The sequence below is a fragment of the Gossypium arboreum genome, chromosome 2, assembly GCF_025698485.1.
Source record: "Gossypium arboreum isolate Shixiya-1 chromosome 2, ASM2569848v2, whole genome shotgun sequence".
Taxonomy (NCBI): Eukaryota; Viridiplantae; Streptophyta; class Magnoliopsida; order Malvales; family Malvaceae; genus Gossypium; species Gossypium arboreum.
Window position 1 is genome coordinate 64,092,994 of NC_069071.1, and position 72,089 is coordinate 64,165,082.

Here is a 72,089-nt window from a genome sequence, read left to right on the forward strand (position 1 = left end):
AGATAGTTTGATGGGACATTAAACATGGGATAGTTCGATAAGATAATAAACATTGGGATCCTGAGGTGTAAGACTATAGTTTGACTATGGCAACCAATGGAGTCTGCCAGAACATCAAGTATATGGTGTGTTGTATAAGTTTATAGCTCGACTATTATAGCATAGATAGTCTGTCAGGACAATAGGCGGGTGGTTAGTCAATATGACAATAGTGGGAACTTCTATAAATAGGGAAGAAGGGTAGAAGTAGAATGGAAGTATGGTTATGTAAGAGTTAGCCAAGTGGGCCAAAAGAATTTATCATTGAATGGGAAACATAATAAAGATAGAAAGAAACTGCTAGAAATGTAGTCGTGAAAGCCAATAGGGCATACGGGTGGTACCTAGCAAGAAGTAGTCACGAGAATTGACACGCTAGTGTTGCCTAATCTACAAACATAACAAGGTTTAACTGGGGATCTTAGATAAAGATCCACCATCAAGAATCCCTAGAGGGTGTTTAAGGAACCTTGTATATTGGTGGTTGATCAAAAGAATGCCTATTAGTCCACAAAGACATGAGGGGTTAGTCAAAACCAATATTAGAGAGAACTACCAAAAGAGGGGAAACCATTAGGAAAGTACCTTCCAAATGGTTAGTTCTATAGGGGCCAACATGAGAGGGATATTTGGCGTAAATAACCACTTCGACAATAGTTAGCTGAGTACCAAAGGTAAGAGTGACCTACAACGGACAAATGTGTTATACCTTCGAGCATAGTACCTTCGAAAATGTGGATTACGAGGAAGTAATCCAACCACTATTGTCCCAAAATGGGATAAATTTGCCAAGAGATGGGAAATCACATTAGTTAACCTAGAAATTGAGACAATAGTAAGTCCTTCGGGACAATATTGAAGGTTAATATTGTAATTTGGTTATTAAAGTAAAATAAATAAAACAAAAACCAAAATTTAAGTGCTTTCATCTTTCTTAGCCGAAAATTGAAGAAGGAAGAAACCATTTTAGGGTTCTTTGGTTTGGCCAAGCTTCCAAGCTCAATTGTAAGTCCGTTTTGTCCTGTTTTTAATGATTTCTATGTTTTTGAGATCAATACAGCTAGGTCTAGCTAGCCGAGGGACTATTTTGAAAAATTATCAAAGATTTTAAATGTTTCTATTGATGATTAAGCATGAGTTTTGATGTTTGATGATAGATTATGAATGTTTGTTGTGAATTATACAAGTTTTGTTAAATGATTTTTAGTGAAAATGCAAATTAGGGATTAAATTGTGAAATATTGAAATTTTGTGGTTAAAATGTGAAATAAATGGAAAATATGGGCTACTAGGGACTTATTTGTAATTCGGCTAGCATGGATTGTGGTTAAATTGCATTAATTTGTGTTTTAATGAAATAAGGACTAAATTGTTAAAGATGTGAAACATTAGGGGCAAATGTGTAAAAATGCCTTAAAGTGAATTTTGGACTAAATTGAATAGAGAGATGATTAAATAAGTTAAATTTGATTACATATAGATCAAGAAAAGCGAAACTCAGATTTTGATCAAGGGAAAAATAAAGTATCAGATTAGTCGGTTCATTCCATCGTTTTTGTGAATCGAGGTAAGTTCGTATGTAATAAGTATTTTTATATTTATGATTTAAATGCTTTGATATTGCATAAACTGTGAATATGAGACTACAAACACATTCGACAAAGATTTGACGATGACTCGGTATTCAAAATCCAGGTTGAACCTTAGGAATAGATTAGGATACTAGTGACATGTCATTAGGGAATACATTGATTTAGCTTCGGGCCATGATACCGACACTTCGGGTGCAAGTTACATTGATTTCGCTTCAGGCAATGATATCGGCACTTCGGGTGCGAGTTACATAGATTTGGCTTCGGGCCATGAGATAGGCACTTATGGTGCGAGACTCCCGAATATCTGAAATTTATTCCGAATGGTTCAACAAAAAAATGAATGATGTGGTTGAGTATGAGATTGATACGAGATGATACAGGTATGTACATAAATCATATAAGCTTTAAATCGAAGAAACGGTGAAGAATACATATAGTTTTGAGAATGAGTATTTGAAAGGTTTGTTAGTTAAAATGAATTATATGTGTTTATATTCAATTGATGAATTATGTGTGTATGGCTATATTAAGTTTATTTCATACGAGCTTACTAAGCTATAAAGCTTACTTTGTTTAATTTTCCATGTTTTATAGTGACTTTAAAGTTAGCTCAGACTTGGGGATCATCGGAGACATCGTCACACTATCCAACTATCAATTTGGTACTTTTGAGCTTTTGTTTTAAGTATATGGCATGTATAGGGACTTTAGTCATTTTGGTATATTTGGTAATGTGTTGTGCCATTTGAAATGGCTTGTAAATGCTTATGTTTTAGTTTGTATATATATAGCCATGAGAGTTGGCTTAATTTGGTTGAATTGATTATGTGTATAAATGTATGTATATGGCTTATGTTGTGAAATTGAGGTTGATTTTGTGATGTTTATTGATATTAGATGTTGTAGTTGTCAAATGATAGAAATTAGAGAGGAAATATGCTTGTGAAATTGAGTATAATGTGAAATGTTTACCTAATTGAATGGTATAAGTGAAGTTTGGTATGAATTGGATAGTATATTGTGTATTGATGTGTCTTGCATTGGTTGGTGTTTGAAATGGTATAAATGATGCTTGATTGAGAGTATTTAAATGCCTATATATGCCATGTTTTATGCCAATTGGTTTAATGTAGGTATATGAAGTTTTGGATGGCAAGATGCCTTGATAAATAGCCTATTTTTGTCCACACGGGCAGAGACACAGGCATGTGTCTTAGCCGTGTGTGATACATGGTTATGTTACACAGCCGTGTGTCCCCTAGTGTTGAAATTAAAATCAAGTTTCGTGTGGCATAAGTTAGTATAGCCTACAGGTTTGGCATAGCCTAGCACACGGCCTGAGACACGGACGTGTATGGCCATTTTTAGGGCACACGGACGTGTGTGTTGGCCGTGTGACCCAACTCAGAGAGTTACACAGGGTCAGACATGGGCTGGAACACGGTTATGTGCTCTTATTTCGAATGTCCACACGGCTCGTGACATTAGCGTGCCTGTTGGCCGTGTGAGACACACAGCCAAGCCACACGAGCATGTGCCCCCTGTTTTGAGAAAAATTTTCTAAGTGTTTTAAGAATTTCCAAAGTTGTCAGATTTGCCCCGAACCACTCCTAATGTATGTTTTGGGCCTCGTAGGCTCGTATTAGGGACATATTGATTGAGATTGAATGATAATTGCATGAAATGTGAATATGTACTCAAAATGAATGTTTAATTATTTTATAAGTTCGGTAATGCCCTGTAATCCTATTTCGACGTTAAATACAGGTGAGGAGTGTTACATCTTAAACTCTGATACCATCAAATGTAAGACCCCTTACTTGACCTGATCGTCAGGTCAAGGTATCGGGAAGTCACATTCCTTGCCGAAGCAACTTCGATCACTCCAAATCAATTTAAATTTTTTTTCAAGTTGTTAAGCTTAAAATACAATTAACATATGATTCAAACGCTTATTCGAGCTTAAAACAAGCTTATGAAAGCTCCTAAAGTGATTGAAGGTCGTTTAGGGGCCAAATTGTAAAGTCTAAACTATTGCTTGTCGTGACTTCATGAAATTCCACGTCATGATGTCACTTTCTGACTTGAGCTCGTCGCGACTTTATAGAGCCTGACATCACAACCTTAATCTTGCCACCTTAAGACTTTGGCAAATTTTTGGCTCCCTAACACTTAGGACAACATCTAAATAATATATAATATCCATATCAACCATTAACCATTCAAACATACCAATTTCCAACCTTAGAATAACTTCTAATCCAATTCAATTTCTAACATACCAAACCAATTTACATTATTTACATAAGGAAGTAAAAGCACCAAAGCTTCCATTGAAATCATTCATAACATTTCCAACCTATTCCTAAATACATGCCAAAAACTAAAGTCTAAAAATTTAAGTCCATACTCTTTTCAAGGCTTGATTTCGTGATGAGATGAGTTGGATGTTAACTTCTCCTCTAGAGCTTCAAAACGAGACTACAACTACGTGTTTGAAAATAAAAGCGTTAAGTTCACAAGAGCTTAGTAAATATATCAAGAATTAAATAGAACATTTAAAATTGGTTCCTTATATATACACATATATAAACATATATATAACTATTACCATGCACAAATTTGTTTCAATAATAACTATAGTAAGACACTAATTCAACAAGTTGTGAGCTACTTACCAATGTCACTTTTAAGGTCACTTACCTTGTAATTCAATTGCCCAATTGTAGACTTAATAGAACACAATAGGATATGCGGAAGTGTCAATAATATGCACAGAAGTGTCATTATTCTTCACATGAATTTAGGGATTTCACTTTAAATCGAAGTACCACTAACACTTGTACCATAATGCTACTATCACTCGCACACATAGTAATTTTCCTAATCTGTAACTTTTCTTGACTTTTCTTTCTCCATCAAAATGGCTATTAGTTAGTTTACAAGATGATAAGCTTACTTTGGACTAGTCCTTTTGATTTTACTAACAATCTTTAAAGAAATTTTAGAGTTTAAAGTTTTGGAAAAGGGTTGAAAATGGAGGGACTAAAATGAAAGAAAAGCAAAACTTAGTAAAAATGGAGAGAGAGAGATATGGGGGAGAAGCTTGACATCTTTCGATACACTAAAAATATCTATTGGTCTTTCTTTTCTTTTTTTCTCTTTTTTACTATAGTATTTAATTAATCAAACTTCAATCATCTCAATGCCACATTTATGATACCTATTTACTTCCAATATCATCTACTCCTTTATGTACTTCTATGGAGAAATTACACTCTTAACCCTTGTCCTTTTCTCATTCATTTAATATAGTCATTTCTTATTTCTAATTTTTGCACTATAGCCTAACACTTCTCACACTTTTTACAATTTAGTCCATTCCTTAAATTAATTTCCCTAAATTAGAAAGTATTTTTAATTTCTTATACTATTAATTTTATTTTTGTCTACTCTGAAAATTTCGAACATGTGTCAACCCAAATTGACACTATTCATATCCCGAGGGATGTCAAGGATGTTACATTTGGCTATATATTTTTACTTGCTAAAGAAGTCATATCATGGAAAAGTGCTAAACAATCTGTCATTGCATCATCTACGATGGAAACAAAATTTGTGGCATGTTTTGAGGTTGCTATTCATTCATTATGGCGGTAGAACTTTATTTCAGGACTTGGGGTAGTTGACACCATTACCAAGCCGTTAAAAATTTACTATGATAATTCCGCATTATTATTTTTCTCCAAAAACGACAAGTATTCTAAAGGTGCAAAACATATAAAATTAAAATATTTTACCGTTAATGAGGAAGTTAAAAAATAAAAAATGCCTATAGAGCATATCTGAATTGATCTTATGATTGTAGATTAGTTAACTAAAGGCTTACAACCAAAGACTAAAGACCATGTAAAAACATTGGGTCTTGGTTGTTTGTATTCATGATTGAAATTTTATAATGTTTTAACACTCTCAGTTTCATTATGATGTTTCTGAAATAAAATGGATGTATTTCCTATTTATTATGATTGTGTGCATACAAATTTTTAAAATTATTTGAAATAAGAAAAATCTTTATAATTACTTAAAGACCTATTATATTGAGTTGTAATGTTGTAGTATAAGGAAGGATGTATGTGACTTAAGCTATACAAATGTCATAACTCACATTTGTAATTAACTATAATATGATAATTATGATATGACGAGGGATATTTTTATGCGAGCTCAACGTTTATTCCATTAAAGTTTATGTTTTACCTTATTGGGTCAAGTGAGAGAATGTAAGATTTTTAGCTCATTATTGTGAACCCAATTAAGTTCAAAATTATGTGAAACAATTTAAAGGAAATAAGAGTTTTACTTTGACTAAAATATGAATTCTATCCATTCATTCAGTTACTTGATGGACATATCGAATTAAAAATTGGTCATTGTAAATTGATTCTCCCTCCACCTATTAGAGGAAAAAATTAAATTTATCAGGTGTTTTTTATGTTCTTAAAGTAGTTTTATGTTTGTAAAAATTATATTATTTTAAAGATCTTAAAATAATTGTTTATGCAATTTTAAGGATTTAATTTGCATAACATTTAGATCTAAAAAAATTTAGATTACGAGCAAGCTGGTATTGGCGGTCTGCTGTAGACTGAATGTTTTTGGAAGCAGGTGGGTTATGTTGAACCAAACATGGATGAGTTGTATGCCATCAAGGAGGCTGTCCTCATGATTTTCGCATCCGAATGGACTGTATACTACGAATTAACTGGATCTCTAAACCTAATTTAGCTGCTTGGCAGGTTAAAGATTTATGTTTCAGTTTGTTGTTTGATTCTGGGTAATTAAAGCTATTCCAAGAGTTAGTAATACTGCTGCAGACATGTTGGCCAAATTTGGTTGATTAATAAATAATATTTCAAAAATTATGATGATGATGAGTGAGCCATTTATTGATTAATGATTATTTAACAACTATCAGAAAAGACGAAATGATGAGCATTATGAATTTAATTAATTATCATTAAGCATCTGTCTCGCAGTCTTTTATTAATCTCCAAAATTGAAATTCTCATCCCTTGACAACGATAGTTATGAGATAGAAAAACCGTCAACCTAATAATCTCACGATTCTTGTTGCAGACCAATACATTAAAAAAAAAAAAAAAAAAACAAGCTGCTCATTTCTTTTATATCTTGCAATTCAATATTGAAAACAGCAGAGAGTTGCATTCTAGAAAACACCATTAAAAAAATAAAACCTTGCCAGACAAAATATAAAAAGCAGCTGATGGGTGTGTACGCATTTCACAAATACAAGTTTCAAGATAATACAACATGACTGACTGCTGTATTGCTTGTGCCATGCTTCTTTGAGAGGCATGGTTTTGATTTTTCTTTTCTTTTCAGCCAGATAGCAAGTTGGCAAGTTGATGGTGCAACTTGGAATTCTTTCCATACAATACAGATTGAGATCATCCATTTCAACCACCAATCATGGCATTGTTTAATAGATGAAATCTGAATGATTATCATTGTATTTGAATCTGCACAAATTTAATTAGTAAAATCTTAAATTCATCGTTTCACTAAAGTTTTATTTTAATATACATAATTTATTATCCCGTAAATTTTTGACTGAGTTGGTGTCAAGAGTCAATCAATCATCAACTCAATTAAAAAATTATAGAAAAATTATTCAGTAATTTAAATGAGTTATATTGTTTGAAAGTATTTTAATCTTTTTATTTTAATAATATATATATATTAATATTGAACTAACACTCATTAAATTAGTAAAACCTTATATTTATCACTCAATCAAAGCTTTATGTTGATGTGTTTTATACATTTTATTTTAATATGTATTATTTATTATTTCCATAAATTGTATACATTATTTTATATGTTATTATAATTAATTAATTTTAAAATTATATATTTCATTATTTATTATATGTTATTTTTAAACATATATTTATATTCTACACATACACATGTAGCAATATAACATTTATTATATATATGACTGCAAGTATATTCATATTATTAAGCAGTTGTGTGGAAATGAATGTAGCATGAAATCTATTTCAACTCTTGCTTGTTTATGCAGGAGTTGACTTAAAACATGTTATTATTTAAACCAAATTTTATAGCTATTGATGCTTAATTATACTACTCTTAATCTGATTCTTCCTATTTGTTTGATTGGTGCAAAAGGACAAACAAAAACCAACTATTACTAGGAAACTTGCTAATAATTATGAAACTACTACATTTTTATATAATTAAATTATGAGAGTGGATTCCGTCAATATTATTAATGTAGATAATATCACATATTCTGAGATCTTAGTCATGCACATTCTACTCATTAATCTTGCATTTAAGCTTCAAAAATCTTTATAATTTTGTGGGCTAATTAAGAAATATAATAAGATTCGCACTAGCTTTTAAGAATAGAATAATCATATAAATAATTTAATTAAATTTTTAACGTGATGGTTAAACCTAGATAAATTGTTGTCCAAATACATTTGAATTTAGATATTGTTTAGATTCATTTCATATGTACTTTTTAGTAAGTTTATAATTTTTTATAAAATATCAAGTTATTTATATTATTATTTTAAAATTAAAAATATATAAAATTTTAAAAATAAAATATATAAATTAATTAAAAATTTTACATCAAGAATGAACCTAGACAAAAGGTTGTTTAGATTCAAATGCATTTAAACAACCATGTGCCTAAATTCATTGTAGACATGTTTTTTAGTTATATATATATTTTTATAAATTTATAAATTTTAGTTCTTTTAGTTCTTTATTTTTATTACTTATATTTTTAATTTTTATTATTTTTAAAATTTTATAGGCTTTTTATAAACATATATTAAATTTTAATACTAAACACGTTCCTTAGTTTAACGAATAGCCAGAACAACCCTAAATATTAAGTTTTAATTCTAAACACCAACATCACCTTATCTACTTTTATGTTATACTATCAATAAGAACATTTATGCAAGTCTTAGTCTCCATAAAAGGATAACCCTTGACCAACTTGCATGGAGGGATATTTATTTATATTTTTGAGGGAGTATTGATCAAAGTTCAAAGCTAAGAAAGATTGCGGTGATTCTCTTCATGACAGGTTAACCATAAAGGTTTGAATATCATTTTTCAACTATGTTTATCGCATTAGCTTTTGTTTATCAGGTTTTTGCTTGCCAATTTTCCCAGAAATATGCTAATGCTGATCCAGAAATATGGAGGTGTGCTCATGGCTCTAATTCATGAGTTAATTTATGATTTCATTAAGGAATAATTTTGAAATGAAGAGTCATTTGTGAATACAAAAGGATGGCTTAATGCATATAATTGTATAGGTGAAGAATTTTGGTTATTTCTTCTATTAAAAAGAAGTGATTTGTTTGATTTTTTTTTTCTCTTCATTTTGTTGGCTATTTCCTTGCTTGTAACATTGATATTGTGGTGAATCCATTGTGTAGGGTATAGCATAAAGGTATTACGATGGGTTATGTTTTGGTTAATATTTTATTGAGTGTATATATGTACATGTAGCTTATATCAAAGCTCAAGGGACACCTATGGTTCTAACGAGGAGATTTGTAGTTTTAAGAAACCTCTTTCTGCTTGAACACATTCTTATATTTTGTTAATTTTTGTACACACTTCGACATGTTTTAATTCATATTGTATGTCAACTTTATTTATTTATATAAAATAATTGTAGTTTCCTTTAATTTTTAGATACATCTTGTAATATTTTTTACAACTAAAATTATAATTGTTATGAAAATTAAAAAAATTGAAATAGGCCTTGACAGATATAGAACTGTTAGTATAAGTTAATAATATATACTGACGGCCAAAAATGTCAGCAAATGTCGATAGCAAAAAGAAGGGGAACTTTTAACGTATATCAATAGAGAGACCGATAGTAAGGCGGTTAGAAAATGTTGAACCTTTAGGATGGACAAAAGGCGCCCCTACAAACATGGTCGAGATAATATAAATCTTGATAGTGCTTTTAGTGGCAAAAGAACCCGTCAATATAAGGTGAAATAGCTTTTGCCGACGGTTTTGTTGCATCACTAAAAACGTTATACCAACATTGAAATGTTCAAAACATTCCTTTTGACCTTGGATATAATATCCGATGTGCCATACCGATGAAATTTTAGGATTTTATAAACAATTTTGTTACCTTTGTAAATAGTTTTTTTTTTTTAGAATTTAGAATTCATAACACTTTCTTACAAAGAATTAAATATATTATCTATGACATTTTAATATTTTAATCCATGTATATATTTGTGATCAAGAAAAGCTCCACGTCCGTAGCTGATGAATGCCCACATTTTATATGTATGTCTCCAAATTTTCGTATTTTAATATTTTAATTAGTATCCATTCATGTATTTTATATATCTCTTAGCTAAAGAAAGAGTGAGCAATGACCCCAGAAAAGGAATAAAATTATTTATCACAATTTTTGCGCCTGTTGGAGACATCAATTATATCAGCGTGTGACCGCCAATTTGTGTCCATCACTCGACGTCCATGAAATTGACTATTGACTCAGCTCTACCTAAGCTCTTGTCATTTCCTTTACACTTTTTTTTCTCTCATCATTTTTACCCAACTTGCCAAATTGCTCTATCCTTAAAAAGAGCTTCAACATTGCTAACAAAAGTTGGGTACAGTAAAACGCATTACCATAAGTTTAAATTATTGGAAGTTTTTATTTATTTTAAAGAATTATATAAATTCCACATTTTAAAGAAAAATGTTGAGATCTTCGTTTATATGTCATTATATACTTTATTAATTTGGTAAGATTCTAAGTTGAGGGTGTGGATTCATGCATTGAACTCAAAAGATTACTGTAATATACATTTGAGTTATTTTATTTTTAAAATTATTTTTACTCAATTTTGAGATTCTAAGAAAAGTAAACTTCTTAACTTGTAACACCTATATTTAGTTAAGCTAAAAATAGCTTAACGAATTGAAGTTATTTTAATTAAGTTCAGATTCATTAAATCTTTTTAAACTACTATTTCTAACTAATTTAATCAAATTTACTTTTTCTTTATTTAGCTAGTTAAACTTCTATGAATACTACAACATTCAATGTTTCTCATTAGCTTTCATGTTCTCTTTCAAATTTTCTCTATATTCTCTTTAGAAATGCCTTCCTCTTATAATTTTAGTTGAGTGTTTAATTGACTTGTATTTTCTTATTTCTTATTTCTTGTTTTCTAGCTGTTTAACAAAAATATTTGTGGAAGAGAAGATTATTAAATGAAATATTTGTAAATTAAAACACAAATTATAAAATTACTTTAGTTTTATTTCCTAAATAAAACATTCCAATTTGTTAAGCAAATATTAATAGCATCATACACATGAATCTTTCTAGAATAATCAAAATTAAAATACGATAAATAGAGTTAGACTTGTTAAAGGGGATGTCTTATCCAAGTTGTTTGTGGCTTATCTAAATAGAACTCTTTTATGGATTAAAGATTGATGTTATATTGGATGCTTACTAAAGAAAAGGAAAAAGATAAAGATAATTTTTAGTAATGTTGATAGTGTGAGAGGGGACTTTCATGGTTTAAGTGTTGGATGGGATAAAGACAGCCACTACCATTGTTGAAATAGAAGAAGACAATATGAGGCTAAATAATCAAAAGTTTTGCCGAAGAAAAGCGAAGACATTTGACATTGACCAATTTTGTCTTGTAACATTTTGGAGATAATACGGAATTTTTAATGATATTTACTTGTTTAACTATACTCGATATTATTTTATTTTTAAAGATATTCTGTTACTATTTGTTTATAATTGATCTTTTTCAAATTTAACGGCATGATTAAAATATAACAATTGTTGAAATTAAGGACAATTTACAAATTAATATTTTTAAGGAATTTACAAGATTCGGTCGAAAAATATATTGTTGATTTTTAATAATTGAGTGATAAATTTTGAAAAATTTATTAGAGATACTGAAGATTATAAAAGGACACATCGATGAAATGAGTTATAATTTGGTGTGTGTTTTTTAAAGTTTCATTTAGCGTTGGAGAATAAAATTTGGAAGATGGCATTATTCACTATATTTAAAGAAGATAATGCTTTCATATGTTTCTACTATATTTTAACAAAATTTAGTAAGTGTTATTGTAAGATCGCACAGATGCATATTTTACAATCATGAGAAAAGAGTATAGGAACTCACAAGTTGGTAAAACCTACGGGACCATTTTAGAAAGGACAAAGAAAAAACGCTGATTTTTATGATGTTATTAAGATTGATTAATTAATTCCCAAAGTCCATTTTAGGATATTCGTCGTGGATGACGACGGGCTACTGTGTTTGGAAAGCCACACCTTCCACGTTCTAATCTCCCCGTCAAGGCTTCCGCTACTAATCCAAATCACATCACTCTCTTCCTCATCCTTTACCGCCGTCAATGACTTCACTGGCTTCAGGTGACCTTCCAACACTGCCAAACACCAATATTTCCCTTCCACTCCTCGCTGCCATATCCTAACCGTCTGATCAGTGGATCCACTCATAAGCAAATCGGAGACGTTGGTTAAGCACAATATCGCCTTCCCATGTCCTCTCAACGCTCCCGTCACCGCCATGTAATTGCTGCTATCCTCCCTCTCCCAAACCAGTATCGAACGGTCACATGCTCCCGAAAACAGCACCGATCCGTCGGCGTTCAAAGCCAGTGCGTTAACCGCTGATTTATGCTTCTCTAAGGTCGCCATTAATGAGTACTGCTTCTCACCTGTCCTTTTTGCCCACACTCGGATCCGCCTGTCAGCGGACCCTGTATAAACGGTGGCGTCACCGGAGACGGTGACAGCGTTAATGGCATCGTTGTGTGCTTTGATAGACTGCAAACAGCGCATATCAGAAGCGCGCCATATCTTCAACGTTTTATCCCAAGAAACAGAGTAGATCAGACATTTATTAACGGCAAGTCCTGTAACGGCGTCGGCATGTTCGATCCACAACCGTTTGACATGACGGCGTTCGTTGACATAGTTCTTGGGAAGAATGAAACGACGTAAACGGTCATTAACGGTAGGTAAAGCTGTTAAGAAGTTGTACTTCTTAGCCATGGTCAACTGCCAAACGCGGATCTTACAGTCCTGATGAGCAGTGAAGATTTTTCCATCACAAAAAGTGATGGACTTGACAGAACCAGAGGATGAACCCTGGCTGTTGAATACATCAAGAAGAGCAGAGGTTTGGCGATCGTAGACGTTGACTTCGTTGATAGAAGCAGCGTACAAGAGGTTACCCTGAACCGCAATGCAGGTGATGGGGTGCTCCGGTCGGGGCTTAATAGAAGTAACGGTGACATGAGAAACGGAAAAGCCTAGGGTCTCCGGGAAAAGATATTGCAAGGAAGGGACAGATGGCAGAGTCTGGAGGGAGGGGTTGGTGTGGAGGCCGCCGTAGCTGGTGTCGCTTGAAGAGTTAGAAGATGAGGTGGTGCTCCCGCGATTGTCGGAGTGGGAGGGGCTTCTGGGGAATGGAATGGCAGAGTCATCGCTCGTCAAGCATGTGGGTAGCCATGATCCAACCTTCATACCCGCTTTTTTCGATGTAAAAAACCAATCAGAATTTTGGCTCCAGTCCTGAGAGACCAGTGAAGCAGAATCTTGGCTGCGGTTTATATATATAGGAAGTTTTGGGAGAGAAAAAGAAGTGGATGCCACTAGGACTAGAGAGGGAGGATAATGTACGGTTTGTCCAGGTTCGAACGTCCCGTAAGTAGATGATTGCTTATAATTTATCTTTTATTTAGTGAAAATATAATTATTATTAGTAATTATCAAATATTTTAATTTTTAAATTGGTTGTAATTTTTGTATTATGTTTTGTATTATGAATTATAATTATACAATTATATAATTTTAATCAAAGAAAGTGTCTCTAATATAATTACCAATAAAATTAATATGCAAAATAAATATATTAAACAATTTTATCTAATTACTCTAACATATCATATTTATTGGTTATTTTCTCTTGGATATTTAATATATACCTTTTGTTATCTTTGGTTGGCCATTGAACAAATATAAATAATTAGTAATAAATATTATGTAATTTAATTAAATATTTAGTAAATCAAAAGGATAAATATTAAAATTATACATAAACTTTTATTCAATGTGCAATGTTATGCATAAATTGTATTTTGATTTAGTTTATTTTTCACAAATTACTGACACTTATTAACATAGAATTATTTCAGTATTTATCTATTGCCTACCTAAACAATTATATATTATCTAATATGAAAATAAATAGATGTATTTTTTCTAAGTATGCAATTGAATCAAAATTTAAACATCATATATACAATCGAACACAAATAAAATTTCAAGTGTATAATTCCACCAAAATAAAGTTTATGTATCACGTTGTATTTTTTTTGTCAAAGTTCATTTATAAATTTGAGATTTATCTCAAATCAAAATGTATGGGAAAATAAATTATTTCTACAATAAAAATTTTAGATTTCAAACGTTCATATATTCTTAAACTTAAATAATGAATGGGTGTGTATTTGGAAAACCATAAGGTAGTTGAATTTGAGTTTAGTTACTAATGTAATTACTTCAATTCTCAACTTAAAAATTGGAGAATGTAATTAGAGTACTTCAATTACACTAAATTTAGAAGAATTCATTAACTATGATGATTACCCAAACATATTACAAAACAATTACACCTAAATTCAATTAATATTACACACCTTATATATATATATATATATATATATATATATATATATTTCAATGAGATAATAATATTATTTTGGTTTGTTTATCATAAAATTTAACAAATTTTAAATTTCCACATATTTAATTCCATTTTATAAATAGAATTAAGTTTATTTAAATAATTTTTAATTAACAAGAACTCCTATTACAAATATATGTGTGGAAATCACAAATTTAGAGTACAAATGTACAATTTAAAATAACATATAATAAATAATAAAATTTATGGTTTGAAACACATGAAATATGTATGCTATTAAAATAGAAAAATAGATTAAATTGTTTATAATAGTGTTGTCATCAATCTTGAGTTGGTGTTGAGTTAATTTATGACACCAATTCAATCAAATACACTATTATGATATACAATTGATAGAGGTAATAAAGTGTGCATAATAAAAGAAAATGTGAAAAATATTAAAGTAAAATTTAGTTAAGTGGTAAATTAAAGTTTTACTTATGCAAATGATGTGGGTTCAAATATCATCATATGCATATCTTAATTATGGAAGGGCATTCTCATAATTTCTAAACTAAGTTAGTGTTCGATTAACTCGTGACATCAACTTAAACAGGAGTTTAAATAATAGTATACATATTGAAGTCATTATTCATGTTAACTTGAATAATTTTACTTTTCAAATTTGTTTTGAGTTTTAACATATTTTTATTTACATGAGCAATTTAAATATTTATCATATATAATAATAATATATTTTAATGACAATTATAGTAAGAACTTTTAAAATGAGAAGTAAAAGAACCAAAATGATTTTAATTATTAAATCAAAATAAATGATTCTAGACTTTGGATTTTGTATTTAACTTACATCATTAAACAAAAACAAAAACACCTAATTCCCCCGTCTTTTCTTTTCCTTTGTTTCAAAATAACAAATGGATTAAACCATATATTTTTCTCAATCTCAACTTCCTCGTGTCAATGAAGCTAGAATTTGGTGCAACAAATTTTGGATTATTTTTTTCACTGATGATTGGAATGTATTAGATACTACACTATTTTAACAGAATAGAGAAATATTTAGAGAAAAGATTTTTTTTACTTAGAAACTGCTTAGCATTATTTCCTTACTTTGAATCAATGCATTGCTGGTATTTATACATGAAAAAAAGTAACTGCTCCTAACTACTACATACCAGACTTAAGCAACAGAAATTAACAACTCTTAACAGACTCTATACTCTAATATTCACCCAGCTTGCTTAAGTGGTATGACCCGAAATAGACGTCGAAAATGAGTACAAGTAGATACGGACAGTGGTTTAGTGAGAATATTCGCAACTTGGTCACAGGCTGGCATTTCACCAACAACCAAAAATCTACTAGCCACCTTTTCTCGAACAAAAAATAAATCAAGTTCGACATGTTTGAACTTGAAGTGTAAGACTAGATTAGCTGCAACAGCTACTACATTGGAATTATCACACCAAATAGCAAGACAATCAGCAAAACTGATTTTTAATTCCGTCAACAGAGAAAGCAACCAGGCAATATCACTAGTAGTTGCAGCTAAACATTGATATTTAGCCTCTGTCGTGGACCAAGAAACAACTTGTTGTTTCTTAGAACACAACGAAACAGGTGTATGACCAAAGTAGACACAATAGCTCATAGTAGAACATCGATCATCAAAATCAAGACCCCAGTTGGCATCAACATAACCGACTAAAGAAAGTCTGTTAAATCATCAAAAACCAGACCATGAGTAATAGTACCATGTAAATACTGCAAGATATGTTTTAATACTACCATGTGAGCCGTGGTAGGGGCATGCATGAACTGACACACACAATTTAAAGCATAGGCAATGTATGGTCGAGTCAAAACCAAATACTGAACAGCACCAGCAAGACTTCGGTATTCAGTAAGGTCAGCAAGCCGGTCACCCTCATCTTTAGACAAAGTAGATGAACTCACCATAGGCGTATGAACACTCTTTGCATTAGCTAGAGAAATTCTGTCAAGAAGGTCCCGAATGTATTTGTGCTGGCACAAGTGAAGATTGCCAAAAGATGATCTACTGACTTCAATCCCTAAAAAGTAATGGAGATCACCCATATCCTTTAGAGAAAACTCATTGTGTAACTGCTGAACAAAACAGTTTATTTCGTCAAGCGAACTTCCAGTAATAATAATATCATCCACATAGACCAAGACATAGATGGTGAACTTGGTTGAAACATTAACAAACAATGAAGCATCCGATTTAGATAAGACAAAACCAGTAGAGATAAGAATCTGTTTCAATTTTTCAAACTAGGCATGAGGTGTTTACCGTAAGCCGTACAATGCCTTTGTCAAACGACACACCAACTACTCACCATTTCGACCATATTGAATATAGCCTAGAGGTTACTGCATGAATACTTTGTCAATCAAGTCTCCATTTAAAAAGACATTGTTTACATCAACTTGATGAAGTTGCCAACCGTTGGATACAACAATAGATAAAATGGTTCGGATAGTAGCAGGTTTGACCACCTGGCTAAATATTTATTTGAAGACACATCCAGGCACATATGAACATCTCTTTGCTATCAATCATGCCTTTCATCGATCAACTATCCCATCAGGATTCTTCTTGACTTTAAAAAGCCATTTGCACCCAATCGCCTTTCGACTAGGAGATAGAGGAACAAGTTCCTATTAAAGCATCAAATTCAGCTTAAACCGCTAATTTCCATTCCTTATGGGCAAGAGCTTCCTTAATAAAGCTAGGCTCAAAATCTACAACGTCTACTGACAAAGTCTTAGGTTTGAAAATTTTGGCTTTAGACCGAGTAACCATAGCATGAGTATTCTTTGGAGTGACAAGAGGAACAGTGGCAATCTCAGTGGGTAACTGAACAACTTCAGTAGAAAGATGTTTCTCCTTTAGACTAGGTCCTGATTCAGCTGATGAATCAATTGAGATGGTCTATAGCGGACTATATGTAGCTGGTGAACCAGATTGGATAGGATCGCAGCTTTGACCAGCCACAAGTACTGTAGCCAAAGGCATAGTTGTTCTGCTAGGCTCTGTCTTGGTTTGAAAAGAAGACTGAATGATAGGAACATATGTGGGAAAACATGTAGGTGTCTGAATATTGTCCACAATAGGCAAAGGAAACAAGAATTGATGCTTATAAAAAATAACATGATGAGAGATAATCACCTTACTATCTGCTGTTAGACAATTATAGCCCTTATGTTGAGAGCTATAGCTCAGAAATGTACATGGTTATGAGCGAAAATCTAGCTTATGTTGCACGAAAGGACGTAAATACGAAAAACAATAATAACCAAATACTCTGAGATAATCATACGTAGATTCGTGCCCATACAGAATCCGATATAGAGACTTACCTTTCAAGATTGAAGGGGGTAGTTGATTAATAAAATACACAGTACTGCAGAATGCATAGCCCTAGTAGTCATAGGTAGATTAGCCTAGGCCAAAAGTGTAAGACCGGTCTCCACAATTTGTTTGTGTTTATGCTCAGCAACACCATTTTATTTAGAGGTATGGGGGCAAGAAAGACGATGAAGAATCCCATGACTACCTAGAACTGACGCAAAGGCACGAAACTCACCACCTCAATAACCTTGAAATTTTTTAATATTATTTCCAAAATGAGTGAAGACCATATTCTAGAATTGAAGAAAACATTCAATTGCTTGAGATTTGCATTTGATCAAATAAACCCAGGGAAATCGACTACACATGTCAATGAACAAAACATAATACAAATTACCCCCACAGGTAACAGAAGCCGGTCTCCACAAATCAGAAACAACCAATTCAAGTAATTCTATATATTCAGTAGTAGATTGTGAAAAAGGCAATTTATGTGATTTCCCTTTCTGACATGCAACATAAACATGATCAAGGCATTTACCATTTGAAACAATTCGACACTTGTCAATGGCACTTTTAACAATCATAGGAGAATGGTGGCCAAGCCTTTTATGTCACAGTGTAAAGACATCATTATCCAAAAGACAATCTTAGATCTTGATGTTGTGAATAGAAGGATGTGGATCAGAAAAGACAGACGGGCAAGCTAAAAATTTATAGAGGCCATCATGAACTTGGCCCGCATTAAAATTTCCTGTGTCTGGCTGTCCTTAATAACACAATAAGAGGGGTGAAATTAAAATATATATATATTATTGTCCGTAGCAAATTGAGAAACAAATATAAGATTTTTCCGGATGCTTGGCATGCACAAAACATTAGAGAGATGTAATAAATAGTATTCCCAATAGATGAAATTTTAGTGGGAACACCATTTCCCATCAGAAGAGAAGAAGTACCTGTATACTAAGTGGAAGCATTTAAACCAGAAGTCTTTTGAAAGATATGATGAGTGGTTCTTGAATCTGGACACCATGACGTGGTTCCTACTGGCACAGAAACATATGAGTCAGTATTATCAAAGTTAGAATCATAGTGTGGCATCCAAAAAATCAGACGCATGAAAGTTAAGAATTCGAGGTAGCTCAATACACCGTGATGAGTCAAAATCATATATATGAGCTTATGGTTTAGTCCGCTACAGAATTTCAGGGGTAGTATTCTACATACAGCCTTTAAAATCAACATAATTAGCACTGGGCCCAAGGGAATTTTGTCCATAATTTGGACCAGCTTTGATCGATCCACTATTCTGTCCCCTAAGTAGAGTCGGCCTAAGGCTCTGGCCTGCAACAGTCAACCCACGTACTTTAGCAGAAACCCCAACATGTTGCTGGCCTATATCACGCTCAAAACGACACTTAAAATCACTCCCAATGCCACGCCTACAAGATGGTCTATCATAAGGGCCATGTGCAATATTCAGGCTACCAAAGTTTGGGCCATCAATAGACCCATTAACACCATATAGTTCATTGACATACCCAACATTATTACCATCCCCATTTATATATGTGTATGCAAAAGAAGGAGTAGCCCTATGCAGCCAATTAGCAAATTCTTGAGATTATGGCTATCCTCCCCATGAATGAGTAGCAGGAAATTGTGCTGGAAAGAATTCCGAAAGCAGCCCAAGTCCACCGGACCAAGTGAATCTACTAGCGAAGTCACCTTGCACACCTCGACCATCATGCTCAGAGGAGAAACGCATTAGAGTTGACGTGTTAGGGCCACAGTAGTCTCGATTAAACCGGTAGAAGCATCGTTACACCAAATGACCAAAGCAACCGCATATTTGACACTATGTTTGTGATCGAAAACCAGCCCACTCGAGTCTGCCACAGAACACCCGCCACGTGTCTCTTGCCGATTTGAGTCGGCCATCGTAGCAACCAAATGAGTTTCAACGAGATCAGTATGCATCGAAACCTCACGCTCCGCTCGAGTCTGTTGACTTTCAAACTCCATGAGAATGTCGACTAAGCGTTGGAACGGAAGAGGCTCAGTCGAGAAGGAGGCTAAGGTCAACACTGCATCAAAATCCGTTGATAGACCGACCAAAATAACTTCCACCTTTTCGGCCTCCGAAACCGCCGATCCAAACGCTGCAAGAAGTGCACAAATACATATTTTTTATTTTTGCGATATATTCTTTTATAGATAAATCACCTTTCTTTGTAGAGTGCAGGTCATGCTTAATACGAGAAAGTTTCGCACCAGTTGAAGCGGCGAACAGACAGTTCGCTGTGCTCCATATTTCACATGTAGATTTAGCAGAGGTAAAGCATGATAACAGAGATAAACTAATTATAGGGAGAAGCCAAGAGGCTAACAACTTATCTTGTTGATTAAACACAGACGCATCTAGATTTGGAGTAAGGACACCGTCTGGAGATGTGACGAACCTAGGCGGAGCAGGTAATGTGCCCTCTAAGAATCCTTGCAGTTCATATCCCTCTATTATCAATCAAATATGTTGCTGGCATTGGACAAAATTTCCTTCATTAAGTTTTACTATGTCATGGAGACGAAATGATTGGATCAAACATGCACTGAAGAATGAGGGATTCTTGTGATTAGCAGAGGTAGAATCATCTTATGGCGCCATGATGCAGAAGCGGGAGCAGGTACCAGGACTAGGCGACTGATACCATATTAGATACTACATAATTTTAACAGAATAGAGAACTATTTAGAGAAAAGAATTTTTTTTACTTAGAAACTACTTAGTATTATTTCCTTACTTTGAATCAATGCACAGCTAGTATTTATACATGAATAAAAGTAACTGCTCCTAACCAATGCATACCAGACGTAAAGCAACAGAATGTTAACAAATTAACAACTCTTAACAAGCTCTATACTCTAACAGAATGAAATGACAGTGTTAAATAAGGATATAAAATAAGTACAGAAAGTCATGGACAACTAAATTATTGATAGATAATCTCATCTATCACTTAATTATATTAGTTTAATTGGAACATTTCCATAGCTGAATAACCACCGAATTATAAAATATTACCCAAAAAGAATTGTACTCAAAAGAGTGCTCAACCACAATATAAAAATAGCAGTGAAACAAAATATAAAAGTAAAAATTTTATTATTTTCATTCTAAGAATTGCATGATGAAAAGAAAAAAGAAGAGGAAAGATTGAGTGTTATAAATTTTATTTTAATAATTTAAATACAAAATCTATTAATTTTAATCTAATAACTAAAATAATTTTCATTTTCATTTTTACAATATATTTTAACTATAAAAAAAATATTTCATAAATAAGAAATGGAGTGGGGCCAACTTGGTGCTTTACAGTTGGGAAAGAGAAAAAGCTGGGGTGGAGAACCGCGTCCCAAACCAGCCAACTTGGAATTTTCTTCTTTGATTTCTCAGTTCTTGAACCAAAATGGCAACCTTCGAGTGTGGGCGAATTTTGGCAACTTGTAACAATAATAATTGCATATTTTACCTGAGATACCATAATTTAGTTAAAACTTTCTTTTTTCCTGAAAATAGATAAAATAAAAGCCCAACAATGATATCGTAAAAGTATCATTCAATTTTTTTATCTTAACTGATGAATTATATATTTTTTTAAATAAATTAATTTTATGCATCAAATTAAAAATTTAATTGATTCTCTTAAAATTTTATCTATCTTTATAGTTAAAAATTAAATTTTATATGTTAGAATAAAATACACATATTTTATCAATCACACTAGTTTTTAATAATAAAATAAATAAAGTTTTTAATAGAAATGACCCATTTACTCATTAATCTAATATAAATTAACTAAGTTACTCATATTTTAAGTAAAAAATAAAATATAATTTGACTCTTAATACAAAAGCCTTTATAATATTTTTACTTAGTTAAAATGCACTAATATTACTGTTTTAGGTTTATATATTATCCATAATTTGCTCTCCTGCAAAGTAATAAATCGCATTTGTTTGATTAGAAATTTTATACAAATATTCATAACAAACATGTGAAAGTTAATTTTAGAGTTGTTTTTGGATCTTAACTTTGATATTAAGCTTTGTATAATTATTAAATTAAAAAATATATTTTAATATTTTGAAAAAGTTGTTAACTCTGTTACGTGGGAAGGATGAGAGTTTAGGGTGTGTGGGGTCTCATTGACGCTGATAAAATATATTTGGATCTGTTTAGGAGCAAATACCAAAACCAACTAACCAATGGGCTCTCAAAGAATAAGGATTTCTCTAATCCAAATGCAACTCCATATAACATGTCTCGGGCCAAGTCAACTCACGGAAATAATAAGCTTTTACGTATACATTATGGACTTCTTTTAGAAGATAAAGTGAAATTTTATATGAAATCGGTTTTAGAAATTACGGTGTTTTATGTTTGAATTTAATTCTGCGTTGATATTTTTAAATTTAATTTGATTTTATAGAAAAATATATAATAAAAAAACTAAAACAAATGATTTCAATATTAAGAGTGCGCTAGCAAACAATCATTGATCGGTGTTGAATCCACCAAAATAAATATCACAGTTAAAAATAGAATTAAAATTCGCAATATAAAACCAAAGCACGTCATGGATAATTTCATGTTCACAAAACTCCAGTCTTACGTAAAATAAAGAAAGGAAGATTAAAGAATAATGAAATTAAATAAATGCAATCGAAAAATAGTGAAATAGCAAATAAGTAGTGATTTCAAAATTAAACAAAATAAATTAAATTGATGAAAATTCTAGCCTCGAGTATAACATTGGCCTCAAATTTTAAATTGAACATGGACTATGAATGTCTTCTCGCTTAGATAAATTAGTTATAATGATTAAGCTTTAATTGTAAATTAACCGTGGGAATAACTTGATGATTAACTCTTACCCGAATAACCCTGAAAAACAATTTCCACGATTTAATTTCCTGGCAATCTTGTGGATTAGAAGAACCCGTGTAATGACTTCAATTTTGACAATGTTAGAAAATTCAATTTTAATTTAAACAAAGTGAACAACCATCATCATCTGCTAACTTTAAAAGAATATTGGTCTAGTAACCATTTTAATTCTTCATATAATTGCTATATAGGTCTTCAAGTATTTTCTTAATTAAAATTTAATAGCGATTGGACTTTTACAATTTAGTCTTTAAGTTTTAATTAACTATTTTCTCGGTTAAATTATTTAATTGATCTTTAATATGTCTTCATAATAACTCCGTAAATATCCCCTTTTTACCTTTACTTACCCGATTTACGGAAATGAGGTTCTGAAACCATATTTTTCGACACAATTGAAAATTGGATTGTTACACATTTATTCAAGGTTAAAATATTTCATAGGTCCCCATACTGTTCACAAATATGGAATTTAGTCCCTGCATTTTTATTTCTAGTTCCTTTACTTTATAGATTTTAAAATTTAGGTCCAATTATTAACATTATTAAATTTTATTTGTTAAATTTGTTAGTGTGACATTTTGAAATAAAAAAAAATACTCACTTGGTTGGTAGCAATGTAACTAAAAATATAACGTTATAATAAAATTAAATTTCACAATTTTATTTTTTTTGGAAAAATGGAGAGACTAGATATAAAAGAATAGAGACTAAATTCCAAGTTTACAAAAACTATAGGTACTTATGGTATATTTTAAACTTTATTCAAACAGTTTTTAGGCACAGGCTCCGTATCTTCGCCCTCGTATATATCCTAGCTAATTCTCGTGTTTCTTGATATGTAGGAGTGTAACATTGCAGACACAGCTTCCTCTTGGCTGTTATGAACTTAATTAAAGTCGTTTTCTTCACTTTGCTTTTAATTCTTTCGATGTAGAAGTGTTACGTCATTTTGAGAATTTGGGGTTTCCACACAATAAACTGATTTCTCATATTAACTAAAACGATTTATCAACTTTTAGCAACCATTCATTTCATGTTAAACACTATAAAGACGATAAGAAAGAAATCAATTCCCATTCAGCAATGGTTCATCGGTAGGGAGAGTGACCAGTTTAAAGGTTGATTAGAGAGTAGTAAGCCCCTGCCCGACCAATACCTAGCAGATTGGAATGGGATCCTTGTTCAACCACTTTCCCATTCTTTAGCACAGCTATTGAATCTGCCTTTTCTATGGTTGACAATCAATGAGCCACAACTACACTTGTTCTTCGAACCATCATCTTCTCTAATGCTTTTTGGACTAGACTCTCTGACTCACTATCAAGTGCACTGGTTGCCTCGTCTAAGAGCAGGATCATTGGGGTCTTTAGTATGGCTCGAGCCAATGCTATCCTTTGCTTCTGCCCTCCCGATAGCTTTACTCCTCTTTCACCACAATAAGTTTCGTATCCATCTTTCATGGAACTGCAAACACATGCTTGTAAATGATATTCATAGTTATTTGATGTTAATGTAAATAGTGATCGATAGTTACCTTATAAATTCATGAGCATTGGCTAGGATGGCAGCTTTCCTGATTTCAGCTTCTTTGGCTTCCACTTTCCCGTAGACAATGTTCTGTCGGATGGTGCCTGCAAAAAGAGTGGGTTCTTGACTCACTAATGCAATATGTGACCTCAAATTCCTCAATTTGTAGCTCTTGATATCATAACCATCTATGATTATGGATCCAGTTTGTGGGTCATAAAATCTTTCAATCAACCCAATTGTACAGCCCAATTTTGGGCCCACTAAACAACCCACTAAACCTAACAGAATCCCAAACCCAACACAAATAACCTACCCAAAACCCACTAAACCCACATGGCCCAAACACAAAATAGAAAAAGAAAAATGAAAGAAAACCTAAAACCCTAGCCGTGCAGCCTCTGACCCCTGTCCCATCCACCGACGCCTGCAGCACTGCCCCACCGTCGTCCAAGTTGCGCTCCTGCAAGCATTAAATGGGAAGTGACATAAAGTAAAACAAAGAAATGTAATGGCTATTTAAAAGCCAAATCCAAAAACCATGTACACATTCGGGCATTTTTCAGATGAAATAATAAGCATATTAGACAAAAGAAAAAAACACAAAGCAAAAAAACTCAAGAATCAAAGCAAAAACAGATCGATCGGAGACTAAGCCGAAGGTTTGTCCTCATTTCTCTTCGTTCTTTTTTCTTTTTTTGAATCCATTCGCATATACAATTTTAACCCTATTTTAAAACAACATATATACTAAATACAAACATGTAGAAAACACAAAAAAGGGGAAAATTTTACCTTTTTGAACTCCGCCACGTGCACGGTGGCGACGACGGTGGCATGATGGCGTCTGGCGTTCAAGTGATCGGGGTGATCGGCCCCGGCCGAGTCGCCCCTCTCCCCTCTCTCTCCCTTTTTTTCTCTCCTCAGCAGCTAAAATGAAGTTTTTTAGAAATTTTCAGGCTTTTATAGCCTACCAAAACGACACAGTTTTGGTGCCCATTTAAAATGCGTAAACGACGCTGCTTTGAGCAATGACCGAGGACCCGACCCGCCTATGCCTGTGGTCCGCGTGTTTTTGACCGAGGGTTATTTGCGCCTCGATCCTTTCGCTTCCAAGGCTTCACAATTGAGTCTTATTTAATTTTAATTTGGCTCTAAAATTTACTTCGCTTTCAATTTGGTACCTTTATGAATCTGTGCCGCTTTTAGTAGATCGATATTTACTCCTTTGGTCCCTCCCGTTGCTCGCGTGTTCAAATTAATCCCTTTTTCCTTCATTTATTTGAAATTAGCCTCAAAATTCCACCGTTAATTCAATCTCATCCTTTTTACTTTTCCTCATTTTTCTAATTTAATTTTAATATTATTTATAATATCATATTTTATTATTGTTGTATTTTTATTAATAGTTTCAATATTATTATTCTTATTAACGCATGTGTATGTTAATAATATATTTTGTCTATTTTTTATATATAGGTATATATATGTATATTCCTCCCTTTTAATACTATGTATATATTTTGATATATTACGTGTATGTTCTATTTTGTATACTATGTATATATTACGTATATGCCTTTAATATTATTAGGTATTTATTTATATATATATTTATATAATATTACTAATAATTATTTTTTATTACCATTTCTAATATATATATATATATCGTATATGCCTTTATATATAGTATGCATATATCGCTTGTGTTATTAGTTATACATATATCTATTTTCAATATATGTTTATGTAATGTTTTTAGTATTATCATTATCTTTGTATTGTTACTATCGCTATTATATCTTTCGTTGTCGTCACTATTGCATTATCACTTTCATCATTATTATTAATACTAACATGTATATATACTATATATTTTTATTATATTACGATATACGCTTTTATATATACGCCATGCATATGCATTTTTGAATGTTTATCATTATGTATATATATACTTTTTCTCATATATTTCTTATTACTTCTATTATTATGTATGTACCTTAATACATATATGTATATACTACTGTCGTCATCATTTTCATTTTATTTTGCCATTTTTGTTACATTATCTATTTATTTGCTTGCGCATTCAATTACTTCATCTTCCTCACGTACGTGTTTACATTCACATATTTCTAAGCTTCAATATTATTTCGCCTTTTATACTTGCTCATATTATTATCTTCGACATAGTCACACCTATTATTCTGTTCTTATACGTGTTAATACCATATTATGCTTTTACATTTTACTATAAATCGCGTTATTTCTTGCTCAATATATTAAAACAATTCTTTCATAAAAGCAAAATCCGTTATTAGGTAATTCGAGATAATCGTGCCCTAACTTACTGGGTTTCGACTTTTCTCATTTAATCTAAATAACGGAATATTCTTTTTAAATCACGATACAAGTCTTAAAAATGCTTGTTTTCGGAGATACGAAGCGTGGTGCACTAACTTACTAGGTATGACACTTTGAAACTTCGAAACAAGATCTTTTACAAGTAAAGGCAATGTTCGGTGTTCGGAATTCGAGGAACGTGCCTAACTTATCGGGTCTCGATCTTCCTCGCTCACCCTAACTAACCGAATATCCTTTTAAAAGAGGTCAAAATATATTTATTTTAAATGGCAAGCTCATTCTCAAAAGTTCAAATGCCGATCCTAACTCAATCGGATATAACATGTCGTTGCTTTGAGACGAGAATGTCTTTGACATTTCAATGTTCACTTTACAAAAAGGATCGATTTCAAAAGTTTTCCAAGTTTTCAATCTTCGACACTAAGACACTAATTAATCAACTAGGTACCAATTTTGGGCGATCGAGGTGCTAATCCTTCCTCGTATGCATGCGAATCCCGAACCTGCTTTTCTTGATTTGCGAGACCAAAGTTGTTTTTTAATAAATCAAGTTATTTATTAAAACAACCATCAGAACGAGGTGACCCGATCACACCTAGTCAAAAAGGATCGGTGGCGACTCCAGTTTTTTCGTTTTCATTTTCAAAACCCAGGTCGATTCCCGTTTTACAAAAAAATGGTTACGACACCAATAATGGTGGATTTCCCGGATCCACTTTGCCCCACAAGTGCCAGCATTTTGCTTGCTTTAATTTTGAGACACAGGCCTTTGAAGATCATCTGGTTAGGCCTTGCAGGGTAAGCAAAGAATACATCCTTCAATTCAATCTCCCCCTTATTACTTTCCTCCACTTCAATCCCTTTCCCGTCTTCATGAGGTTCAATCTCACTCCTCCAGTCTAGAATTGCAAATATTCTTTTTATGGCACAGCCACATTTAGCCAAATCCGAAGTCTTACTTCCTATGTTAGCAATGTTTTGACCTGTGCTCATCAATATGAAGAATGCTTGGAAGAGATACTTTGGGGTCAACAATCCTTGAGTTATCAGTCTTCCCCCATACCAGAATGTTAGTGATATGGAGGATGTTGTGAGGAATTGAGAGCTAAACAGACCAAACCCAGAAATGTAACCTTGTTTGATGCTTTGTTGTCGGGGCCCTCTCATTGTTTCTACAAAGAGATGTAATATCTTTTTCTGAGAAGAAAAGGCAGTAATAGTTCTATGGTTAACAATGGCTTCACTTGCTAACTGGCTTCCTTCATTTTGTGCTTTTTGGGCTTTCTCAGACATACTTCTCATTAGAACACTTCTGGAGTAGAAGCTCCCAATGAGTAATGGCTGAAAGGCAATCATAACAATGGCAATCCTCCATGTAACAATCAAAGAAAACAGAATGGCTAAGGAAGCACTGAAGAAAACCTGAACCAGTAATGACATACGATCTGCAATGAATGACCGAAATGTGCTGGCTTCAGTAGATAACCGTGCACAAATGGCGGCACTTGAGTTTTCATCTTGATCAAACCACCCAATCTCAAAGGTCAGCACTTTTGCAAGTATTTTTTCTCGAACCCTGTTCACTAACCGTTCCCCCATGATTGCAAAATTGTAATGTTGCAGCAGATTAGCAAAGAAACTTGCAACTGCTAGTCCCAAGAAAATCAAGCTGTACAATTTGATTTCTGATTTCAGCTTGGAACTATCTTTGAGAAAGTAGACGGAGGCAACTATTCTCATGCAATAGGCATAGATTGGTTGAATTGCTCCGCTGCTAATGGCTCCAAAACACCCCATTAAGGTTCTCTTCCACTCAGGTGCATTCATCTGAAGCAAACACCACCCTGAGAGTGAAGACGACTTGTTTATGTTCTTGTCATTTCGATTTTCGTTCAAATGCATTTCGACCGAGCTCGCAATAGTGTAGGAAATTACTGGTCTGAAAGCATATATTGGGCTAAGAGAATATGCAGGGCTGCTTTGATAGCTAGATCTCACACTTATTGGAGTCTCCAGAGTTTGATTCATAAGGTTGTGTCTAGCTTCCGTTAGATGAAACACACCATTAGATTCTTCATTTTGTGTTGCTGCTTGCTGCAACTAGACCATTTTCTTATATGCCCCTCCTGCTCCATTGTTCATTTGGATAAGTTCATTGTGAGAACCGGATTCGATAACTCTTCCTGATTGAACAACCACTATCAAATCCGCTTTACGGATTGTGGAAGGGCGATGTGCAACAATAATGGTAGTTCTTTCATGTGAGGCATGATCCAAGGCTTCTTGCACTATCTTTTCAGAATGTGCATCCAATGCACTCATTACTTCATTAAGAAGAAGGATCTTGGGATCACGGATCAAAGCCCTTGCGATGGCGACCCGTTGCTTTTGCCCTCCTAATAACTGAAGCCCCAATTGTCCTACCTGATTTGCAGTGGTAACCCATTAACTCAGTAAAACAAGCATCTTCTAAACTATATATATATATATCAATTAAAGGATACTGGGACTTACTTGAGTTTCATATCCATTGGGCAACTTCACAATGAAATCATGTACACTCGCGGCCTTTGCTGCCTTAATGACAAGTTCCATTGACGCATCTTCCTTACCAAAGAGAATGTTTTCTCTTATGGATGTTGCAAAGATAATTGGTTCTTGATTAACCAGTCCTATATGGGATCTCAACCATTTAAGCTGAAGCTTCTTTATGTTGTGTCTATCCAGGAGAATATCTCTATTGACAGGGTCATAAAATCTTTCAAGCAAAGAAATGGCAGTGGACTTGCCTGAACCACTCCCTCGAACAAGGCCTACCATCTTTCCTGCTTACACTTTAAGATTGAATCCATGCAGAACAAGGGTTTCAGGCCTTGATGGATAACTAAAATCTACTTCTTTAAATTCAACTTCTCCTCTCACGTGTGATAGAAATTTTTCCTTTCCGTTTTCTGAGCGTATATTCAGATTTCAATCGATCATCTCGAAAATCTTCAAGGCAGAATGTCTTGCCTCTGAAATGAATGATAGATTTGGAAGTGCACTCATAACAGACCTGAATTAATGTTCAACATGAAAGCAGACAAGAAATATTGAGAATTAATGTTGTTGAAACAAGAAAAAGAAAAAAAAAGGTAATATCATAGAATGAAACTCACAATCCTCCCAAGATGATACAAATCCTGATGACGAAAACATCACCACCGTTTTATCCTTCTTCAGTCACAAGAACACCACCAACCCAAGCTTGAAAAGCCCACGCTGCATAAATGATTCCCATACTTCCGATCAGCAATCCTTTTGTAAAACCCTGCTTTATCCGTAGCTCCATACTTTTCTGAAGAGCATTGCTGAAGTTTTATAGCGTCTCGCGCTCAGCAACATACGAATAAATTGTTCGAATCAAGGAGATTGCTTGCTCCGCAATCGCACCTGCATTACCATAAGCAGCCTTCATCTCTGCTCCTATACTCATCAGTGCCTTACCAAATCTAAGTCCCGGGATAATGAACATCAGTGTTAATGGTAAAGCAGCCAATGTTAGTCGCCATGAAAGTTTGAAGGCTACCACAAGGCCTAAGATGAATGATGTGAGGTGAGCCAGGCAGTTTGGTGTCTGAAACAATACAAATCCATTATGAGATAAAACATGCAACTTTTAAGAGCTGAGAAGGCAATCTCGCAAACCTTGTCGGCGATGGTATCTTGGATGGAATGAGCATCAGAAATGACAGTAGAGATGACCTGGAATGTAGAGAAAGAGTCCGTTTGATCCTCGAAGAAACCAACTTGTTGCCTGAGAACAGATTTTAAGTATTCAATTCTCATGCGAGATGCCTGCCTCTCTGCACTTCTTGTCCAACAAACTCCCTCTAGAATATAAACATATAAGCAGTTAAAATGAAACATTGATTTAACTTGGAAATTACATTTGCACATACCGATGAAAGCATATATTCCCACTCCAATTGCAGAATAAAGTAGCCTAAGTCATACTGTAAATCAAACGAAGCGGTGTTGCTAATACAACATAAGATTTAAGGTTGTTTTAAGTGCAGAGTGTGTGTACCTTGTCGACTATTTGATTAGAGAAAGACTGATGAGAGGATCCATAATCATTCAGTGCACCGCTGAGTATGTACATGTTAACAGGGGACATCATTCCATCTCCAATGCTACCCAAAGTTCCCAAAACCAACAACACTTTGTCTATACCATCAGCATACCGGAATAACCCACCACTTTTTTTGGCCATAACACTTGATTTTTGATCTTTGTAGATAGGTGAACTCAACTTATAGCTTCAGATGGAAGTTTTAATTAAATTGAGTCGGCACTAGTTAACCCTTGCTTTGTTTGTTGTAAAAGGATTGTTGGTTTCAAAAATTCCAACATAGAAAGGGCCTCTAACAGTTGATTTATTTGGGAGTTTCTTGTACTAGGAAAATCCTCGTCGATTGCTTTACTACCCTCGTAATTTACACTTTTGGTATTGGAAAGCCTGTTTAAAGGGAGAATCTATTATTTCAGATGCCATGGACACATAAAGCTAACGCTCTTTCAACCATTTTCTCTACATATGTCCTTTGCTTGTTATTTCAGGCCTTTGACTATCGTTTAAGGACTTAATTATTACTCTTACATTAAATTTTGGTATTAGACCCTTTACTTTATGTAAATTGTTGATTTAGTACATGTACTTTAATTTGATCATTTTCAATCCTTGTACTTTTAGAATTTGAAAATTTTAGTCTTAGTCAAATGATTGTAATGCTATGTTAGCTTGTTATTTCCACATATTACTCACAAAAAATCAATTAATAGATTTAACAAATGTTGTTGGCATTAAAACTGAAATTTCGAAATTCAAAAAATATAGGGACTAAGAATAATCTAATTGGAGAGCTGGGACAAAATCTATAACTTTTAAGTATAATAAAATAAAGAACTAATAGCATATTTTAATCAAATAGATTTAACTGCTACTATTTGGGTAGAACTAAAATTTCAAAATTTGAAAAGTATAGAGATTAAAAATGATTAAATTAAAGTAGAGATACTAAATTCACAACGGTCTAATTAACTCACAAACTCAGTTTATTATCCTTTTATTAACTAAGGCCTAATTGTCATGAAATAAACAAAATGGATGTGTATTTAATGTAATATCAATGAAACTAATGGGAATTTTATCATGACGTATCAGAGTTTGGTTGAATTTCAAATTACATTATCCCTTACCTCAAAACAGATAATTGTTACCTTATAAATTTATCCCCCGAAAATGTTAAAATATAAAAAAACTCAAGGTAGAGACTTGTTAATCTCACCTGCTTGTCTCGTTTACCATCGATACATCTCTTATATATGTTTTTTTTCCTCCCATTTGATTCCATCTTTGTTTCTCTTTTAGTTCTCAATTTTCTAGATGCTGCTTAATTTGTCGTTAATTTTGTTTCACAATATTAAAGTTTCACATATATATCAGTCTTCTCAATTATTTAATTACAATAATCGAATCCATATACAAATCTTTTATTAGTAAGATCTGCTATAAAATATTTGGCACCAATCTTATTATTGTTGCAATTGGAGGAGATAAAAGGAGGAAGTTTGGTCCATCATTTTAAATATGAATGTTTACTTTGGGAAAAAATGAAGTTTCAAAAAAAATGTTGTATATAATAATTTAAATTAATTAATTAATTAATTAAATCAATCAATATATATTTAAATATAAATAGAATACAATATATAATATATATAGAAACATGAGTTTAGAAAAAATTTTGAACTCATAAAATATACTTTATTGTTAATTATATTACTAAATTGACATTAAAATAATATTTAATTAGTATTATTATATGATAATAATAAAATAATATTAATTAAATATTGAATAATATGATAGTATACCAATGTGAATTTAATTTAATTTTATATATAATATGATAATAATTAATAAAAATTAAATGTATGAAATTAATTTTATGTATTTAAAAGATAGCATCAGATATTGGTATTCTAATCTATAATGTATAAATTTATTTATTTCTTCTTAATTTATATGTAAATCCCCAAAATATTTTATAATTAAATTAATTTTTTATAAATATTAATTTATCAAATCAAATCAAATCAATTCAACACAAATATAGATAATACAAAAAATATATAAAAAGCATGTGACCTGATTAAAATAATTTTATAAAATAAATATGTAAAATCACAGGCAACACACGTTACCAATATATATATAAAAGCCTGAGTTTAGAAAAACTTTTGAATTGATAGGAATTTCTTTTATTTTCCATCATATTACTAAAATTACATTTAAAAAAAAGAAAAATGTTGAAGTAAAATAGAAATAGTGATAATTATACATTTAAAATATTTATAATTTAGTAGAAGTCTGTGATAATCTCACATTAAAAATAATTATACTTTAATTTACAATTTTAGTTAAAAATTAAGCTAATTTTATTGCTCCAAACTAGAGGTGTGCATGGGCAGGCTATCTGCCCTACTCAAGGCCACCCAAAATGTGGGAGGGTTTGGGCAAAAATATAGGCCTAAAAATGGGCTTAAGCAAAAAAAATAAGGCCTGCTTAAAAACGGCCCGGCCTCGGTAAGGCATTTTTGGCTCGGGCCCGACCTCGACGGTCCGAATTCACTAAATGAAAAAAATCTGATTTTTAATATTATTTTCTTATTATTTTCTCCTATTTTACTACTATTTTACTATTATGTTGCTACTATTTTGTTGTTATTGTTTGGATATTATATAAAACTTATTTTATTGTTATTTTTATTATTATTTTAAAGACATTTGCTAATTTTGCTGTTATTTTAGAGGTATTTGCTTGTTAAATTGCATCTATTTTAGTGTTATTTAAGTATACATATTTTTAAAAAATTTTTCAATTTGTTGAGAAATATTTATTTTGATTTTTTAGTATTTTGATGGTTTATATATATTTTAAAATTATATAAAAATAATATAAAAATTAATATATGGGCCGGTTGGGTTTTAATATTTTTATTCGGGCCGAACTTGGGCAAAATTTTAGGCCCATTTTTCGGGTCGGGCGGGGCCCGGGCCTAGCAAATGGCCTAAATTTTTAGTTGGGCCCGGCCTGGCCCGGCCCATGCACACCTATACTCCAAACACATTGATGAATGATAATTACTTCAATCCATATAAGCATTGATGAATAATATTTACTCCAAACACATTCTGCCCTGTACCTTCATGATACATTTTATTGCAGTTGTGCCATACTGCCTAAAAATAATAGTTATTTTTTTTTTTTGCATAGAATTATACTATCGCTTGTAAATTTCGTTGCTAACCAGATTTTCCAATTCTGTTCTCCATTGGTGGTTGAGTAAGCTACCTCAACCCTTGTAGAACCTGCTATGAAAAAAAAAAACATTCACGAAAATGTGCTCGACAGTTTCCTTAACGGACCGATAGATCGGGCTCTGACTCTGCACCACAATCCTCCTATTTTGTAAACTTGTTAGAATATGAATGTAGTTATTAGCAATTTTCCACATTGCAATTATTATCTTGCATGCAATATTTAAATTCCATAGCCTTGTAAAGAAAGATTTTAGCAATGTGGCCTGTGCTGCCCAACCATCATCTATGCCACCCATGCCCACTGTCAGAAGTCATTTGTAACCACTCTTGGTTGTATAACTTCCAGTGTTGTCACCCCACCATACCAACTCATCTGACTGAGCACAATTGGAAAGTGGAATAGCCAGAATCCTTTTCACCTCTTCTTCATTAAACAACCCCTTTATCATCTCGACTTTCCAGGTAAAGGAACCTTTATCTATTAGATGAGCAACACTCGTATAATCCATACTAATCCTCTATACCCTTACTCTTCCTTGATGAGGACCTAGTAACCAGGAGTCATTCTAAATGTTGATGGCCTTCCCATTCTTGACTCTCCATCCATAGTCCTGTTCCAGTAGATTCTTTGTAGCCCAAATGCTTCGCCATTTATAAGAAGGGTAATAAGCTAAATTTACACTTATAAAATCTCTCATTGAGTAGTATTTAGGTTCATAACATGTGCTAATAAAAAATTAGGTCTCGTAATTAGTCTACAACTTTATTTCACAAGAAAGGCAACGTTAAACTTGTTTAAATTTCTAAATCCCAACCCTTCTTGTACCTTTGGTTTGCAAGCCACACTCCATTGGCACCAATGAATGCCTTTATTTGTATTAACATTACACCACAAAAACCTAGGAATTGTACTTTCTAGTTCACGACATACAGACCTTGGGAACAGAAAACATTGCATTGCATAAATGGGAATTGCATGTAAAATCGACTTAACAAATACCTCATTTCCTTATACGGGCAATTGACGCGTACTCCAGCTCTCTATCCTCTTGGAAAATCTATTTTTGAGACCTGTAAATGCTTCCTTCATTCTTCATCCCACCATTGTTGGTAAACCGAGATACTTTTTTGGGTTTCCAGAAATATGCACTCCAAACACTTTTCCTACTTGTTCCTTCCTTTCAACGGTTACATTCTCACTAAAATATATAAGCAATTTTTCAAAATATGCTGGTACCTTTAGAAAAATAAAGTTAGAAAGCCACTCGTACCTAACGCTTTTAGCAGTTCCATACTTTTAACTGCTTCCATGACTTCTTTTTCTTTGAACTTGGTTGTCAACTCATCATTTATACTTTCAAGAATACAAGGCTGAATCCCCATCAATACATATGATTGCAGTCTTGCACAAGTGTTGATGTGAATATCTCCTTAAAATACTCTGTCGCAATTACTATCATGTCCTGTTCTTCACTAACCTATTCTCTATTCCTATTTTGCAAGACTCTGATAGTGTTTTTTCTCTTTCGAAAAGATGCAAAGCTATGAAAATAAGATGTATTTCAGTCTTCGAAACGTAACTAGTTTTCTCTTGCTCGCTGCTCCTAAAATAACTCCTCCTTATCAGCTACTAGATTCAACGTAAGATTTATCTCAACCAACTCAGCCAAATTCTCCTTATTAGGGTCACCAACATTTAGCTCATCCAATCTAGAACTCAAACGGGATGCCTTGAGCTTTCTATCCTATTGATTTGCCTTCGCTCAGTTATTCAATTTGGACCCCAACTCATTTAATTTTGAAGGAACATTCGTACTACCTACATCCTATCCCCTTCTTACTTCATTCTTAAAACCTTCTTCCACAACCCAATTTGCATTAAATCGAAACTTAGCTTGTCTTTTGAACCCCTGCTCCCTCTTGCTACCAACTATATCAACCAAAATTGGACAATGATAAAAATAGCGTGAGTGAGATGTTTAACACTATATCTCGAGAAAATATTCCACAATCTGGGCTTGCCACTCCTTTATCCAGCCATTATCATATATTATTTCCCAAAAGCCTACCACTTTCCCAAGTGAACCACTGCCCTGAGAATCCAAGATCATTAAGATCACATTCTTTTAAAACTCTTCGAAAAGACATTATTTTATTTTCATCTCGAGGACGTCCCCTCATTTTTTGAACGAATACAATATTTCATTAAAGTCCCCTAATACTAACCACGGTAGATTGTTATTTTTCCTTAATTGCCATAACAAATTCCATGACTCCAGCCTACAATGCTCCTTTGGTGCCCAATAAAACTCGGTAAACCTCCATGGTGTCATACCCTCCCCTTCACAAATTTCTACATCAATGTGTGAAGAGGAGAAATTCCTTAACTGGACATTTGTCCAACCTAATGATAAACCACTTGTAGATCCTATAGCTTTAAAATCAATTCCATTCGAAAAACCAAAATTCATCCTAACTTGCTCTATTCTTCTTACATTAATATTTGTTTTTATAAGAAACCATATTTGGGGCTGTACATGTCTCACTTTATTTTTGAGATGCCTAACTACCCATGGTTGCCCCACCCCATAGATATTCCAACTTAGGATTTTCATTGTGTTCGGTTGGTTTGCTTAACAATAACCGCTGATATTTCAGAGGGGATTCCCAAATCCTTTAAATAACCTTTAGTAGAAACTTTCAAATTTTTCTAATGCTTTCTTTGTCATTTCTTACTATTTGCTATTCCAATTGGTAATCTTCCATGTCCAAGCCCAACTCCATATGCCCCTCATTTTCCAACCCATTGTTTGACCTTGATTTCCTTATCAATCCTTTCCCGTTAAAGTCGAGGATTTTGGATATCACTGAAACTCCTCCACTCTATTTTGCCATCCAAATGTAATCCCTCCAGCTTACTTATCGAGTTGTCATCTTACAACCACCTACTAGCCTCTGCCGATACCCTCCTTAGTGGTGTTTTAATCATAAATCCTAACCAAAGCATGCCTTTTGCAATTTTATTGACAATTTAATTGGATAGAATCCTTAACCATGCCCTAGTTTCCCACAAAAGAAGTAAAAAAGTGTGATTTTTTCATATTAGAACAGTGCATAAGTCGAATGATTTTGGTCAAAGGTTATTCACCTTTTCGTTTTCAGAGGCCATCGAACATCCAATTTGACTCTGATTCATATACACTTTTTAATGCCCCTAGTTACCAAAGCAACATCATATTCCAAAAACTTTCCAATGAAGTTACTAAATTGACACACTATTCTTTTGGAGATAAATCCTATCGATAAATTGTGAACTTGAACCCAAAACTTCGTAAAGAAAAACGAAACTTGCAATGGATCTTCCCCCAGTTCTAATTAGTGGAATAGTATTAGATGTCTATTAAAGAACCAAGGTGTACTCTGAAGAACCCTATTTAGATTTATCTCAGGGTAGAACCAAAATAGATTCCTTTTCTCTCAAATATCAGTAATAGATACTCCTCCTATCAGATGCCACATATTTTTCAGAGTGTTTCTTATTGATGGAAAGTGAAACACACTATTTATTAAAGCTCTCCCTACCAGACACATCCTATAGTCTTCCTCATTTACATCTTCAATCCTTTGGTGTAATAGCCCGTTTTTCAGTGGTGAAGGAAATCGTGGTTTCAGGACCACAAATCTGACATGTCAATTCATAAATTTTTATTAGTTTAAAATAATTATGAGTTCATTAGTGTAATGTTAAATTTTGGTTGAGATTTTTATCATTTAAATGGTTTAATAAGTAAAAGGACTAAATCGTAAAAATTGTAAAAGTCGAATGGTAAAATTAGAAGGGTTATAAGAATAATTAAACCATGGACTCTAGTTAGTGGAATGGAATGATGTTTTGCATGAGTGGAAATGGTTTAATTAGGCTTAATCTAGTATTAATTAAGGTTTAATTAAGAAAGTTATAATATTTACAAAATTACCAAAGTAAATATATGAAACCAAAGGAAATAAAATTAAAAATGCCATTCTTTTTCATTGTCTTCTCCACGGCAATAGAAGAAAGAAAATAGAGTCTTCATGCTTTTGATTGAAGCTTTGATTTGGTAAGTGTATTGATGCATGTTTTTAGTAATTTTTATGTTTTTGGACTCGTATTAGCTTAATCTAGTATGCCTGAGGATTAATTTGTGAAAATGTCAAACTACGTGATTGTGCCATTGTTGAGTTGAGTGCTTTTCTTGAAACTTTTGAAAGATTTCTAATCTTTGTTGATAGATTAGACTATTTTGTAAAGTAGTTTTTGATGATTTTAAGGTTTAATGACTAGATTGATAAAATGATGAAATTGTTTGTACTTGAAAGGAAATAAATGTAAGTAGGGTCCGGTATGAGGCCAAGGAAGAATCGGCTAGATTTTTGTGTAAAATAAATGGGTAAATTACATGTTTGGGGTTTAGGGATTAAATTGAATAAAGGTGAAAAGTTGAGGGTAATTTTGTAAAATGTTAATAAAAGACTATATTGTATAGAATGATTAATTTTGGTTGTTGATTTTGTTAATTAAATGAAACTATTGTTTTAGATCACAAGCGTGTTGACAGTCGTGGAAAAGAAAAGATTGTGGAGTAGTTCCTGTGCTTTTGTGATTATTGCAAACCAGTTCTGTAAGTTTGTTTTATGTTATGTATAGTTGAATTCAATTCTTTTTAGTGATTTAATATTTAAATTTTGTTATGTATGGATACTTAAATGTTGAATAGTACTATTATTCAGGCTTTGTGCCTAGCAGGCTTTGTGCCTAGCAGGCTTAGTGTCAGTGTTATTCAGGCTTAGTGCCTAGCAGGCTTAGTACCTATGTTACTCAGGCTTTGTGCCTAGTAGGCTTAGTGCCTAGTAGGCTTAATGCCAGTGTTATTCAGGCGTAGTGCCTAGTACGCTTAGTGTCGGTGTTATTCAGGCTTTGTGCCTAGTAAGCTTAGTGCTAGTGTTATTCTGGCTTAGTACTTAGCAGGCTTAGTGCTGGTGTTATTTAGACTTATTGCTGGTGTAATGAATGTAACGTCCCTTGAAAATTTGGAAAATTAAAGTAAATGAGTAGGCTTATTCACTTAATTTGATTTTGTAGGACTTTTGGAATCGTTGCATCGATTGGATTGGCTTAGAAGCTCACACACTATCATTTATACCTTGGTAGTCATTTTTTACTTGTTTGAAGTTGCTTTAAAGTGGCATGTAATAGGAGGAGTCTTTAGTATTAAGGTATTTTGTGAATGTGTAAACGGTGAATTGATATGATCATACTTGTGAAGTTTTAAGTTTGAACTTGATGAACTTTTAATGCTTGTTTAAAGTTAGGTCATTTTGACCATCCTTAAGTACTTGTATATATGGCTCTTTAGTATGTAAATGATGAATTGGAAATGGTCTTTTTTTTTTTTTGTGGTTTCATGTAATGGTCCATTGTGATATGTTTTTGTAGGTAATTGAACTAAGATATAATGTTTGAAATAAGGAATTATTGACTAGTTTTGGTATGTAATGTTTTGGTATATTTGTGGTGCCTTTGAATGGCATATTAGTTAGGTGATTTAGGATGTTTTGAAATGTCATGTTTATGCATGTTTGAATGGTGTTTGAAACCTTTGAATGTGTACTTGAATTAGGTAGGAAATGGTTTGATTTTAGGTAAATTTTAGGTTCACACGGCCATGTCACATGTGACACGGCCGTGTGACCTTACTCAGTGAGTTACATGGGTAAGGACACGGGTTGGGACACAGCCATGTGTCCCTTGTTCGAAAGTTACAGACTAGGGTAATTCCACACAGCCGTGTGACCCCTGTTTTCAAATTTTGCTACTTTTTCCCAAATTTTTTTATTTTTTTAAAATTAGTCTCGAATTGCTTCTAAACTATTTTTAGGGCCTCGAGGGCTCGATTTAGGGACAGTATGCATGTACTATGAATGATTTATGATGTGATTAAGTTAGTGAATGATATAATGTTCAAATATTTTCCATTGTATGATAGTACTCTGTAACCCTAATCCGACAACAGAGATGGCTTAGGGGTGTTACAATTGGCCTTGTAAAATCTCCTCTTCATCAATTGAGATGTTAAAATTTTCCAATTCCTCTTCCATATCCCTTGAAAGCCTAAAATAGATTCAAATTGCAAAGAGCCCCAGCTGCCCAAAACCTTAATATGAAAAAAAGAAAACATGCTATACAACAAACTTCATCCCGATTGTTAGTCTTTTTGTTGAGCTAATTTTAAAATAGAGTTGTTACTTGAATGAAACTCTAAGCATAAAATATTGGGAAAAAATTGTGATAAGTATAATTATAATTTAAATTATAGTTATTAATTAAAAATTTTGACATGAAAAGAAGTTGTGTTAATTTTGTTAATGTAAAATAGATTTATTACTTGAATAGAATTCTAAATGTATTAATTATCACTTAATTTACATTATAGTTAATTAGTTATTGTTTTGAATAATGTTACTTTGCATTGATTACATAAAATAAAACTATATTGTATGTTAAATAAGTTAAAATGCTTCAATTATGATTTGAAAATTTTCTGTTATAATATTTGATTTGATAGGCTAATATACCTTAAAAATATTCCATAATTCAAATAAGAAATATTATTTTATGATAATTATTGCAATTAAAAATAAAAGATTTAAAATTTAGTTAAATATTAAATTGTTAAACCACATGCACGGCATGTGACAATAGAACTAGTATTGTTTTCTTTATATTACTAAGCTAACATTAAAAAGTAAGTTTAATTTTTAAAATAATAGATTTTTATTAATTTGAATATTTAGTTGAATTGAAATTGAATTCAATGTACTAAAACATATCAATTAATTATTAATAATAGATAAAATCATATGAATAATATATTTTTTTGCATAGATTTTTGGTTTGAACTACAAAATTAAGTATATTGATTAATTATTGATAATAAATATTATTTTAAATGAATCATTGTTTAATTTTTTTTGAAATTATTAGACTTGTAATTAAATGATAAAAGAACACCAAAGAAGCCTACCAAATAGATCCACAAACAATGAAGCCCATAGAACAAGACTAAACATTCGGGCTTTGAACTAAGCCTACCAAAAAAAACAAAAACAGAAGTAAAACAAAACAAAATAAAGAAAACACCACAGTCTGATTCACAGCTGGCACCCAATAAATGTCATCATTGTTATTATTGACGGTTCCAGTCCCCAAGAAGTAGTTTCCAAAAACCAGTAGACCATCATTTACTTCATTTATCTCTTCCCAAAACCCAAACGCCTTCATCAGTCAATCTTCAATCTGGTTCTCTCCTTCTGCACGATCCATCTTCTGTTGCATCTTGCTCAGGCAGTCCTCCGAGAAGGTAAGTCCGTGACCCATTTCTCATCGCTTCTCTGGCTAGTTCGTGAGCCATTATATTTGCTGATCTAGGAATGTGTTTAAATAATATCTGATGGAAGAATAGTTTTTAACATTGTAAGTTCCTTATTAAAGCCCTTATCATCGATCTATCTACCAGATCTGACTTACTTCTCTTTATAACTGAAGCTGAATCCCTTTCGATTATAACTAATGTAAATCCCTTTTATTTCCCCAATAAAACTATTTGGAGACACGCATGTGCCTCTGTTGCGAAAGGAGAAGCAATAGCCCTGTGTACCACAGTTTTAGAGGCGAGAATCTCTCTAGAAGCATTTCTTGCAACTAACCCTGAAGCCGATTTAGCCTGTGCCTAGTCAAAGGCCGTGTCAAAATTCAATTTAATATCGGACCTATTCGAGGGCACCATTCCATAGTCACGGTTTCCTTGGTCAATTTACTAGTCTCACACTCGTCTATTTTTTTAGCATACCTTAAGACCCATGCAGTAATATCACAACCCCTATTTCTCTTCCCCTCAAATAACCACTTATTTCTGTTAGTCCAGATCTCCCACAAGGAGCAGTAGAATAAACAACATTGCGACCCAGTATAGCTTTTAAACACCCAGCTAAGCCATTCCTAGCAATTCATATTTATTCCTGTTAATACCTAATCAAGATTTAAACTTACCTAGACTTCTCGTGTAATAGGACAGCCTCGCAAAAGGTGATCAACATTTTCAGTAGCCCCTACACATCTTAGGTACGCAGTCTCCATCGCCATTCTTTTTGTGGATAAAATAGCTAGATTAGGAATGAAATTCCAGGAAATTTTCCAAATGTAAATCTTAATTTTGGCTGGAATATTACTGATCCATAGTTTTTTTGTAAAAAATTTTCATCTTGGTCTTTAAATAATTAGGTTCAATATTACCTTCATGTAATAATTTATAAACACTCTGCATAGAACTAGATCTATCATTAAATTGGCCAATGGCGAAGATAATAAAACCAAAATCCCTGATCCAAACAGTGCCGTCAAAATCCTTCAAGAGAACCATAAAACAAACATAAACCTAAAAATAAGAACTTGCCAGCGGTGGCAAACAAAACGTGCTAAGAAAGCATACTACTCAATGGAAGGATCTATATTTGCTTTTAATTTAAATTTGCAATAAAATATATTATTTTAATTACTGTTTAATTAGTGTTATTATTTTATACTAATGAAAATTAAGATTTACCGTTATAAATAACATTAGACACTTAAGTATTTTTAAATAAATAGCATATAAAAAATATCACCAAAAATAGGATTATTTGCATTGATAACCAAAAGGTTTAAGACCCAAAAAATGTTTTTAGAAAAATTTTATAACTTTATTTTATTTTTCTAGGATAGAATCATGAAAATTTTTAACTGATCAGAATCTATTTTAATTTTCAATTATATTTATGATATATGATGATTATTATGTTTGATTGAATAATTGATAAAACCGATAAGCATGCAATGCGTATATGATAAAGCCTATGATATTGATTAAAGAAAATGTCATTTAATCTTATTTGCATGCTTAATTATTCATCCATGAAATCAAAATCAAAACTTTGCATTTTTTCTAAAGATTAGTTTTTAAGTGATAATACGATACTATTTCAAACTAGATGTTTTTGTCCAGCAACTTTGGTAGATGGTGATAATAAGAATTGCATCAATATACACGTTGTTGGAAGCAACTTTGGGTATTATAATTAATCATTTTTCAAGCCGGTTGCTTAACCACGAATAGAATTTTCTGTTCCTTCAAAACGAAGATTAATTTTTCGTCTTTTAAGGATTATAAATAAGACCAACGCAGGTTGAGAGTGTGAAATTATGATTTTATGTCATTCATATTCTTTTTCAATAGAAGAACGAAAAATCAGATTTTTCCTCTTAATTTTTAGTATTTTTAATTAAATTTGAATTTTTCATTAGGAAAAAATTAAAAATCAGGAGAAAAAATTTGATTTGTCATTCTCTTATTAGAAATGAATAGAAATGACGTGGAATCACAGTTTTATACGATCCATACTCTTAGACCGACATATGTATGCATATATATTGGCAAGCTAATATTCGTTTTACATGTTTTTTTCTGGTTACTGATTAGTATTTCTTGGTCCATGACAGTGTGTTGGCAGCTCAACTTGCCGGCAATACATAGTCTGCTGGCGTATTGACACAGTTTGTCAGGTGCGGAGTTAGCGATGACTGAGCTAGCCGAAGTGCGTCGTTACATGGAGAGCAGTGGCACGTATCTAGGAAAAGTTGACAGCATGTTTAAGTTTATTCCATTTTTAGAACGTCTTGGAAAGTATGGATTGAAGGCTCCAAATGAATTCAGATAAAACCTCTTTTTCTTAACCTATCCAAGTGGTTAGTCTTTCCTTTTAATAGGTGATAAAATTCTAAGTATGTCGCAACGCGTTCAGCCTTTTAAGTGTGTCGCAACGCGTTCAGCCTTTACTACCTGTCACCTTTAATTTTTCTCATGCCAAGTTTTTGTTCGTTATTAACTTTTCTCTACTATTAACCCACATGATGTGTAAACTTTGGATATCCTATAATCCTTATAACCTTCTACTCTCTTCATTTTCCTTTTGGTGGATTTATAATTAGCAGTGGAATAAAAAATGTATAATAATTTCTTTAGCACTCCAACTTTATTAACAAAAGTTATTTTAGCTATTCATTTATTTATTTTTGCCTCTTCTAACTCTCCATTTAAAATTTCAAATCATCTTAAAATGGATGAAAAATTTAACATTTGTTAACTTCACTAACATGATATACACTTAAATTATCACGTAAGTGTTTAATTAATTTTTAAAATTTTTAAAATATTAAAAAATATTTTATATAATTTTATAATTTTTAACATTTTAATATTTTTAAAATTATTTTTTAATTTTAAAAATTAATTAAATATTGATGTGTCATCCACATGGCAACCGTGTATGCAACATTAGCAAAGTTAAAAAATATTAACTTTTCAATTTATTTTGGGGTAATTTGGCAAAAAGAGTAAATTTAAGGGCTAAAAAATTAATTAAATGAAAGATTAAAATGATTTTTTATAAATTTGGAGAGTAAAAAATATGCATAATCCAATAAAATCTATTAGTTATGTGTTTTTCTTTTAAAATTTTTTAATATAATTAAAATACATGAGACAACATTACAATTTTGGTTATGAATTTTTTTATTCCACTGCATAAAATATTAATCTAAATATTAATCCTTAGATTATGTGACATTCATGATGTGAGTAAAAGAAATAAAAATAATATAAAACAAAGATATTGAATTAACTTTTACAATGCTTTGAATCAAAGTTATATAGTCAAAGTGGTGCCTAAGATAGCAGGCACTTTTTAAAGCACTAAATGTAAAACAAAAAACACACAAGGTACAAAAAGTTATTTATGCAGTTTGGTTTTCTTACGTTTGCATAGTCTAGCTCAGTGAGAAATATTCACTGTGACAGCCTTAAATTGACTCTAGTCGGAAAGTGGTTTCGGGACCACGAAACCGAGTCTTATAAATAATTAAAGGTTATATTCTGTGTTTATGATGTGCGTAAATGCTTGTGTGATAGTTCCATACTTTAATTTGGTCAGTGTATGTGAAATTTATTAGTAGGGACTTATGTGAGACAATTTAGAAATATGCTAGGCAAGTATTAAAATGGCCTATTAATATATGTGGGAAAGTGCTTGTCCTTGCATGTCAAATTAGCCAAATTGAAGCATAGTGGCCGGCCATGCTATGGGTGGAAACATGTCACAAACATGTTATGTTAGTGATGTATGTTAGGAAAAATAAAATAAGGGGCATGGTAATAAAATAATGAAAGGGAATATGATGAAAACAAAGAAAAAAAAAAGTGTGTGGTTGTTTCCCCCACCATTTTGCCGAAACTAGAAAAAAAAAAAAAGAAGGCTTTATCCTTTGGTTCATCATTGGCCGAAAATTTTAAGGAGGAAGGAAGAAGAAGGGTTGAAGAGGTTCGGCCATGCATGTAACTAGGCTAAGGTATGTTTGATGATGTTCCATGAGATGCATGCATGTTTTAGTTGGTAGCTTGAGTTCTACCTAGCCCATGGTCTAAATCTTGCTATGTGATGGAAATGACATTCGGCCATGGATGCATCATTCTTGCTTGGTGTTGATGTCATTTACATGCTAAAAATGAAGCTTTGTAATGATGCATGTGATGGTGGATTGATGACTCTTGAATCTTCTTTTTAGCATTTTTGAGTGAGACATTAAGTTCTTTGTTTAACCATGACCAAAATTGAAATGGTATGGTGTTGTGATGCATTCGGCCATGGTAGAAAGTAGAGGAGAAATATGGTTGTTAATCAAGTTATTTGGATGAGAAATGGTAGTAAGGTGAAGAGCAAATGTTAGTGTTTGATTTACTAGTGTGTATGTGTGTATTAGCCGAGTTTTGAATTTGAAACAAAATGGCATGTAGTCAATACAAGTAACCATATTTGTAGGAAGTATTAAGCATATAATCGGCCTCAACCTAGAAATGCATATTCGGCCACATGAAATAGATTTGTGTTGTATGTGTGTTCGGTTAGAGGCAAGCATATTGATGCTTTTATCTTGGCTTAGATAATCGGCTAAAAGAGAGTGTGGGCTAAAATGTTGAGTTTGATTCATGATTTCCATATATATGTGGCTCTAATGGCTAATGTATATATGGGCTAAGTACCTTGAGGTTCTCTTTGATGTTCAAATGAATTGTGTTAAATTGCTTAATGTGATTAAAATGCGCATGACCATTGTGTATTTGAGCTAAAGGGTGGCCATATGACCTATTAAACTCCTTGTCATACTCGGCCATAAGCTAGCATAATGAGACCTTAATAAGTTAAATTTTGTTTGAATTAGCTTAAGAGCTTAGAGGACCACAGTTGGATAAGGAAAGGAAAAGTTATCGAATAGCCGCCAAATCGTTCGACCACATCCGAGGTAAGTTTTGAGTAATGGAACTTAGATTATGATTTGATTAGATCATGTTTTAGGCAAATCAAAATCATGCTCTTTGTATGTGGCTATTGAGCCGAAATTGCAAGTGTGATAAGTGTCTTGTGTTTGAGCTTTGGTAATGAAAATGAAATACGGATGTGTCATGATTTATTGATATATGTGCTTGGTTATTCGAATGATATCCGGGCTAAGTCCCGAAGGCTTTTATGCTAAGTGACTATATCCGGACTAAGATCCGAAGGCATTTGTGCAAGTTACTAATTCCGGGCTAAGCCCGAAGGCATTGGTGCGAGTCACTAAATTCGGGTTAAGTCCCGAAGGCATTGTGCGAGTTACTATAACCGGGCTATGTCCCGAAGGCATTTGAGCGAGTAGCTATATCCGGTTAATTTCCGAAGGTACGTGATTCGGGAATGTGCGATCTTGCTGTAAAAATTTCAGTTAATACGCTTGTAAAATCCCAACAATGAGGTATGTTTCGTATGTGTATTGGAATAGTTTATTCCCTTCGAATAATATTCGCTCAGTCGAGTAATGAGCTTCCGGTATTTGGCTAAGATGATCCCTTATGTATGAATATAGGGGTTGGAATGTGAAGTAGGAATGATTCTTTGAAATGGCATGTATAGGACTACCCTTTTCGTTGTTGGTCAATAACCCTTCGGTTTTGTGTAAATTTGGATAGCCATTCGAAAATGGCTTAAATATACTTTGATCATAGCATTATAATCGTTTTGTATGTTGTCCGTCGAGAGGTATGGAAATGTTGGTAACGGTTAGCCATGGGAATGGTTATTCATGATCACTTTTGGTATATGCATGACAAACTCTAGTTGATCCATGGAGGATCATGAAATAGGTAAAGTTTACCTTAAAAATAGATGCTGGCAGCAGCAGTGATGTGGATGTGAAAAATCACTAAAAATAGTAGGAATGGAATTAAATAGTGAATAAATTACGTAATCGAACCTTGATGAATATATTTTCATAGGAAAGTAATGAAAAGTTCATATGAGCAGTATATTATGAGATGTTAAAGTTTTCGTGAGACAGGGCCAGAACGGTTTCTGGATCCCCTGATCTGACTTTTGAAATTCTCTATAAATTAACCAGAGACAATTAGAAGTCATACCATATATGTATAGATTCCTTTTTGAGTCTATTTTCATTAGAAACAAACGGCATAAGTATTGAATCCCTGTACAAGGAGTTATCCAAGTCGCATTGCAGGAAGGTCAGAGTAGTCAAACCCTGTAACAGGGGAGACTTTAACTAATAAACTGTACTAATTGGCCCGACCAAAAATTCTAGAAAAAAAATCTGTAGATGGACATATGAGTCTAGTTTCAGGGAAAAATTACGAAACTGATTTTCGAGTTTTGGAACTCAAGATATGATTTTTAAGGTGACAGTGACGCAGTTAGCCAACTGCCTGAAAATTTTTAAAATGGACTGTGAAAGCAAGTGATTTAAGTCTGCAAACCCCTCGTGTCCGACTTCGGCAACGGTCTCGGGTACGGGGTGTTACAATTTTTTTGGTAACAGAGCTACGGTTTAGTCGATTCTAGGACTACCGTAATACGTTTGGGTCTAGCTATACATGCCATTATGTGATTATTTGATAGTGTGGTGATTTCTGACGTTTGCAAATGTGTTTACTTATAGTAATGGATCCCGATCCCGACCGAGCGGTAGCTGATGATCTTGAGAGTGTAGCACCTGCTCCCGCACAAGGGACAACGCCGGCGGACTCTCAACCTAATGCTAGTAATCCGAATGATGAAGTTAGACAAGCTTTCTATAGCGTGATGAATGATTGGTTCAACCAATACATTCAAACTAATACGGCTGTTCCACAACCTCCATTCCCGACAAACACAACCCCCGCACCTACCATACCTCCCAGATCGACCAAATAAGGTCAAATAAGCCCCAGTTGATGTAATTCAAAACATGGGGCTATGAATTTAAGGCTACGGATAGTGATGATGTTGAGCAAGCTGAATTTTGGTTGGACAACACTATTCGGTACTCGATGAGCTATCTTGCACACCGATAAGTGCCTAAAGTGTGCCATCTCATTGCTACGTGATTCCGCCTACTATTGGTGGAATACGTTGACTTCTTGTGCCTAGAGAGCAAGTAACTTGGGAGTTTTTCCAAACCGAGTTTCGGAAAAAGTATATCGATCGAGATTTATGGATCAAAACGGAAGGAATTTCTTGAACTTAAACAAGGTTCCATGTCGGTTCATCGACTATGAACGAAAGTTTGTAAGGCTTAGCCAGATGCGACGAGAATGTATTTCCTCGAAGTCGTAATGTGTAAACGTTTCGAGGATGGATTGAATGATGATATAAAGTTGTATGTCGGCATTTTGGAAATCCGAGAATTTGTGGCACTTGTCGAGCGAGCTTGCAAAGCCGAGGAGCTCAGTATGGAGAAAAGAAAAGCTGAGGCGGGAGCAAGGGAGTTTCGTAAGAGGTCTTCGAGGAAGCCCTTCCCACAGTCATCGAAGAAATTTAGAGATGGCTTAGGCCGGTCTAGAGACACTTCGGGCTTTTCTAGACGAGATCGCGATCGACCCCCTGCGAGTGCACGAGTCACTTCGGTCGCCAGTGTGGGAAATGATCGTCGAGATAGAACGGAGTGTCAGTATTATGGTAAATGGCATTCGGGGAGTTGTAGATTCCATGACCACTCCTGTTACAAGTGCGGGTCAGTTGACCACTTCATTAAAGATTGCCCGAGGTTGTCTGAACAGAATGCAAATCAGAGCGGAAACCGGTGCTACCATCGCCGAGGTAGACCATCTAGAAATACAGCAATGCTAGTGGTGGTCGAGAGGATCTAAGGATGCTACGACCAGATCCGAGGCTCATGCTCCTGCTAGGGCTTATGCTATACGCGCACGCGAGGATGCTTCCTCGCCAGATGTTATTACTGGTACTTTTACTCTCTTTGATACTAATGTGATTGCTTTGATTGACCCTGGTTCTACCCATTCATATATATGTGAAACCTTAGCATCCAGTAAGACTTTACCTATTGAGTCTCATCGAGTTCGTAATTCGGTGTCAAATCCCTTGGGTCGTTACGTGCTTGTCGACAAAGTGTGTAAGAAATATCCCTAGTAATCCGAGGTTCCTGTTTTCCACCGATTTGATGTCATTACTGTTTGACTAATTTGATGTTATCCTCGGTATGGATTGGTTGATCGTACATGATGCAATTGTAAATTGCAAAAGAAAAACCATCGATTTAAGGTGTGTAAATAACGAGATAATCCGAGTCGAGTCTACTGACTTGAATAGGTTGCCAGCTATAATATCATCGATGTTGGCTCCGAAATATGTAAGAAAAGGGTGTGAAGCATACCTTGCGTATGTACTTGATGACAAAGAGTTAGAAAAGAAACCCGAATCGGTGCCGGTGGTTTGTGAATACCCGGATGTTTTTCCTGAAGAATTACCGGGTTTACCACCTGTTCGAGAGGTAGAGTTTGGTATTGAGCTTGTACCTGGGACTACGCCGATTTCAATAGCTCCGTATCGTACGACACCAACCGAGTTAAAAGAGTTGAAAGCTCAGTTGCAAGAATTGACGGATAGAGGTTTCGCTCGACCAAGTTTCTCACCTTGGGGTGCACCAGTATTGTTTGTGAAAAAGAAGGACGGAACCATGAGGTTGTGCATCGACTATCGTCAGCTGAATAAGGTGACAATAAAGAATAAATATCCGATGCCACGTATTGACGATTTGTTTGATCAACTAAAATGAGCCTCAGTGTTTTCAAAGATAGATTTGAGATCGGGTTATTACCGATTCAATAATTCGAGATTCGGATATACCCAAAATCGCTTTCGAGCGAGATACGGTCACTATTTAATTCTTAGTGATGCCGTTTGGGCTCACTAATGCCCTGCGGTATTTATGGATTTGATGAATCGAATCTTTAGACCGTATTTGGATCGGTTTGTAGTTGTGTTTATCGATGATATTTTGGTCTATTCGAGAAATAAACCGAACATGCCTTGAGCACCGAGATTAGTGTTGCAAATTTTACGGGATAAGCGGTTATATGCTAAGTTCAAGAAGTGTGAGTTCGGTTAGAGAGGTTAACTTCTTGGGCCATGTGGTATCCGCGACGGGTATTCGAGTTGACTCGAGCAAAATTTCAGCCATACTTAATCGGAAGCCTCGAGAAATATTCGAGGTTCGAGCTTTTGGGACTCATGGGTTACTACCGACGGTTTGTGAAAGGTTTCTCGATGATAGCCACACCCATGACGGCTACTTCAAAAGATGTTAAGTTCGAATGGACGGAAAAATGTCGAAAAGTTTTGATCAACTGAAAACTTATTTGACTGAAGCTCTAATTTTAGTGCAGCCTGAATCAGGCAAAGAGTTTGTCATCTATAGTGATGCCTCCCTACTTGGGTTAGGTTGCGTATTGATGCAAGAAGGTCGAGTTGTGGCCTATGCGTCGAGGCAATTAAAGCCACATGAGAAAAATTATCCGACCCATGATCTCGAATTAGCTGCCATCGTATTCACCTTGAAAATATGGCGACATTACTTATTTGGTGAGAAGTGCCATGTATTTTCGGATCACAAAAGTCTCAAATATTTGATGACTCAAAGAGACTTGAATCTGCGACAAAGGCGTTGGTTTGAGTTGTTGAAAGATTATGAACTTGTCATTGACTATCACCCGGGAAAGGCTAATGTGGTTGTAGTTGCCTTAAGTCGTAAATCACTGTTTGCTTTACGAGCGATGAATGTACACTTGTTTGTTTTATCCGACAATGTGTTAGTGGCAGAATTAAAGGCCAAACCATTGTTGATTCATCAAATTCGTGAAGCTCAGAAAGTCGATGATGAATTGGTTGCAAAACGGACTGAATGTGTTCCGAATATGGAATTAGAGTTTCAAATCGATGATGACAATTGTTTGAGGTTCAAAGGTCGTTTGTGTGTTCCAAGAAATTCAGAACTCATTTCGATGATTCTGAACGAAGCTCATTGTAGCCGAATGTCAATTCACCCGGGGAGTACGAAAATGTACAACGACCTAAGACGTCAGTTTTGGTGGCATGGTATGAAACGAGACATTTCCGATTTTGTTTCGAAGTGCTTAGTATGTCAGCAAGTGAAGGCGGAACATCAAGTGCCTACGGGTTTGCTTCAGCCGATCATGATACCTGAATGGAAATGGGAACGGGTCACGATGGATTTTGTATCTAGGTTGCCAGTGTCGGCAAGTAAGAAAGATGCGATTTGGGTCGTTGTTGATAGACTGACTAAGTTGGCTCACTTTATCCCCGTACGTACGGATTTTTCATTGGATAAACTAGCTGAAGTGTATGTTTCTTAGATTGTGAGATTACACGGGGTACCGATTTCTATTGTGTCGGATAGAGATCCAAGATTCACCTCGCGATTTTGGAAGAAATTGCAAGAAGCTTTAGGTACCAAGCTGCATTTTAGCACCGCTTTTCATCCACAAACCTATGGTCAATCCGAGCGGATAATTCAGATACTTGAGGACATGTTGAGATGTTGCATCCTCGAGTTTAATGGTTCGTGGGAGCAGTATTTACCTTTGATTGAATTCGCTTACAACAATAGTTTTCAATCAAGTATTAAGATGGCACCTTACGAGGCTTTGTACGGGCGTAAATGCCGTACGCCATTGTTTTGGACCGAGCTCGGTGAGAGTAAAATTTTCGGAGTGGATTTGATTAAAAATGCTGAACAGAAAGTAAGAATAATTTGTGAAAGTCTGAAGGCAGCATCAAATCATCAGAAGTCGTATGCGGATTTAAAACGAAGAAATATTGAGTATCAGGTGGGAGACAAAGTGTTTCTTAAGGTCTCAACTTGGAAAAAGATACTCAGATTTGGCCGTAAGGGCAAACTGAGTCCGAGGTTCATCGGGCCATATGAGATATCCGAACGAGTCGGTCCAGTTGTGTATAGATTGATTTTGCCCCCTGAACTTGAAAAGATTCATGACGTCTTTCATGTTTCGATGCTTCGACGTTATAGATCTGATCCATCACACGTAATTAATCCATCAGAGGTTGAAATTCAACCCGATATGAGTTATGAAGAAGAACCGATTCGCATCCTAGCTCGTGAAGTGAAAGAGTTGCGAAACAAAAGGGTTTCGTTAGTAAAAGTGTTATGGCTCAAACATGGAATCGAAGAAGCTACTTGGGAAACCGAGAACTCTATGAAAGAGCGATACCCAAACCTATTTACCGGTAAGATTTTCGGGTACGAAAATTTCTTAAGTGGGGGAGAGTTGTGACAGCCCTAAATTGACCCTAGTCGAAAAGTGGTTTTGGGACCACGAAACCGAGTCTTATAAATAATTAAAGGTTATATTCTGTGTTTATGATGTGCGTAAATGCTTGTGTGATAGTTCCATACTTTAATTTGGTCAGTGTATGTGAAATTTATTAGTAAGGACTTATGTGAGATAATTTAGAAATATGCTAGGCAAGTGTTAAAATGGCCTATTAATATATGTGGGAAAGTGCTTGTCCTTACATGTCAAATTAGCCAAATTGAAGCATAGTGGCCGGCCATGCTATGGGTGGAAACATGTCACAAACATGTTATGTTAGTGATGTATGTTAGGAAAAATAAAATAAGGGGCATGGTAATAAAATAATGAAAGGGAATATGATGAAAACAAAGAAAAAAAAAAGTGTGTGGTTGTTTCCCCACCCCATTTTGCCGAAACTAGAAAAAAAAAAAAGAAGGCTTCATCCTTTGGTTCATCCTTGGCCGAAAATTTTAAGGAGGAAGGAAGAAGAAGGGTTGAAGAGGTTCGCCATGCATGTAACTAGGCTAAGGTATGTTTGATGATGTTCCATGAGATGCATGCATGTTTTAGTTGGTAGCTTGAGTTCTACCTAGCCCATGGTCTAAATCTTGCTATGTGATGGAAATGACACTCGGCCATGGATGCATCATTCTTGCTTGGTGTTGATGTCATTTACATGCTAAAAATGAAGCTTTGTAATGATGCATGTGATGGTGGATTGATGACTCTTGAATCTTCTTTTTAGCATTTTTAAGTGAGACATTAAGTTCTTTGTTTAACCATGACCAAAATCGAAATGGTATGGTGTTGTGATGCATTCGGCCATGGTAGAAAGTAGAGGAGAAATATGGTTGTTAATCACGTTATTTGGATGAGAAATGGTAGTAAGGTGAAGAGCAAATGTTAGTGTTTGATTTACTAGTGTGTATGTGTGTATTAGCCGAGTTTTGAATTTGAAACAAAATGGCATGTAGTCAATACAAGTAACCATATTTGTAGGAAGTATTAAGCATATAATCGGCCTCAACCTAGAAATGCATATTCGGCCACATGAAATAGATTTGTGTTGTATGTGTGTTCGGTTAGAGGCAAGCATATTGATGCTTTTATCTTGGCTTAGATAATCGGCTAAAAGAGAGTGTGGGCTAAAATGTTGAGTTTGATTCATGATTTCCATATATATGTGGCTCTAATGGCTAATGTATATATGGGCTAAGTACCTTGAGGTTCTCTTTTGATGTTCAAATGAATTGTGTTAAATTGCTTAATGTGATTAAAAATGCGCATGACCATTGTGTATTTGAGCTAAAGGGTGGCCATATGACCTATTAAACTCCTTGTCATACTCGGCCATAAGCTAGCATAATGAGACCTTAATAAGTTAAATTTTGTTTGAATAAGCTCAAGAGCTTAGAGGACCACAGTTGGATAAGGGAAAGGAAAAAGTTATCGAATAGCCGCCAAAATCGTTCGACCACATCCGAGGTAAGTTTTCGAGTAATGGAACTTAGATTATGATTTGATTAGATCGTGTTTTAAGCAAATCAAAATCATGCTCTTTGTATGTGGCTATTGAGCCGAAATTGCAAGTGTGATAAGTGTCTTGTGTTTGAGCTTTGGTAATGAAAATGAAATACGGATGTGTCATGATTTATTGATATATGTGCTTGGTTATTCGAATGATATCCGGGCTAAGTCCCGAAGGCTTTTATGCTAAGTGACTATATCCGGACTAAGATCCGAAGGCATTTGTGTGAGTTACTAATTCCGGGCTAAGCCCGAAGGCATTGGTGCGAGTCACTAAATCCGGGTTAAGTCCCGAAGGCATTGTGCGAGTTACTATAACCGGGCTATGTCCCGAAGGCATTTGAGCGAGTAGCTATATCCGGTTAAATTCCGAAGGTACGTGATTCGAGAATGAGCGATCTTGCTGTAAAAATTTCAGTTAATACGCTTGTAAAATCCCAACAATGAGGTATGTTTCGTATGTGCATTGGAATAGTTGATTCCTTGAATAATATTCACTCGATCGAGTAATGAGCTTCCGTATTTGGCTAAGATGATCCCTTATGTATGAATATAGGGGTTGGAATGTGAAGTAGGAATGATTTGAGAATATGTATATATGGAATTATCCGTTTAGTTATATGAATGCTATACTTCTGATGTGCTTAAATTCTTTGCTCAAACTTACTAAGCATTTAATGCTTACTCCGTTTCTTTGATTTTCTGTTTTATAGATTTTGGTTCTTCAGCTATCGGACTCGGGATTTTGAAGTCGAAGTCGCCCACACTATCAAAGCTCCTTTTGGTATACTTTTGGTTGAACTTTGAAATGGCATGTATAGGACTACCCTTTTCGTTGTTGGTCATGAACCCTTCGGTTTTGTGTAAATTTGGATAGCCATGTGAAAATGGCTTAAATATACATTGATAATAGGATTATAATCGTTTTGTATGTTGTCCATCGAGAGGTATGGAAATGTTGGTAACGGTTAGCCATGGGAATGGTTATTCATGATCACTTTTGGTACATGCATGACAAACTCTAGTTGATCCATGGAGGATCATGAAATAGGTAAAGTTTACCTTAAAAATAGATGCTGGCAGCAGCAGTGATGTGGATGTGAAAAATCACTAAAAATATTAGGAATGGAATTAAATAGTGAATAAATTATGTAATCGAACCTTGATGAATCTATTTTCATAGGAAAGTAACGAAACGTTCATATGAGCAGTATATTATGAGATATTAAAGTTTTCGTGAGACAGGGCCAGAACAGTTTTTGGATCCCCTGATCTGACTTTGGAAATTCTCTATAAATTAACCAGAGACAATTAGAATTCATAACATATATGTATAGATTCCTTTTTGAGTCTAGTTTCATTAGAAACAAACGGCATAAGTATTGAAGCCCTGTACAAGGAGTTATCCAAGTCGCATTGCAGGAAGGTCAGAGTAGTCGAACCCTGTAACAGGGGAGACTTTAACTAATAAACTGTACTAATTGGCCCGACCAAAAATTCTAGAAAAAAATCTGTAGATGGAAATGTGAGTCTAGTTTCAGGAAAAAATTACGAAACTGATTTTCGAGTTTTGGAACTCAAGATATGATTTTTAAGGTGACAGTGACGCAGTTAGCCAACTGCCTGGAAATTTTTAAAATGGACTGTGAAAGCAAGTGATTTAAGTCTGCAAACCCCTCGTGTCCGACTCCGGAAACGGTATCGGGTACGGGGTGTTACATTCACTCAATCACACCTCATGATAATTTCCCTCACCTTTATACTTTGAAGAATTGATATTCTCACCACTAAATTCACCCATTGTGAATTTAGCAAGTAAAACGACAACACAAGGTTTTACTATCAAAATGATACTCTTATGATAATATTATCACAAGAACAGGTTAAGTGCTTAACTCTCAGTACATCCACCTAGGCAAGTCTATCAAATACATAAAATTTAATTTTGAGACTTACTTACAAATGAAGATTTAATTCAATCCCAATCCCAGTAAAACAATAATACAACAGAATAATACATTATAATAGCTAGGGGTGAGCAAAATTCGATTCGATTCGAAAAAATAGAAAAAAAATTGAATTTCGAATTATTCGAATCGAGTTAATCGAATTAATCGAATCAACTCAAATTTTTTTTCAAATTTCGAGTTCGAGTCGAGTTGAATTCTCGAATTTGAATAACTCGAATAATTCGAATAAACCGAATATAAACTATATTTTTAATTTTTTTAAATTTTAAGCTTTTACTAATTACTAAACCCAATTACCCCTAAGCCCAAATATTTTATTTTATCCCATTTTTTCCCCACCCGAACCCCAAGCCCGTTTGCCCAAAAATTTATTTTCCCAAAACCCAATTCCTCCCCCAAGTCAATTCAAACCCCCATGCCATGCCCCAGCAGCCAATTCCAATTATTATTTTTATTCTTTCCAGACTCCTCTCCATTTCCACAAAACCTTAAACTCTGTTTTTCTCAAAAAAAAAACCCTAAAATTAAAATCCTTCTTCTTCTTCTAGTTCATTCAAACCTTCAAATTAAAAACTTTTACTTATATTTTTTTTTATTATAATCTTGTTGTATTGATTTTGTTGTTTTTTTGGACTAATGTTGTTTATTTGGGTTGATGTTGTGTTGTTTGTATTTATTCACTTATTTATTTTAATTTTTTGTTGTATGATCATGTCTAAAAACTTTAAAGAATTTTTTTTTTGAAAAATTACATAAAAATAAATAACGCTAGAGTCATTTTTTTTAAAACTTTACTCGAACAAATATATTCAATTCGATTCGGTTTGAATTCCATCTCACTCGACTCGATTTGAGAAAATTTCAAATAAAGTTAGGATGATAAAATAAGATTCGAAAACTCGATTAACTCAAAAATTTTCGATTCGATTTGATTCGATTCGATTCAATACGATCGAATGCTCACCCCTAATAATAGCATAAAGAAAATATAGAATCTTGGCAACTCATCCAATAGAATCACGATCCAATCCAAAGTTTATGATCCAATGGATTGTCTTGGGTAAGTTCGAATCAATCCAATCACTAATATTATATTCCTAAAGTAATATGAGTGTTCCATAATGGACTAGATATCAACCATACAATTAGTATAGCACAAATCACTAATTCAATAAATTTGGCAACATCTTAAATATGGAAATTGTCTTCCACAAATTTGGTAGGTAGGGAAGTGAGTACTCCCTTTGACACCACATTGCCAATTTCATATTTTTCAACAATCTCTCCCTTTGGCAATTGGTTGAACAAAACACAAAATGCAGGAAACTTGAATCATCAATCAACTATAGCTCCCCCTTAGTATATTTTCCCATTAGCTTAACTCAACTCAACTTCGGAATAATTAAGTAATTAATCATCAATGTCAGAGCAATTTTACATTAACAACTAACCAAAAATAATTATAACTAAGCAAGTTAAGAAAACAATGTAAAAAAGCATCAAAGAAACGAAATCCACAGAAGAAAACCTTTTAAATTCATCACCATCAAAACAATATAAAAGTAGTAACATAAAATCATCCAAAAATTGTTAAAAAATAAAGAAGTTCAAAACATAAACCGATATTTTCCTTCTCCCATTTACTCCAATACTTCTCCCCCTTTTTGTTCTACAAGATTGTCAACCATCAGAAGCTTGCACTACAGCAAATAAAGTTTTTAGCGGTGTTTTTAGTGGCTTTTGGATCGAAAACATCGCAAAGGTCAAACTTTTAACGATGATTGTATTAAAAAACACCAGAAATATATACTATTAGTGGCGTTAACCAAAGAATGCCGCAATAAGTTGTTATATAGTGGTGTTTGTGGAAATAGCGCCGTAAATAGTATATATTTAGCAGCATTTTATGCTACGCGCCGTAAAGGTACACCGAATGTGAGCAGCGTTAGCGGCGTTTTTTCATAAACACTGCAAAAGGTAAAGCAATAGTGGCATTTTGCAAAAAGCCACAAAAGGTTAAAAATGATAGCAACATTTTTTCTCATAAACGCCGCTATTGGCCCATAAATGCTCCAAATATTTTTTAACTTTTTATTGAAACGATGCTGCTTTGACAGTTGGCCCCTAACCCTTATTCCCCCCAAATCATTTTCCCCAATTCCCTAATTTAATTTTTTGTTTCCCATACATCTGCTGCTGGTCGTCAGTTCGATCATCCATTTGCTGCACCGCTGTCGACAGTGCATTTGTCATCAATCTCTATCTCCTTCGTCGGCATTGCTCCGTCCATTGCAAAAGGATTTTCAATCCAAACTTTCTTAAAAAGAAAGTGCATTCTACTTTTCTACATTTATTTATAGGAGAAAATTCCCTTCAGAAAATGTTTGGATTCTAGTTCTCATGGCATTCATTTTTTATGCAGCTCAATGATAAGGATCTTGCAAAAGAGTTGTATAAGAAGTATAGCGCGGTAGTTGATACTTTTCTCTTCATTCTCTTCAGATTCCTAATTCTATGTTTCAGATTGGTCAGAATGCTTATTATTTGTTCTATCATATTTTAACATATCCATAGGCGAAAAATACGTGCTTGGCAAATGATATGTGTTTTGTCACAATTTGTTGACGATGATATAGTTGGAGAAGTCAGACAGTGCTTGCAAATAGCTCTCTATGTAAGTAACTGTTGCTTCTTTTAAAAAATTTGATAGTTCTTTCTTAACTTATTATAGTTCGCTTAAGTTTCATCATATGGTAAGTTTGATAAGTTTTTTAGGAGAGAATAACAAGTAATTTTTTGGTTTTGATAGAAATTTCATGAAAGCCTATCTTAAATATTTTTCCTTTTCCTAAATTACTGCTCTGTGTTCAAGTATGTAATGTTTAGTTTACTTTATACTTCCAGAACACTAAGGGTCCGTTTGTGTGGAAGTAAAACATTTTTTGAAAAAGGTTTGCAGCCTTTTCCAGTGTTTTTTTGGCTGGAAATATTTTCTTAAGGTAAAATCAATTACAAAACACGTGAAAAGAAGCCCTTAGTTTTGGAAAATGTCTTACCCTTTCTAATTCGGTAAGACATTTTCAAGAAAATTAGAAGCCAACACCGATCTTCCCTTTCCCTTTACCTTCCCCTTCCCTTTCCCCTATCCTTGATACCTGATCTTCTGCTTGCCGTCAGCCAACACCAATTCTCGACACCAGACACTAGCGTTCATCAAAGCTTTTCCCCATCTTCACCTTTTGTTGTCAAAATCTACACTAGCGTTCATCTTCCTCTCTCGAAGGTAAGAACAAAAAAAATTAAAAGCTGAAGTTCTACTCTTTTTTACCAACAAACTGGACCATAAAACAAAAATCCTCTAGTTCTGGTAATGAAACAATTGTTCACAATTTGATTTCTACATTTTAATTTTTTTTTTGCTTCAGTTTCAGCTCTTCCTTCATCATATATCCAACAGATTCCTTCAGAATGAATTTTCTTCATATTAACTTAAAAAAGAGGAAATCCCAAGCAGAATGCACCATACTCTTCATTATTGATCTTAAATTATCGTTTTAAATTATTTATGCCTATTTTACTTTGTTTCACCTTTCTTCTTTCTCCTATTTCTGTTTTAGCAAGTTGATTTCTTTCTACTATCAACTCCATAAAATGAAAACAATGTCTGTTATTTAATACATGAAAGAACAATGTCAGTTGTACAACCCAAATTCTGCACGGGCCCAATAAAATAAAATAAACCCAACTACCTACCCAAATTAACCTAAACAAATCAAACCCAAACCCAATTTCAGCCTAACCCTAGCCCACTACTTATCAGAAAACAAAAAAAGAAAAAAAACCCTAGCCTAGCTAGCCACCGCCCCTATGGCTGACTGCCCTCTGTCACTACCTGCAGCACCACCTACTCCACCGCCACAGTCGCATCACCACTGCCTACGCCACTTTCACCTGCAAAATTAAATGAAGAAGAGACAAAAAATAATAAAAAAACAAGTAAAATGGCTTTAAAAAGCCATGCCAAATAACATTTGTGAGATTCGACAATCTTGATCAATACAAAGAGCACTAGATTTTAAAACAAAACAATATCCAAATACGAAAGAAACACAGCAAGAAAGCAGATCGAAAACAAATTCATCGTGAAAAAGGTCGTGATTTTTTTAGTTTACTTTTCCCTTTATTTTTTCTTTTGAATATATATACATATTTCCTTTATTTTTTTCTTTTAAAAAAAACAGCATATATATTTATATAAATATAAAAAAAACAAAAAAAAAACCTTTTTTGGAATTCTGGCCACCGCGTACAGTGGTCGGCGATGGTGGCAGACGGCGACGCCACGGTGGTCCCTTCGCCGGACCCTCAGCCCCTGCAGAGAAAAAAAAAAAGAGGAGGGGTGTTTTTTTAAAAAAACAAATGAAAATGATTTTTTTTTAAAAAATCTGTCTTTTATAGGCCCTCAAAACGATTTCGTTTTGGGGCTGGCCTTAAACACCCAAAACGACGTCGTTTTGCCCTTGATTCTACTCGACTCGACCCGCTAAGGGGGAGATCCGCGTGTTTTTAAGTGGAAGGACTAATTGCACTTTGAGGCCTTTCGCTTTTTTATTGTTTTGAAATTAGATTTTTCATTATTTATAATTTTGCCCTGTGATTTATTTTGACCTTTAATTTAATCCCTATTGGTGCTGCGCGTTTTAGGAGGATGGGATATTGCCCATTTTGGTCCTCCCTTATTATCCGGCGCCCAAATTGGTCTTTTCTTCTTTATTAATTTTCAAATTGGCCCTGAACTTTTACTTTAAGTTTAATTTACTCCTTTTTTTTGTTATTTTCGATATTTTAAGTAAATTAATTAATCTAAGATGTTATTAGTACTCTTATTTTCATTATATTATTATTATTGTACTTGTACTTATATTCATTTTATTCTAATGCCATTATTATTACTATTTCTATTATTATATATATATATACATATTTTTCTTTTCTTTTCTTACTTTACTATCGCTATTTTCCATACATATATTATTATTTATAGTATTACTATTATTACTATTTCTTTTATGTTTATTTTATTAATATTACTATTATAATCTCATTTTATTATTATCATTCTTATTAATACATTATTATTATTTTTACGATACTATTATTATTCCTTTTATATATTCTTGTTATTGTTATATTATCATTATTATTATTACTATCATTATTACTATTATTGTTATTTTTATTTTATTACTATAACTTTTTATTATTACTATTATTGTTATTTTTATTAACATATTATTATTATTTTACTATATTACTATTTCCTATTTTATATATATTATTATTGATATTAACATATACTATTATAATTATTATTGATCTTTTATTATTCTCTTACATCACTTGTTCGTTTTATTCCTCCATTTCTATTCTCATCGTTCTTATTATGCGTTTATTTTTGTTCTGTTTTGTTCGTTGATTTCGAAATTCATATTTGTTTGTTCATTCTTTGCTATTCTATTTCACCACGAATTTATATTAATTACCCGATAAAATTAATTCTTTTATAAAGGCAATGAACCGTATTTGGAGTTTTGAGAAAATCATGCCCTAACTTACTGGGTTTCAATTTTTCTCGTTTAACCTAAATTATGGAATATTCTTTTAAATCGTCATATGAGTTTTGAATAAAATACTTATTCTCGGAGATACGAGGTTGGTGTCCTAACTTACTGGATATGACATCTTGTTACCTCGAGATGAGATTTCTACAAACAAAGGCAATATTTGGTATTTGGCAGTTTGAGATATCGTGCCCTAACTTACTGGGTTTCGATTTTTCACGTTTACTCTAAATATCGAATACTCTTTTAAAATGTTAACATACACATAAAAGGCAAGCTCATTCTCAAAAGTTCGAGATGTTGCGTCCTAACTTACTGGATGTGACATTTTATCACTTTGAGACGAAAAGGCCTTTAACATTCAAGTATTTCTACAAAAAGAGGAATCGTATTTTAAAGTCTTTCAAGTTTTCAATTTTCAACACTAAGACACTAATTAATCAACTAGGTACCAATTTTTGGGAGTATCGGGTGCTAATCCTTCCTCGTGCGTAACCGACTCCCGAACTCATTTTTTGATTTTCGTAGACCAAAACTTATCGTTTTAGTAAACCTTAACTTTTATTAAAATGATTAATTTGAGGTGACCCGATCACACCTCATCAAAAAGGGTCAGTGGCGACTCCTCTATTCATTTTCATTTTCAAAATAAAAAGTCGACTCCGTTTCTCAAAAAAATGGTTTCGACAGCTTGGCGACTCCACTGGGGACCTAAATAAGAGAGTCAAGCCACAATTGATTAACTTTTGTCTTTTTGTCGAAAATTGAAAATTTGGTTTTGATATACGATCCCTTCATTGCATTTCACCCGTTTTTCTTACAGTTTTCATCATTTTATTCCTATTTTCTTTAATTGCTTTGAGTTTTTATGCATATATCCTCATACATTGCATTGCATGATCGTTGTGGTCACACCCTTTAAGTGGGAGTGAGAAACTATTCCTTCGTGAGGTTTTCACCTCCGTGCAGGATAGCGGATCGCTTTCAGGATACATCCGTACCTATGTCTTCGTGAGATTTTCATCTCCTTGCAGCCATAGGGAAATGTATTCCCTTGAACTGAACTCGGTTTGTATGAGCCTATAATGGGTGAAGATCGAGGAATCTACTAGTTCGGGTACCTTTACTTTAGAATCAAGCCGCATATAGCGAGCCGTAGAAACCCACCTTAGGTAGAGCTACACCAAACCCTAATGGTTACCTGAGCAAGTGCTATGTTTGTTATTCCTTATTTGCTTTAAACTACGTATGAAATACTGACTTGCTTTGTTTTACTTTGATTGTATTTGCATGGCATTTTCATCACAAAAGGTGTTGATTCACATTCGGTTGCTAAGTAGATAACTTATCATAGAAAAATGGTTTTTTGATAATGTAAAGGACAATGCAGCTGTCCAGATATGGGCTGAGACAACACAGTAATAGAAAGGTGATAGTCTTACCGAGGGGTACATGTCAGAGTTGTGGAATTTTACTCGGATCAGCGTAACTCAGAATAATCTCCAAGAGATGAAAGAAATTTGGGATCAGTGGGATGACGAGATCAAACAGCTATTCTATTTTCATTATGGCGATTTACCTTATCTACTCGATGTTAAGGTAGCCGAACATCTGTTTCGAGCCCTCGCCCAATATTGGAATTTTGCTTTCAGTTGCTTCTCTTTTGGGAAGGTAGATTTGGTACCTACTATAGAAGAGTACACAGCCTTGCTCCATTGCCCAAAGATTCAAGTTGACAGAATTTATTCCAGAGCTGCCAACGTCCCAGCATTCTCAAAAAGGCTGATGAACATCACAGGGATGAGCGAACAGTGGGTTACATCCCGGATCAAACAAAAAGGAGATTGTAAGTGCATTCCTTGGAGGAACTTGAGGGATCTAATCTTAGCGCATCCCGATGTGAAGAAGAGGGTAGATGTGTTCGCTTTGAACATTTATGGATTGGTTATTTTCCCCAAAGCTTTGGGGCATATAGATGAGGCGGTCTCCGATCTTTTTGACAGGCTTAATAAAGGGGCCACACTTGTACCCGCGATCTTGGCTGAAACTTTTAGATCATTGAATGCTTGTCGAAGAACTGGTGAAGGGAGATTTATTGGGTGTGCACAGCTCTTGCTATCTTGGTTCCACAGCCATTTTTGGAAAGTGGAAAAGATTTCTTATCGCATCTTCTCTAAAAACTACTCTCCACTGAAAGAGTTAGTGGCTACGCCGAGACGGGATGATATTACAGAAGAAAATTGGATGACGGTTCTTCAAAATTTGCAAGAGGAAGACGTTGAATGGAGAGCCCCATGGATGGTTCCTGATGAAATATTATATCGATACAGAGATTTCGATTGGGTTTCCTTGTTAGGAATATGGGGAGCCGTCGGGTATGTTCCTCTGCTTGTATTAAGACAGTACAAATCTAGACAGTTTACGCCACCAACACATGGGTTAGCTTAGTGCGAGTTTGTATACATGGGGAATAACTACAAAAAGAAAGTTCGCTAGCTATCAAATGCCTGGAACCAGACTCGTAGAATGAAAAGATTTGTAGCTAATCCTATAACTACCCCTGAGTATGACCGGTGGTGGGATCAGAGGATCAACGACAACATTCCTATGTCAGATTAAGAAAACACTCAATCAATGAAAGAACACTTGAAAGTGATCCCATCTGAGCTAGAGATAATCAGACAAGATTTCGAGAGAAAGAGCCTAGAATTAGAAAAAAGGATCGAGCAATTGGAGGAAGAAAAATTATAGCTGGGGTTAGATGTCGATGTCCAGAAACTAGAAGCTGAAAGACTCAGAAAGGGAAAAAATAAGGCTGAAGAGGATTTGGACAGTTTGAAAACAGACTACAAGAAGCTACGAAGGTCAATGAGAACCGCTGGGTTAGGAAAAACATCTGAACAGTGGCGACAGGAAGTTAAATAAGAGAAAAGTAAAGCCAGCCAATCGGAAGGAAAATTTCAGGATGCTCAAGCCCGAGAAGGTGCTCTGAAAAGAAGTTTGGTAGAAAGCCAAAATGAGAATGAGGGATTAAAGATTCGGGTGTCAGAGTTAGAAAGGTCCTTGTATTAGTATCATACTCATAACTCTATAATCGAGTTGAAGGCTAGTCAGAACAGAATTGAAGAATTAAAAGAGAAGATAAAAGAACTTAAAGCAGTGCTGCAAAATCGCGAACTTCAGATTGAACTCCTTGAGGTAAATAACGAGCGATTGAAGGAGCAACTTCATCAATCTCAAGATCAGGTCAGGAATAGGGATTACGTCATGGGTGAAGCTTTGACTCAAGTGCGATAAGTGGCTGATCACTTACAAATGTTAGCAGTATAGGCCGATGTGCTGAGTTTAAAATACAAATTAGAATCGGACCGAGGTCAAGAGCTAGCTTGGCTTCTTAGGTAGGTCAAGGCCTTAAGTATCAGGGCCAAGCCTTATACGTAATCTGTTTTATGTAAAGAAACTTGTTTTCTAGAAAAGTTACTCTAATGAAATCGAATTAGAATCAACGCATTTTTTACATTCATTGTATTCATTGCATTTATTGCATTCATTGCATTCATGCATCAACATTACATCATACGCACTAAAACTCACAAAAAACCCTAAAAATCATGACAGTTACCCTGGAACATCGTTACGGTACAAGAGGAAAAACACAAGCAATGGACCAAAGGTTAGAGAGATTGGAACAAATGCAAAAAGAGATGCAGGATCAATTACAAACACGTATGCAAGAACAGTTGGCCAAAATCCAGTAAGATGTGAGGGACCAAATGCTGAAGTCCCAAAATAGTATGATGGATCAATTAACGTGACTATTGGCTGGAAAATTAGAAAAAGGGAAAAGCCCCATGATTAATGCGGGAGATGATAATGAAGATCCTATCTACGCTCCGGGTTTTGCCCCAACGAATGTTCAGACACAACCTGATATGTACCCAAGAAGGCCATCAATCACAATTAGGCCTCAGCCATTTCAGGTTGGTGTTTCAGTAGATGGTTAGAAAAAAAATTAAAGAAATGGAAAACACCGACTATCGTGGTGGAATCGATGCTAAGGAATTAAGTTTGGTTCAGGACTTGGTACTCCGTACCAAGTTCAAAACTCTGGAATTTGATAAGTACAATGAGACTAGCTGTCTCGAAGCTCACATCACTATGTTCTGCAGACGAATGGCAGGCTATGTCAATAATGACCAACTATTGATTCACTGCTTCCAAGAAAGTCTAGTTGGGGCCGCTTCTAGATGGTACAACCAACTGAGTTGTACCCTGATCAGTTCATGGAAAGATCTAGCACAAGCTTTCATGAAGCAGTACGGTCATTAGGCAGACATAGCCCCTGAAAGAATCACTTTACAGAACATGGAGAAAAAGCATAATGAAAGCTTTAGGCAATATGCCCAACGATGGAGAGAGGTGGCCACACAAGTCCAACCACCTTTGTTGGAAAAGGGAACCACTATACTTTTCATTAATACCCTGAAGGAACCTTTCATTAACCACATGCTGGGTAGCGCAACTAAGAGTTTTTCAGACACAGTGATGTCTTGAGAAATGATAGAAAATGCGATAAGGTGTGGGAAAATAGAAGCTGGAGAAAATGCCAAAAGGTCAGCACCGAAAAAGAAAGAGCACGAGGTAAATAATGTGAGCACATTTTTGAAATCGATCACCGTAAGCCAACCAAGGTCGACAACCACTGGTCAGCAGGGCCCACCCAGACAAGAGCCTAACACAAAGCAAAATAGGGAGAAACTCCAATTTACGCCCATCCCAATGACATATAAGAAGTTATATCAAAGTTTATTTGATGCACATGTTATGTCCCTCTTCTATCTAAAGCCAATGCAACCCCCATACCCCAAATGGTATGACGCAAATACCCAATGTGAATACCATGCGGGAGCTACAGGACACTCGATAGAAAACTGCACCATTTTCAAGAAATTAGTTGAAAGACTCATCAACATAGGCATCGTGAAATTTGATGATACATCTAGTGTAGAGAATCCATTACCTAACCATGAGGATAAGGGGATAAATGCGATAATCGAGAGTTCAGGGAAAGAAATTAAGATGAATATCGCAGAAGTGAATACCCCGCTGAAAGAAGTATGGAAGAAATGGTGGAAAGAGGGTTGATAACAAAGAATTCAAGGCTCAGACCCCAAGAAACAAAGAATTATTGCGAGTTCCATAATCAAGAGGATCATGAGATTCAGAAATGCAGCGAATTCAGAGCTCTAGTACAAGGATTGATGGATAATAAGGAGCTAGAATTCTTCGAGTATGTCGGGAGCCCAGAAGGATTAGATGTATGTGCCTCAGAAGAGGGACCAGCAAAGAATGTTTAAAAAGTCAACCACCCAGTGGTTATCATATCACGTCTGCGAATTAATGAAGCCGGGGCATAAGTTGCACCAAAGGTCATAATCCAGAAGCCCATTACTTTCCCTTATAAAGATAGCAAAAGGGTACCATGGAACTATAACTACAATGTGACGATCCTGGGAGAGGAGATCCAGGTTAATGCATTAGAGAAGGTCAAGACGAGGGTTTTTATATGCACAACGGAAGGCATTATGATACCCCAAATACAAAAGTCGAGCATGTTAAAGGAAAATCATTGGCGATTGAGCTAAAGAAAGAGAAGCCAACGGGACTTGAACCGACTGTTAATGAATCAGTGACGAAAAAAGAAGCAAATAAATTCTTGAAATTTCTAAAACACAGCGAGTATAGCGTCGTGGAATAGTTGCACAAACAGCCAGCTCGTATATCAGTACTCACCTTACTCTTAAGCTCAGAAACCCATCGTAGCACATTGATGAAGGTGCTGAATGAAACTTATGTTGCTAACGATATTTCGGTAAACAAGCTGGACTGCTTAGTCAATAATATAAGTGCTGACAACTTCATATTCTTCAATGATGATGAAGTACCGCCAGGAGGCAGGGGATCGACTAAAGCTTTGCATATCACGACCCACTGTATGGGGTATACATTGCCGGGGGTATTGATTGACAACAGATCAGCCTTAAATGTTCTACCGTTATCTATGCTGAACAGATTGCTTGTAGATAGTTCTCACATGAAGGTCTGCCAAAACATAGTGAGGGCATTCGGTGGAATAGAAAGGAAGGTAATGGGCAGAATCGAAAACCCCTTTTAATTGGGCCGAGCACATACGAGGTAGATTTCCTAGTCATGGACATTAAGCCTTGGTATAATTGCCTATTGGGGAGGCCATGGATACACTCAGTAAGGGCAGTCTCTTCATCGCTACACCAAAAGCTGAAATTGGTAACCGAAGGTCGGTTGGTAACAATAAATACTGAAGAAGACATCATCACAGCGGTGACTAGCAAAGCGCCCTATCCAGAGGCAAACGATGAAGCAATCGAATGTTCCTTTCGGTCTTTAGAGTTTATGAATGCGACATTCGTCACCGAAGGAAATAGGATTCTAACGCCCAGGTTATCTAAAACCACAAGAATGGGCTTACGACTAACTATTGGAAAAGGAGCCCTACCGAGAATAGGACTCGAGAGATACCTCCAAGAAAGGATTAAGGCACCCATAATGAAAGACAAACAAGAAAGTTTTGGGTAAGCCAGACACGGAACAAAGAAAGAAGGAACTGGAGAAAAAGCAAGAGAGAAAGAGAGCGCGATTGAGCGGGGAAGAAATCAAATAGGAACCAATGATTTTTCCCCATATATCGAAGACTTTTGTGTCTGGAGGAGTCATTCACCCTGTACGGGAGACGTCGGGAAAGGAAATCATGGAAGGAATATTGGAAAATTTAGACATCAACGCCACATACGAAGAAGGAACTGGAGTAGAGAATTTGTCGGGCATTCGCCCTTATAAGCCGGGAAGTGTTCTGAATAATTGGACTGCGAAAGAGATTCCTGTAGTCTTTAGAACTAACACAGAGTAATATTCAAAACACACTTATTACTCTAGGCCTAGGAGTTATAAGAGTCCCTTTTATGAAATAGGCTTATGTTTAAAATCATTATTTTAATGAAATGCATCTTTTTGTCTTATTCCGTACAAATATTCTTTTATTCTTTCATTCATGATCATACCATACATATCATTGTTCTTAGATTCTCTTGTTCTTTGTATCTTCCTTTGCACCTACAACAGGTCTCCAGATATCAACGATATGAGTGACGTTGCTACTAACTCAAAGTCTCTTTTTGAGCGGGATATGTGTCTAGAGAGATCTCAGGACTTTGAGGATGACAGAGACTGTAACTTATCCCCTGATTTGTTAAGGATGGTAGAATAAGAGGAGAAATAGATTCTACTTCACAAAGAGTCAGTAGAAGTCATGAACTTGGGAGATAAACTAGAAAAGAAAGAAGTAAAGATCGGAGCTTGCATTACGACAAAGACAAAGTGGAACCTTATTGAGTTACTGCAAGAGTTCAAGGATGTCTTTGCATAGTCGTATCAAGATATGCCTGGGCTAAGTACTGACATTGTGGTACACAAGCTCCCATTAAAGAAGAATGCAAGCCAGTTCAACAGAAGCTCCGAAGGATGAGGCCAGATGTTTTGTTGAAAATAAAAGAGGAGGTCAAGAAGCAGTTCGATGCTGGTTTCTTACAAGTAGTTAAGTACTCGGAATGGGTAGCCAATATCGTCCTCGTCCCTAAAAAAGATGGAAAAGTACGGATGTGTGTAGACTACAGGGATTTGAACAAAGCCAGCCCGAAGGATAATTTCCCGTTGCCTCATATTGACACCTTAGTGGACAACACGGTAGGTTACTCACTGTTCTCCTTCATGGATTGTTTCTTAGGGTACAATCAGATAAAGATGCATCTTGAAGACATGAATAAGACCACATTTGTAACCATGTGGGGAACCTTTTGCTATAAGGTAATGCCGTTTGGACTGAAAAATACGGGAGCAACATATCAGAGAGCCATGGTAACCCTGTTCCATGATATGTTGCACAAAGAAATTGAAATCTATGTCGATGAAATGATCACCAAATATCAGACAGAAGAGGAGCATGTGCAAGCCTTGAGGAAATTATTTTTAAGGTTGAGGAAATTCCAGTTGAAACCCAATCCAGCAAAATGTACCTTCGGGGCTAGGTCAGGAAAACTACTAAGATTCGTAGTCAGTGAAAAAGGGATTGAGATTGACCCAGATAAAGTCAAAGCCATACAAGAGTTACCTCCACTGCGTACTCAAAAAGAAGTTTGAGGATTCCTAGGAAGACTAAATTACATCGCTCGGTTCGTCTCACAACTAACATAGAAATGTCACCGCATATTCCGTCTCCTTAAGAAACATAACCCTGGTACTTGGGATGAGGAGTGCCAGAAGACTTTCGACATGGTTAAGTAATATTTGTCCAATGCCCTAGTGTTGACACCACCTAGTCCAGATAAGCCATTGATACTGTATTTAATGGTGTTTGAAAATTCTAGGGGATGTGTGCTTGGCCAGCATGATGAGTCAGGAAGGAAGGAAAGAGCGATATATTACCTCAGTAAGAAGTTCATTGAGTGTGAAACAAGATACTCGTCAATTGAAAAGTTGTGTTGTGCCTTAATCTGGACAACCTGAAGACTGAGACAATACATATTGTACCACACAACTTGGTTGATCTCTAAAATGGATCCTCTGAAGTACTTGATGGAGTTGACTACCTTGAATGGGAGAATGGCCCAATGGAAAATTCTACTTTCTAAATTCGATATAGTCTATGTGAACCAAAAGGCTGTAAAAGGGAGTGCAATAGTAGATTTTCTAGCCAGTAGAGCTCTAGCGGACTACGAGCCTAATGAAGATCTAATGTACGTAGCAACCACTGAAGAAGACCCTCAAGAAGGTCATCCTTGGAAGCTAAACTTTGACGGAACATCAAATGCTGTGGGTAATGGAATTGGGGCAGTCCTGGTATCCCCGAATAGAGATCATTATCCCTTCACTAGTAAATTGGATTTTGACTTCACGAACAATATGGCAGAATACGAAGCATGCATCATAAGAATTCGCGTGGCCATAGAACATAAAATCAAGGTGTTAGAGGTATATGGAGATTCTGCCCTAGTGATTTATCAACTCAAAGGTGAATGGGAGATGAGAGACCCTAAGTTGATCAATTATCGAAGTCTGATCCTTGAATTAATTAAAGAGTTTGATGATATTGTCTTCTGCTACCTCCCGCGAGAAGAAAATAAGATGGCTGATGCCCTTGCAACTTTAGCTTCTATGATCAAGGTGAATAAGCAAGAGGATGTGAAACCAATCCAAATAAGTATTTATGAGGCTCCGGCTCATTGTTACAACCTCGAAGAAGAAGAAGAAAATGATGATCACCCTTGGTACTACGATATCCTGCGGTATGTGAAGAATCGTGAGTACCCCGGCCAAGGTACTGAGAATGACAAAAGAACATTGAGAAGACTGGCCAATGACTATGTCTTGGACGGGGAGATCCTATACAAAAGAAGGAAGGATCAAGTACAGTTAAGATTTGTAGACGCTATAGAGGCTAAGAAAATCTTAGAAGAAGTCCATGAGGGCATCTGTGGGACACACGTTAATGGCTTTACAATGGCCAGGCAAATTATGAGATTTGGTTATTATTGGTCAACCATGGAAAGAGACTATATTAACTATGCCAAAAGATGTCATAAGTGCCAAATCTATGGAGACAAGATTCATGTGCCTCCTTCACCTCTGCATGTTATGACTTCTCCAGGACCTTTCTCGACGTGGGGCATGCATGTGATTGGGCCAATTTTTCCAAAAGCTTGAAATGGGCATCAATTCATCTTTGTGGTCATTGACTGTTTCACCAAGTGGGTAGAGGCCACTTCATATGCCAATGTTACAAAATCGCCAGTTAACAAGCTCCTAAAAAAAACCATTTGTCGATATGGAATGCCAGAAAGGATCATATCTGACAATGCATTGAATTTGAACAACAACACGATAGCAGAGGTCTGTAGTCAGTTCAAGATCAAACACCATAACTCGTCACCGTATTGCCCAAAGATGAACAGTACAGTTGAGGCAGCTAATAAAAACATTAAGAAGATCGTGGGGAAAATGAATGAGACTTATAAAGACTGGCATGAAAAGT

The 72,089-nt window shown here is 34.5% G+C and overlaps 1 protein-coding gene, 2 long non-coding RNA genes and 1 pseudogene across 4 annotated transcripts; 2 read left to right on the forward strand and 2 right to left on the reverse strand.

Moving 5' to 3' along the window:
- Positions 1–11,825: 11,825 nt before the first annotated feature.
- On the reverse strand, positions 11,826–13,461 carry LOC108466596 (protein JINGUBANG-like). Its single transcript, XM_017766982.2, has one exon. It carries the CDS (start codon positions 13,279–13,281, stop codon positions 11,986–11,988), a length of 1,296 nt encoding a protein of 431 aa, XP_017622471.1. The 5' UTR covers positions 13,282–13,461; the 3' UTR covers positions 11,826–11,985.
- A 5,964-nt stretch (positions 13,462–19,425) lies between these two features.
- Positions 19,426–20,687, forward strand: LOC128283635 (uncharacterized). The gene is made up of 3 exons (XR_008274032.1): positions 19,426–20,182; positions 20,262–20,321; positions 20,487–20,687. It is a non-coding gene; the product is annotated as an uncharacterized LOC128283635 (long non-coding RNA).
- Positions 20,688–23,885: 3,198 nt separating this feature from the next.
- LOC108465853 (putative multidrug resistance protein) lies at positions 23,886–30,949 on the reverse strand (annotated as a pseudogene).
- Positions 30,950–41,247: 10,298 nt separating this feature from the next.
- LOC108462668 (uncharacterized) lies at positions 41,248–44,162 on the forward strand. 2 transcript variants are annotated; one of them, XR_001867942.2, is made up of 3 exons: positions 41,248–41,463; positions 42,173–42,224; positions 43,638–44,162. It is a non-coding gene; the product is annotated as an uncharacterized LOC108462668 (long non-coding RNA). The 2 variants fall into 2 exon arrangements; XR_001867941.2 differs by lacking the exon at positions 42,173–42,224.
- Positions 44,163–72,089: the final 27,927 nt, after the last annotated feature.

Bases quoted from the DNA above. Each gene is read 5' to 3' on its own strand.
- LOC108466596 (XM_017766982.2), bottom strand. From the start codon at position 13,281: ATGAAGGTTGGATCATGGCTACCCACATGCTTGACGAGCGATGACTCT.